The sequence below is a fragment of the Azolla caroliniana genome, unplaced genomic scaffold, assembly GCF_043228905.1.
Source record: "Azolla caroliniana isolate FFs.n. ecotype wild unplaced genomic scaffold, voAzoCaro1.0.p SCAF_16, whole genome shotgun sequence".
Lineage (NCBI taxonomy): Eukaryota > Viridiplantae > Streptophyta > Polypodiopsida > Salviniales > Salviniaceae > Azolla > Azolla caroliniana.
The window spans coordinates 6,963,772-7,035,860 of record NW_028230451.1 but is presented as its reverse complement, the minus strand read 5'-3'; the positions used below and the strand labels follow the sequence as shown (position 1 = coordinate 7,035,860).

The following is a 72,089-nucleotide window of genomic DNA, read 5'->3' as shown; positions in this document are numbered from 1 at the left end:
GCCCCATTCAATAAAACACCAAGTTGAAGTATTGAACGCGGTAATCAGAATAGTTGAAGCTTCTACTAAATTCATTTAAGCTTATAGTGGTAATGTTGCATCATTTCTCAATATTTTAGACATGAAATGAGACTCGATAGATTAAACAAGAAACACTTCCCAAACTTTGCTCCCAAACTTTGTGTACTATATCGTCCACCCTAAATCGTATTGATACGGATACATATGCATGTGTATTAATGAGCAAAACAACACGACTACATGCGAGTGCTTAACAAGGTAATTTTAGTATAATGTTACCCATCTCGTTTCTCGAGCTCTTATCGTGTACTCGTCACAACACTAGATATAATATTGTCTAATTTATAGCAAGGATTTGAGTTTGTACACGCCCTCGATACACTCGACTTACATATATGCATAGTGACTCACGGGCAAAAACAACCAGAGGTCTTGAGTGTGGGTGAGAGAGAGAGAAAAGCAAGAGTGGAGAGAGGAAGAAGAAGAAGCGAATTTGTTTTTATTGCTGCGCTCTCTACTGTCAACGGAATTGAGCATAAAGACAAGCGTTAGAAAGCCATCGATTAGAGCTTCGTAACGAGATATAACAAGTTAAATTTGATGGTCTGTACGAGAAGCACTGATAGAAATAAGGAATCTTGAGTTGTCGGCATCCACATACTCAACGCACATTGTGGGTCTTCTATTGTTTTCATCATCTTCGATCTCTTCAATCGGGTGAGTTCCGGTTGTCTCTCTTGTTCATGGAAACTTGTTTTTATCCCGGATCGATATCACATCAAGAATAATGGATATGAACATGAATTCCTCACAAATTGTTGGGATATCGATATGGAAACAATTGATAAAAAAAAGAGTAATGTGATGGTTGAATGTAATCTTGAAAGGGAAGACATTGGAAGCTCTAATAGGTTTAAGGGTATTGAGGAAAAAAATGAGAAAAAAATGACATATGCCGAAATAATACATGTAGATAAGGTTGACAAGGATCATTGTAATTGGGATAATTTATGGGGAATTGCCAATACCTTGTTGTCTGATATTGTGGAAGAAAATGAAAATGCAACGAAATAATGCATTAATGAGGATGTGCATGATGTGCAAGTTGATGCTAAGGCAATGTTGCAATCTTTTGATGTATTCTATGATCGTGCAACAATATTATTTTTTACAAGGAAACTCCAATACATTAATTGGATTAAAAAATTGTTGAACACAATCGTATCACCAAATTGTGTTGAAAAGATATATTTAGGACCACGAGGGTTTTATGATGTAGTATTTCGTTCACCGGAACATCAAAGTGCATCGTTGGCTAAAGTTCCTATGTAACGATTGGTGCATGTAATGCAATGGTTCCCTGTAGTGGACTATCATGCTTTGTTAAAACAAGAATGCCCTGTTTGGGTAATAGTGGATTGTAAGCATGCTTTTTTATGGCCACTTTTACCAGAGTTGATGAGTCAAATGGGTAAAGTGTTGGTATCTCCACATTCAAATGCTACAAATAAGTGTAGATTTTGTGTGTTATGGGATACAAGTCGTAAGACGCCAGGATGGGTGTGTATGAACACATATGGTATGAAAAGACTTTGTTTTCAATTGAAGTGCGAGACATTTGCAGGTAATTGTTTTGGATGTGGTGAATGGGATCACTTTATGGCAGAATGCCACCGTCATTGTCCTTCAATTATAGAGGTTCCTAATGAAGGGAATGGTAAGGAAGGAGTTGCGAGAGATGTTGGTGTGTCAGATACTATGGTTGTTATGGATGAAGGAACATCATCTAGAGTAGGTTATAAAGAGGTCTCACTTCAAGGTTTGGGCCCTAAGAATAAGGGAACTCAATCAATGGATATGGAAAAACAAAGATTAGTGGTTATAGATAAGGGGAAAAAACCGTTGGATAGAACTACTACTCATGTTGTTGTTGACAAAGATTGGCATCAGGTTAAGGGCAAGTCAAAGAGGAAATCAATAAATATGCAATGTAATACTTTGCCCAATAATTTGATTAATTGGGACGAGTTGTAAATTCATCGAATTCTCAAGGTTTCTGTCAAATAGGAGGACCGAAGCTAAAGATTTCGATAGACAACCTTAAGGATGTGGTGCATGAAAATCCATATGTAACATTGGAACATGCTTTGAATAGTTTCATGACATCAGTTGCTCTAAAGGACCAAGTGCACCCATAACATTGTTGATTGAATGAAAGTGGTAACATGGAATGTGAGAGTGACATGTTCTATATATTATAGGAAACTTTGTTAAGTCGAGAATGGGATATATTATCTGCAGTTGAGCACAAGTGTCATGAGTTATAAGGATCCACAGTTCATTTGCATGGATATTTTCATCATTTTATGCAGGATTTCTTAATAATCACTATTCTGGTGTGGTATTAATCGTGCGGGATAAATATTATCCTCAAGTGGTGCATAATGATCCTTATGGTCAGTTTTTTGTTCTTGAAATCACTTTTTTTGGCGAGGTTGTGTGGGTGGTTGGGATTTATGCCCCTAACCAAGCCACTCAATGTATTGCATTATGGGGTTCACTCCTTTAAACCCTGTGTGTGGGTCGTCCAGGATTACTTATGGGTGATTTTAACAGGTGTGTTGATGCATCTCAATCTACGTCTAAACATTCAATCATGGATGATCCTAAGCAACTTGCTTGGGATGTTTTGAAGTTCAATGTTTGGACATGGTTGCGTGGGAATGATCCAAGTTTTATCTTCCAATCTACTCAACGTAGACAAACATGGAGTCGGTTAGATAGAATGTATGCACGATGATTCTTTTTTACTGACATCACTTTGTTATGAGTGGCGGTGAAGTAGATGAGATTCTCGTGGTCGGTCAGCACTTGAATACGATGTTGGGCCCCAACCAGAATGGGTTGCCATTCGGCGAAGGCCGAGATGATAGTTGCAAGCTCCTTGTCGTAGACTGGATAATTGATTTCCGGGGCTATAAATTTCTGAGAGTAGAAGGCGACCGGATGTAGGGTGCCATCTTCGTTGGGTTGAGACAAGACCGCACCTATATAAAGTCGGAGGCGTCGGTTTCAACCTAAAAAGGGCGGGTGGGGTCGGGGTGGACTAACACGAGGGCAGAGAGAAAAGATGTTTTGAGGGCATTAAAAGCATTGTGTCCTACGGGGGTCCAAAGAAATGGAGTAACCTTCCGGGTAAGCTGGATGAGAGGTTGGACTAGGGAAGAGAACTCGTCTATAATCGTCTATAAAAATTTGCAAAACCAAGAAACGATTGTACCTCTTTCAGTCGAATCGAGAGAGGCCAATCAGTGATTGCCGCTACCTTGCGTTCATCCATTGTGATCCCGGAAGGTGAGATCAGGTAACCCAGGAATTCGACAGAGGTCCTATTGAATTCACATTTCTCACTTTTGGGGAAGAGCCCATATTCCCAGAGTATGGTGAGAACCAGCCGGACGTGTTGTGTGTGCTCCTCACAGTTGGAAGAAGAAACTAGGATGTCGTCAAGGTAGATGCCCACGAAATGATCGAGATAGTCTCCAAAAAGATCGTTCATCTTGTGTTGGAAGACAGCCGGAGCGTTGGTAAGGCCGAATGACATCACTTTGTACTTGAAATGTCCATAGCGTGTCCGAAAAGGCCGTTTTCCACTCGTCCCTAGGCTTGATGTGCACCAAATTGTAGGTGCCCTGAAGGTCGATTTTGGAGAAGATATGCTCAGTTTTGAGTTGATCGAGGAGCGTTGGAATGAAGGGTAGGGGGTAACGATTACGCATCGTAACTTTGTTGAGACCCCGATAATCGACACATAAGCGTAAGGAGCCGTCTTTCTTTTTGACAAATAAGATTGGTGCCCTAGCCGTTCATTTGGAGGGTTGAATGAAGCCCTTTGCGAGATTCTCAGCCAGATATGTGCGGAGACCTTCAAGTTCGGGTTCAAATAACCCATAGATAGGACCGAATGGGGGATGCTCGCCATCTTGGAGTTCGATTAGGTAATCGTAGGGGCGATGAGCCGGGAACTGATTGGCATTCCGCTTTTTGAAGATGTCAGAAAAATCGCTATATCAAACGAGTAAATTGTTGACAGGAATGGTGATGTCCCCCGACACAACGGCCAATCTAGAGACCAAACCGGACTCGACCGCAACGGAATCAAGAGAGTGTCGTGACCTAGTAGGAATTGGCCTTAATGGAAAAGTGATGGAGTGGTTACACCAATCCACCGTCGGATTGTGTATCTCCAACGAAGATAGCCCCAACACAATTGAATGTCGAGGGGTTGCGATGAGGTAGAACATGAGTTCCTCTTGATGCACCCCGACTTGAAATACCAATGGGAGAGTAGCTTTGATAACCGCCCCCGAAGAGAGATCCCGACCGCCGATTGCGTCAATGGATATGGGTTGTGATGTGCGGACGGTGTGGATATTATGTGCGTGGACAAACGATTTATCGATAAAGCAAGTTGATGCTCCAGAGTCGAGCAAGGCATGAGAATGTATTGAAGTCGAACCAAACAAAGATGTACTTGCAAAGAGAACCCTCCTAATGGCTGAATGGACTTGTAGGAGCATGGAGAAGGTGAGTAACGGAAGTGACCAGCAACATGGCTCCTACTGCAGTCGAACTTGGTCGTTTTCCTGTTGTTGACGAACTTCCACAAGACGTGCACGATGGAATTGGTGCCACAGATGACATAGCTGGGGTTGCCACAATAGAGACAGAGTCCATTGTCCAAACGATGTTGGCGTTGGGCTTCAGTTAGTAGTTGGAATTGAGTGTGGTCGATCTCCATCGGGGTATGGAAATCAACCTCTATCGTGGTATGGGTATCATTGGGTGATGGTAAGGTTTGCATGGGAGACAAGTAGGGCCTGGCGATTGATGCGTTTTCGGAAGAAGCCTGAGACCCATGAGTACCTCGTTCTTCTTGATGAAATTCGAAGAGACGATTGTCACACTGGACAACTTGGGAGATTACTTGAAACGATGATGTGGGTTCCGGGAAGTTTGAGCGAAGAGTCTTGACATCATTTTAGAGACCATGAAGGAAATGGGCGCATAGGGCTTGGTCATCCCAACTGACATTGCAAGCAATCTGACGGAACTCTGAGGCATAGACCGAGGCTGGACGTGAGCCTTATTGAAAAGAATAAAGCTTTGTGAGTGTTGTTCGTCGCCGGTCTGTCTCGCCAAATGTCGCTTCGACCTCCTCAATGAAAGCGATGAAGTTTTCTAAGAGAGGGATGAGGTCTCGATCAAGGGTGCAAACCACGCTTGCGCTGGCCTGGAGAGAACCATGCCAACAAGCCGAACCCGAAAAAAGTCTTTAGTATACTGTTAGGGCTGTAACCAGATGATAAGCCGAATTTGGTTGATGAAGCCGTGAAGATACACCCTCGTGTCATTGAATTTGTCTGGTAGGCTAATGGTTGGTTCAAGGACATATGGATGGGAAGAGGACGTGGTCATGCTAGGTGCCAATGGTGGTTGTGACTGGGCGGGTGGTGGTTTTCTTGAAGTGCCGCATTACAACTCTCGTAATGATTCCCGAAGGATTTCATTCTCTAGCTAAAGTTGTTGCAAGGCTGCCATGACTTGGTTTAGGTTGTTGACGGAGCCCGACATGGTAGCAAGAAGAGGGCATGGTGAACAAATTATCACGGACAAGTATAATAGAGCAGAGCGAAGACAAGACTAGAAAACAAAAGAGAGGAAAAGAACAAGAACTTAACTTATAGAATCTGTAACTGGTCTTGTTCACCTTGATTAGAATCAAGGTGCACCTGAGTATTTATACAAGAAGGTAGGGCTATGTAAGCCAACTAGAAATAGAGTATGCATGAGGATGCATGCAATAGAGAATGTAGGAGAATGTGTGCAAGCTAGTTCAATGAGGATGCATGCAAGCTAGGAACTTCCAATGTTCAATCTACACTACATGATGTTGGATTTGTACAAGAATGCATATGTAGCTCAATTGGAAGGGTTGCCTTATAGAGACCATGAGGTCTTGGGTTCAATCCCTATCTCCCTTTGTGGCATATGTCTATGATATTATCCCCCCTCTAAGGCCGCCTCTTAACACGCAAGGTGTGTAACTGGTTCCCATGTGGCGTCTGAAAGAGGGTAACCTTTCCATAAGACCAAGCATTGAAGTCTTCGGCGACGTAAACAGGAGTCGAGGATCCGGTCAATCTTGTACTCCTCACCTGTCAATAATTCCACGGGTGGCGGCGGTGGAGGTTGTCGCCCCGGAATGTGAGAAGGATGGTAGGGTTAGAGGAGAGAGACGTAGAAAACATTGTGAAGCCAAAATGTGGGGGGAAGTGCTAACCAGAAGGTGATTGGGTTAACGCGCTCGGGGATACAGAAGGGGCCTAGCTTTCTGTAGTCAAGCTTCGCGCAAGCATGGGTGGTTACTGTGGTGATTTAGCAGCCAAACCATGTCACCGACTGCAAAGGTCGACACGACCAAGTGATAACGGTCTACGTGAGCTTTATATTGTTTGTCAACGACATAGAGCTCGAGGGAGAGGTCATGATGGACATCTTGTAAGGTGTGGGCACGCCTCTCAGCCGACGGATTAACGGAAATCTCCGGAATGGAAATGCTGAAACAAGGGCGGAAACCATAGTTTGCAAAGAATGGGGAAACCTTAGTTGAAGCATGGACATTGGATACTATTATTGTAGGCAATTTTCGCCATGGCAAGGAAGTCCACCCAATCATCTTGTTGGTAACTGACTATACACCCGACGTATTGTTCGAGGATTTGGTTGACTCTTTCAGTTTGGCGTTCAGTTTGAGGGTGGTGCTCGGTTGACAAGTTCATAGAAGTTGGCGCCAACAAGGGGAGATAAATTGAGGACCTCGATCAGAAGTGACATCTTCAGGGAAGCCGTCAACCCTCCAAATCACCGGTCAGGGCACCAATCTTATTTGTCAAAAAGAAGGATGGCTCTTTACGCTTATGTGGTGATTATCGGGGTCTCAACAATGTTACAATGTGTAATCGTTATCCCTTGCCCTTAATTCCAACACTCCTCGATCGACTCCGAACTAGGCATATCTTCTCCAAAATCGTCCTTCGGGGCGCCTACAATTTGGTGCACATCAAGACTGGGGACGAGTGGAAAACGGGCTTTCGGACGCGTTATGGACATTTCGAGTACAAAGTGATGCCATTCGGCCTTACCAACACTTCGACCGTCTTCAACCACATGATGAGCGATATTTTTCGAGAGTATCTCAATCATTTCGTGTTCATCTACCTTGACGACATCCTAGTTATTTTTCCAACCATTGTTGTAAAATACTTAGCATAAAATACGCGTACAATGCATATTCTAAATATTCTACAAGTATTCTAACTTCTTTTTTTTAAATACTTAGAATATGTATTTTATAGATAAAGTGCGTTAAATACTTAGAGTACGTGTAGAATACGTTTAGAATACTTAGAGTACGTGTAGAATACTTAGAATACATGTAGAATACTTGTAAAATACCTTAAACACTTCTTAAAATTTAAAGATTTTTTTTTTCAAAAAAAAGAAAATATTTTTTGAAATGATAAATACTTGTTAAATACGTAGAATACGTCAAAATTTAAAGAACGGCAGTTCTGAAACGTAGAATACGTGTAGAATACTTCAGAGTATACTAAAACGTACTCTAAACGTAGAATACGTGTTTTTAACAACTATGCTTCAAACTGGGAGGAGTACACACACCATATCCGGCTAGTTCTCACCAAACTCTGGGATATATGGGCTCTTTGCCAAAAGTGAGAAATGCAAATTCGATAGGACCTCTGTCAAATTCTTGGGGTACATGATCTCACCTACCAAGATCACAATGGATGAACGCAATCGGCGGTCGGGATCTTTCTTTGGGGGCAGCTACTCTCCCATTGGTATTTCAAGTCGGGGTGCGTCAAGAGGAACTCACGTTCTACCTCATCGCAACCCCTCGACATTCAATTGTGTTGGGGCTATCTTTGTTGGAGATACACAATCCGACGGTGGATTGGTGTAACCACTCCATCACTTTTCCATTAAGGCCAATTCCTACTAGGTCACGACACTCTCTTGATTCCGTTACGGTCGAGTCCGGTTTGGTCTCTAGATTGGCCGTTGTGTCGGGGGACATCACCATTCCTGTCAGCAATTTACTCGTTTGATATAGCGATTTTTCTGAGATCTTCGAAAAGCGGAATGTCGATCGGTTCCCGGCTCATCGCCCCTACGATTACCTAATCGAACTCCAAGATGGCGCGCATCCCCCATTCAATCCTATATATGGGTTATTTGAACCCGAACTTGAAGGTCTCCGCACATATCTGGCTGAGAATCTCGCGAAGGGCTTTATTCAACCCTCCAAATGAACGGCTAGGGCACCAATCTTAATTGTCAAAAAGAAGGACGGCTCCTTACGCTTATGTGTCGATTATCGGGGTCTCAACAAAGTTACGATTCGTAATCGCCCTTAATTCCAACGCTCCTTGATTGACTCAAAACTGGGCACATCTTCTCCAAAATCGACCTTCAGGGCACCTACAATTTGGTGCACATCAAGCCTGGGGACGAGTGGAAAACTGCCTTTTTGGACACGCTATGGACATTTCGAGTACAAAGTGATGTCATTCGGCCTTACCAATGCTCCAGCTGTCTTCCAACACAAGATGAACGATCTTTTTGGAGACTATCTCGATCATTTCGTGGGCATCTACCTTGACGACATCCTAGTTTTTTCTACCAACTGGGAGGAGCACACACAACATGTCCGGCTGGTTCTCACCAAACTCTAGGAATATGGGCTCTTCCCCAAAAGTGAGAAATGCAAATTCGATAGAACCTCTGTCGAATTCTTGGGGTACATGATCTCACCTACCGGGATCACAATGGATGAAGGCAAGGTAGCGGCAATCATTGATTGGCCTCTCCCGACTTGGTTGAAAGAGGTACAATCGTTTCTTGGTCTTGCAAATTTTTACAGACGATTTATAGACGGGTTTTCATCCCTAGTCCAACATCTCATCCAACTTACCTAGAAAGATACTCCATTTCTTTGGACCCTCGCGACACTCAATGCTTTTAATGCCCTCAAAGCAGCTTTTCTCTCCGCCCCCGCCTGCCCTTTCTAGGTTGAAATTGACGCCTCCGACTTTGCCATAGGTGCAGTCTTGTCTCAGCCCGACGACGATGGCACCCTGCATTTGGTCGCCGTCTCCTCTCGGAAATTTATAAGCCCAGAAATCAAATATCCGGTCTATGACAAGGAGCTTGCAATTATCATCTCGGCCTTTGTCGAATGGTGAACCTATCTGACTGGGGCCCAACATCGTATTCAGGTGTTGACCGACCACAAGAATCTCATCTATTTCACCACCACTCGTATGTTGAATCGGAGGCAGACTCGCTAGTCATCTTTTCTCGCCGACTACGACTTCGAAATCTTGTTTTGACCCGATGTTTAACATGGGAAAGCAGATGCTCTCTCTCGGCAACTCGACTTTGCACTACGCCCAGGTGACAACGCATATTCTCAGCTATCACATTGTTTTTTGCGGCCCTATGAACTCCACATGTTCGCAACCTATATGGTGCATGATGATTCCTTTCTCAACAAGATCGCCCAATCAGCCACGTCAGACCCTTTCGCTACTGACATCATGGCGCACCTCAACAACCCATCCCAGGAAATGCAAAGCTCGGATCTTAGTCACTTTACAACTCAGGATGGGCTACTCTATCGTAATCAGTTCCTTTACGTACCAACTGACACACATCGCATCCGAGTAGTACAAACTTGCGATGATGATCCTCTTATCAGACACTTTGGGGTCACGAAAACGCTAACGTTACTGTCTCGGGGGTTTTGGCGTCCCCAATCTTGGAAATTGGTCAAAGAATTTATCAAAACTTGTGACGTTTGTGCTCGCTCCAAAGCGGCTCACCACTGTCCATACGGCCTTCTCCACCCACTTCCAATTCCCAGTCGACCTTGGGCATCTCTCTCCATGAACTTTTTCACCGACCTTCCTCGGGTCGGTTACCATGACACGGTGCTAGTGGTCGTCGATCAATTTTCGAAGATGTCTCACTTTGTCCCATGTTCGAAAACCATTTCGGGGGAGGAGACAACTGACCTTTTTCTGAAAAATGTCTTCTGATTACAGGGCTTCCCTGAGGATGTCACTTCTAATCAAGGTCGTCAATTTATCTCCCACTTCTGGCGCCGACTTCTATAGACATTCGGGACTTCCATGAACTTTTCTAATGCGCATCACCCTCAAACTGATGGCCAAACCGAAAGAGTCAACCAAATCCTTGAACAATATTTTCGGTGTACAGTCAGCTACCAACAAGATGATTGGGTGGACTTCCTTACCGTGGCGAAATTTGCCTACAATAATAGTATCCATGCCTCCACTAAGGTTTCCCCATTCTTTGCAAACTACGGTTTCCACCCTCGTTTCAGCATTTCCATTCCGGAGACTTCCGTCAATCCGTCGACCGAGAGGCATCCTCACACCTTACAAGATGTCCATCGTGACCTCTCCCTTGAGCTTCGTGCCGCCGGCAAACAATATAAAGCTCACGCTGACCGATATCGTTTGGTAGTGCCGACCTTCGCAGTTAGTGACATGGTTTGGTTGCTACGTCGCCACATCGCAACCACCCGTCCTTGCGCGAAGCTTGACTACAAAAAGCTAGGCCCCTTCCGTATCCTCGAGCGCGTTAACCCAGTTGCCTTTCGGTTAGCGCTTCCCCCCACATTTCGGCTTCACAATGTTTTCCACGTCTCTCTCCTTGAACCCTACCATCCTTCTCGCATGCCGGGACGACAACCTCCTCCATCGTCGCTCGTGGAATTATCGATAGGTGAGGAGTACGAGGTTTTCGGATCCTCGACTCATGCTTGCGTCGCCGAAGACTTCAATACTTGGTCTCATGGAAAGGTTACCCTCTTTCGGACACCACATGGGAACCAGTTACACATTTACAAAATGTGCTAGAGGCAATTCACGCTTTTCATCAACGATACCCTCATAACCCGTTCGGGTGTTAAGAGGCGGCCTTAGAAGGAGGATAATGTCATAGACATATGCCACAGAAGAAGGTAAGGATTGAACCCAAGACCTCATGGTCTCTATTGGGCAACCCTACCAATTGAGCTACATATACATCCTTATATAAGATCCAACTTCATGTAATGTAGATTGAACATTGGAAGTTTGCATCCTCATGCATACTCTATTTCTAGCTGGCTTACATAGCCCTACCTTCTTGTATAAATACTCAAGTGCACCTTGATTCTAATCAAGGTGAACAACAACAGTTACGGATTCCATAAGTTGAGTTTTTGCTCTTTTCCTCTCTCTTGCGTTCTAGTCTTGTCTTTGCTTTGCTTTATTATACTTGTTCGTGATAGAAAGTTTTACAAGATGTGGAACTGTACATCACTTTCCTATTTCTTTGGAGGTTTGTAATCATCCAATTGACATGTATAGATCCTTACTTGGAAAGCCTCCATTACCCTTTAACTCTTCTCTTTTGCTTCAACCTCACTTTGATTCTCTCATGGAGCAAAATTTGGGAATTTTTTCACAACAAGTGAATCTTAAAGGAGTTAAAGCATGGGATATCACATTACCAAACATTAAGATCATTCATCGTATGTATGGAGTAACGAATGCTCAACGAAGAAGAGGTATTCTTCAACAATTCGCACAAGTTCTCTCCAAGTGTAATGTATTATTGATACAAGCACTATTAGATGAGGAGTTTTTGGATATCTAGAGTCAATTGCAAGCTATTATTTCTCAGTTGCAATGTCAAAGTTATCGGTATGCTAAAATGCGACAACTTAGGGATGGGCTCATAGATAATCAATGTCAATATCATTTGTTTTTGCAAGCATTACATCCTACTTATGCTCGATCTAATGTGGTAAATATGAAACAAGGGGATGAATTGATCGTGGATCCTACTATAATAATTGACATATGCGTTCATTACTTTAAGGAGTTGATTGGCCCACAATTGTTAATGACAAATAAGATGAGTAGAGCACGTCATGAGCTATATGATGTGGTTGGATGTATTGTGCATGACCTCATTAGTCATGAATTGAATGCTGATTTCACAAATGAGGCGAGTAGAGCACATCATGAGTTTTATGATGTGGTTGGATGTATTGTGCATGACCTCATTAGCCATGAATTGGATGCAGATTTCATTAAGGATGAGGTGGACATGGTTTTAAGGCATCTTCTTAGTGGTGAGAGCCCTGGTTGGGATGGCTTAACAAATGAAGTTTTTAAGCGATATTCGAACATTTTTGAGGGGCCCTTAACTTTGATGTTCCAATATTCTTGGGATTCGGTTCATATGCCTCAAGCTTGGAAGGTTGGTCTAATTAAATTAGTTCCAAACGTGGCATCTCCTGAGTTATTTCATCAATGAAGACCTATTTCTTTGATAGGGGAGTTCTATAAGATATTTACAAAGGTCTTGGCAAATAGATTACAAAAGTTGATACATCCCAACCAATATGGTTTTGTCATGATGACAGTCACATCATGCCTCAAAAAAATTTGAACCCACGACCTTGTTGTACACATGTCAAATCCTTAACCATTGTATTAATATTCTTATATGTATAATTTTTAGAATATATAATCTAATATCATAGGAAAATTCTATATTACTCTACATTCTAGAATAACCTAGAATTTTCTAGAGTGTTCTATACACTAAAACCTTCTAGAATAAGTTCTAGAAACCTTTTAGATTACTCTACATTCTAGGATGACCTAGAATACTCTAGAGTGTTCTCTATTACTTATAAATAGGGATCTATCAATCATCCCAAACCTAAATTGGTTCAACGCCATTTTGTAGCACTATATTGCCTACTCCTTACAATCCATTTTACTCTACAATACAATGTTTCTCTTTCTCTCTCTCTCTCTTGACAGTTTGAACCTTTTTTTTTTCATTTCTTCCTCTTCTACAAACCCTAACAAGTTCTCTTCTTCCTTCTCCTCTCCCCTCATAAACTATGGAGTCTGTGAGCAAACAAGAGTATATGCGTGTTCTTTCTGAGCTCGACATGCTCACGAATAAATGTGTGGCATTAGAGAATGAAAATAAAAGGCTACTTGGAGACCTAAAACATATGAGCGCCGAAAAAGCTCAACAGTATGAAGAATTATCAAAAGGGTTCACCAACTCGAGGCAACTATATTATCATTATGAGAACAAGCGCCATGGGCTCAGAAATCCCCTAAAGAACCCAAGATTAGCCTCCCCCAAGTTTGATGGTACAAGGTCTTTATTTCGAGGCTTTTTGAATCAAGTTTGTCTGGTTATTCAGCTACATCCCAATCGATATCCAATTGACGCTACTCGTGTGGGATTAGTGGGAACTTTGCTATGCGGTATGACGTTAGCATGGTTCACACCACTTCTCGAGAAGAAATCGCCATTGTCAGAGGATTTCGAGGCATGTGTTAAGGAGTTTCAAGCTAGTTTCGGAAACACCGACAGCACTAGGACAACAATAAACAAGATCCGAAGGCTTTGACAAGGAGATCATCCCGCATCGGCTTACGCAGCTGATTTTCGTCTCTTGGCATGCGATATCCCTTGGGATGAGGCAGCCTTAATGGATCAATTCCGTCAAGGTTTGTGAAATGATGTCAAAGATCTTCTTCTTCCTTTCCTTGAAGATCCGAAGTCACTTACAGAGGCCATTAGTCGAGCTGTGCGATGTGATAATCGCCTATTTGAGCGTCGTTCTGAGCGCCAACAAATGTTACGCTTCCGTAGTCGCAACACCTCCACAAGTTTCCAGACCCATTACAAGGAATGGCCCAACTCTGATGGAAATAGAGTCAACACAACGTCGTGGGCCTTTATCAGATGCTGAGAAGCAACGTCGTCGAGCGCATTGCCTATGCATGTATTGTGGCGGTCTAGGACATATAGTTGTAAATTGTCCACATAAACCTAGATGTCAAGTATACCAAGTAAGTGCCCATGACAACCCTAATTCGAGTTCCATTGTTACTTCTAATAACATAAGTAAGCCTCATAGTCCATGCCATGAACATAGAATCGATGTCTTGAGCCAATTAGAGGATGTGTTAAACGAGTAAGTCCGGCCAAACTAGGAGCCATTTGGTTGGACCATCCCAGCTATGTAGAGTTAGTTCCTAGTCGTGGTTCCACTTCATCAAATGACGTGAGTCGAGTTTTTTCTGCACAAGTCGAGCTTACCACATTTACATGTCATCGAGTCCTAGCCTCTGCCCTCCTAGGTTCTGGAGCCAACTCTTGTTTCATGGATCGTGAATATGCCTTGTCACAAAACATCCTCTTGAATAAGCTCCCAAGCCTTGTAGCCGTAGGAGTCATTGATGGTTGTCCCATAGCATCAGGAGATATAGTCAAGGGGTCTGAGCCAATTCGGATAGTTCTTGGCAATTTGGCAAACATAATCTCTTTCAACATGATTATTCGCAGTCCGGAACACCCAATAGTATGTGGTCTCCATTGGTTTAAAATCCATAACCCGAAGATTGATTGGATGATTGAGGAGACCTAGGAAAAAAGCACAAACCTCGCATCCCTCTCTCCGACATGTGATACTAGATCCCTTGAGTTATTGACCATCTCTCTACGACAGTTATGTGAGGAAGGGGGGAACGAGGCCATGTTGGTCTTCGCAATAGTAGCAACTCCATCATCCACTTTACATGAAGCGGACATTAAACTACCATAGAAATACAAGGAATTCTCAGATGTCTTTGACAAGGTGAAGTCCAATACATTGCCGGAGCATCGGCCATACGACTGCCCTATTGACTTACAACCAGGGAAAGAACCTCCACATGGCCCAATTTATAATCTCTCTCACCTATAGAGCTAAAGACTTTGTGGGAATATATTGATGAGAATATGGCAAACCGATTCTTTTCAACAATGGCGACATTTTCTAGAAGGTTCTTCTCAACGGATCATTGTTTACAACGATCATAAGAACCTAGCATATTTTCAAATTGCTCGAGTCTTGAGTCGGCGACAAGCCCAGTGGGCGCAATTTTTTACTCACTTCGACTTTGTCATCATATATCGCCCTGGGATGCAACAAGGCAAAGCAGATGCTCTTTCCCGGTGCTCTTATATGGAACTTCGTCCCGAGGAAGCTGCATTCAAGCATAAAAAACAAATCCTTTTCCAAGGTCCTAATCACCTACGATTAATGGTAGTTAATGCCATACCAATGCTTGAAGATTCCACTCTTCTTGATTCCATTCGAGATCATAAGGCCACTGATGAATTCACCAAGGATGTTTTGGATCATATCGTCCCAGATCGTGCTTCTTGCTCACAGTCGAAAAACTCTCGTAATGACTATCATCAGTTCTATTGGCATGGTGGTTTTTTGTTTCGGCAAAACCTATTGTATGTTCCTGATGGTCCCCCACGACTACAAGTTTTACAACATTGCCATGACTCACCAATGGTTGGTCATTTTGGAGTTCGCAAAACTCTAGAATTAATTTCTCGACACTATTGATGGCCCCGCCTTCATCATTTTGTTGAGGAGTATGTTCGCAGCTGTGATATATGTTGTCGATCAAAGAATCCTCAACACCGATCCTATGGCTTACTACAACCACTTCCCATTCCGGAAAATCCTTGGAAGTCTATATCCTTGGATTTCATTACTGATCTCCCAGTTTCAAAAGGTTTTGATGCAATTCTCACCATTGTGGATCAACTTACCAAAATGGCACACTTCTTGCCATGTACGAAGTCTATTACTAGTCAAGAGGTGGTCGATCTCGTTAAGCAGGAGGTATTTAGGCATCATGGTCTGCCGGATGATATTATTAGTGATCATGGTCCACAATTCATCTCAAAGTTTTGGAAGCACATGCTCAAACTTCTCCACATTTAGGTTAAGCTTTCTTCGGGCTATCATCCCGAGACTAATGGCCAAACTAAGCGTACCAAACATACTTTGGAGCAATATCTTCATTGTTTCATTAAATATCAACAAGGTGATTGGGTTGATTGTTTGCACTTGGTTGAATTCTCTTACAACAGCTTAGCCCATTCTTCTACAAGATATTCCCCATTTTTCGCAAATACGGGTTGTCATCCTCAGTGGACGATGAATGTGCATCCACACGTTCCTACCAACCCTGTTGTTGAGGATTGTCTTAGTTGCCTCCAAGAAATTCATGCTACCATTCTCCACAATTTGCATGATGCTCAAGCTACACACAAGAGGCTTGCGGATCGTCATCGCCTAGACTCCTAAAAAAAGTTCTGCGTTGGGGATCGTGTATGGCTTCTCCAACACAACATCAAGACCACTCGGCCTTGTCATAAATTGGATTACCAACATTTTGGCCCTTACATGATCACTGGTAAGATAAGTGATGTTGCATTTCGTCTTGGCCTCCCTCTACACATGCGTCTTCATCCGGTGTTTCATGTATCCCTTTTGGAACCTTATACTGCAAGTTCAATTCCGGGTCGTCTTACGACACCCCCCCCATCAGTTGAGTTCTTGGATGGACCCAAATTTGAGGTCGCTGCCATTCTCAATTCTAAAATCGTGTGCAACAAGCTGTATTATTGGGTCGATTGGCTAGGCTATACCCCCAATGATCGAACATGGGAACCTGCCGCAAATCTTTCCAATGTTGTGGATATGGTCACTGCATTTCATCACCAATATTCTCATAAACCAGGTCCTAATACAAACCCTACAACCCGTGAGACGTGTCGTCGAAGAAGGGAGATAGTGTCATGATGACACTCACATCATGCCTTGAAAGGATTTGAACCTACGATCTTGTTGTATACATGTCAAATCCTTAACCATTGTATTAACATTCTTATATGTATAGTTTTTAGAATATATAATCTAATATCATAGGAATATTCTATATTACTCTACATTCTAGAATAACTTCGAATGTTCTAGAGTGTTCTATACACTAGAACCTTCTAAAATACTCTAGAAACCTTCTAGATTACTCTACATTCTAGGATGACCTAGAATATTCTAGAGTGTTGAATGGTCAAATGGTCATAATGTGTTGAATATTCAAATGGCATAATGTGTTGAATGTTCAAATGGCCATAGATTATGCTCGAAACACTCATCAAGAATTGATTATGGTGCAATTAGATTTGGAGGAAGCTTATGACCATGTTAATTGGTCCTTTGTTTCTGGATTAATGCATACAATGGGCTTTGGACCTCGTATGTCTCGCCTCATATTTTTATTAGGACAAGATGTGATGTCTCAAGTAATGCTTAATGGGGGAGTTACATCAGATATTTCCCTCACAAGATCCGTTTGTCAAGGATGTCCTCTTAGCCCATTGTTGATTGCTATTGTTACACATCCCTTGTTAGTGATGCTATCAAGGCTTGCAACAAATGGTGACATTGTGGGTCTACACCTTTCGTCTAGAGGGCAACTAGTAGCACAAGATTTGGTTGATTATTCTTTCATGTTTTGACAAGCATCATGAGATCATCTTGAGAAGGGGATGCTTGTATGGAACCAATTTGCATTGGCTTTCGGATTACATATTAATTGGAGGAAGTCTAATCTCATATCATGTACTGAAAGGGATTTGGAATGTTTAGGATGGTAAGGATCCATGGAGAAGAAAGGCTCTATTGCGACACTTGGGCTATCCATTAGGAATGAATGTTACAAATGGTCAATTGATTGAATGGATATCTAGTAAATTGAGGGATAAGTTCATGTATTGGAAGTCAGAATCTTGGTTGTTTCATGTACGCTTGAAGGTTGTACAATGTATTATGGAACCTGTGATATTATATTACTTGTCATTGTTGCCATGGACAAAGAAGGTTTTGCATTATGTTTTGCAACCTCTTCAATATTTGTTGTGGAAGAAGATGGATAAGATGGGAATCACTTGGGTTGCCTGGAATCATCTAGCAAGCCCTAAGCGCTTGGGGGGGAGCTAGAATATTGAACTTATTTATGCATATGATGGCTCGTAGATTTTCATTATTAGAAGACATGTTTTCAAATGCACAACCATGGATATCTATTGTTCAATATTTCATTGACAACAAGGGTTTAACACATGGGAGGTCAACGATAAAGGCTACATGGTGGCAATTACTGAATGGATGTATTTCACTTAGGATTCCGGGCTCTTCATGTGTTCAACACTTGGTTACCTCATGGCAAGAAGCACTCTTGTTATGTGTATGGAAACCATCATCTAGTAGAGAGCATTGTCTTCTCGGTTATTATGTTGGCCAAGAAAGGAGATATTGTGCTCTCAATGTAATCGTTTATTTCGTTTGGGGGTCAAAGAGGTGGGAGATATAGTTGAGGCTCCATCTCAAAGAATTTTGGAGTTTGTTGAAACGCGACAATTATTACGCATCTTGCCTAATTATGGATTTATTTGGCAACAACTACAAAATATTGCATTGATGCAAGGTCCCTTACCTCTACAAACAAGAGAACAATCGTGGATTGATTGGTGTTTACAGGGTCAAACGTCGTTGTGGCCGATCTTACATCATAGTTGGCATTCTAAATTATCACTTGTGTAGCAAAGGTCTTCATTTGGAGAGTTTTGATTGGAGAGTTGCCTTTGGGATTAGCTCTAAAGCGTTGTGGACTAGGAATGGGTAATTGCTTCTTTTGCGTTGTTCAAATGGAAGATAGTACTCATTGATTTATACAATGTCCAACTGCTTGTCAGATTTGGAGTTACATTTCTTTAATTTGGCAAGATTTATCACGATGTTATTTAACACCTAGACAGTGGGTGTTTACACAATTTACACAGGTTGGTCTAAAATCCGAGATGGAGATCGTTTTTCTATTTCTGAGATATTAGGGATTGCGTCATAATTGGAACATGCGCAACACTTTAGTATTTGATGGTAGACATGGAGTGAAAGCATATCTACGAAAGTTGAAGGGAGAACTAATGTGGCAATTTTCTTTATTGGAGCAAGTGGAAATTCTTTCCTCAGTGGAGTGTTCGTCTTGCCTATTGGCAATTCAACATGTTCCACTACCCCATGTGATGTAGTTATTGGGTAACCATACTCCATTGTCACACCCATTGTAAGTAGTGTTTTTTACACACATTCATTAATATATAATTGTGTGTTTTCACAAAAGAGATAGATAGATAGATAGATTATATTATCGTCTTCGGAGGTCAAATATGACCTATGAGACAAAAAATATTACATTTCATGTGATACGTGTGAAAGTGAGTAATGACTCTCGATGTTCAAGAACTTTACCAATGAATGTTGCAATCGAGAGTGCACATTGTGGTTGTGAGAGGAATTCATGCAAGGATTGGGCTCGGTCGAAGAGATGTGGAAAGCATGGTCGAATATGATCCAAGGCAGAGCATTGTATCAAAGTGTGATACTCATATTCGCGAACTTGTTTAGGGCAAAGTGTGCATAGCCGACCACTCTCATCACTTGTGCCCCAAGGCCATGTCTCACATCGCAATGCACGTGAGCTAAGTCGGATGGAAGCAATGGTTCGAATGGCACATAACGGTATGGGCTCTAACATGTATCGATGTGTACGGTTTCCCCGTTCCGCGAAGAATATGGTTTTGTAGTTAGGTGCAACATGTGTAGTATAATGTGTGAAGCGTGAGACTCCACATTTGTCCCATGTCATGATACATTGGCGTTGCAAAAAGGCCTCATTTACAAAGGAATCTAGTGATGCATCATGAAGCAAGTGTCTCGCATACCAGCTACCAAACCAGAGAGAGAGAGAGTGTGTGCATAGATGTATTTGGTATGATACAATAACCGATAGAGATACGATTATTGTCCATATACGGCTACGACTACAATAGCCAATACATATACTATAACCATCCAGACACGATCGGATAGGGATACTATGACCGTCCGAAAACGGATACGGATACGATGACCATCTGAATGCGTATACCGATACGATGACCGTCCAAATACGCATACAATTACAGACGGAGACCCGGCTCAGGCCAATGGCTAATGAGCTATGGAGGAGGAAGAGGGCCTCTCTAATAATACCTGCATAAAATATAACTAGTTTTTATTCTTTCTTCCTTTTTGCCAAAAGGCTCCATTTTCTGATGTTATTTCCTGATGCTCTAATGTAAAGAACATTCTTTCCTATTCGTCCAAAGGGGGATAGAGAAAGCAAAACAGATGTTTTTTCCATGACATGACAGATAAAATCATCGCAAGATAAGCGATAGAACAAAGGAGAGCACTTTTCTGAAGATGGGTCTTTTTTCTTCTTGTCCAATATGCATCTTGTGGTTTCATTTTCAAGGTTTCTGAGAAAATTCCATTGAAGAAATAAAAAAGAAAAAAGAAAAAGAATGAATGCTTGCAGGTATACAGACCTAACTGCCATTTTCCTTCTATTTTTTAATTGTTAATCGATTTCCTTTCCCTCGTTCTCATTGTTTTTCTGCCATTTTCTTCTATTCTTTTTATTTTTCGTCTTGTTTCTTTTTCCTTTTGAGAAATTTGAATTAGTTAGTAACGGTAACTGCTTTTAGGATTGATTCTTCGTGTGACAACATTCTCCTTTGCAGTAGTAAATAGCCATTTTTCTTGGTTTCTTTACTGTCTTTGTTTTGCTCTTTTGTTTTCAATGGTTATTTTGGTTGGGTTGATTAACTATATTCCTAACATGGATTAATGATCTCTAAGGTTGGATTCTATATGATAACAGTCTCTTTCATCCTCTAATGCTATCTACTCTGGTCTCAATGGCGAGAAAATGAAACTTTTACATTGATGCACCAGAATTTCGACCTATAGGAAGCAAATCCTAAAATGGCTACGATGACAGATTCCTATCTAGGAATTGGTTGAAAAACCTGTCTAACATCAATGCGCAAAATTATAATCTTTGCTCTACGAATAATGATAATATTCGACAATCAATATTATAATATGCTAGATGGCTTGGATCATGAAGTGATTCGGTGAATGATTCGTCGAGTGCAGGTTACTACAGTTGTCAACATCTCTGTTTGCTTTGTTGTCACTATCAGTGGGTGAGGCTATGGAACTAAAAGCTCGGAGCGCTAACCACAGTAGGTGCATGTTTGGGGATAGATTCTCTTGCAAGAGTGCTCATGGAAGTGATTGTGAGTGGTGTGAATTGCCTCAGGAATGTTATCACAAAGAGATGGTGGAAAAGTTAGGTGCCAATTGTAATGGGTCTCAGCAAAGGAAATTGAAAGAGGTACGAGATTGTGCTGATATAACCAATAGGGAGAAATGCTGTCCATTCGATCACTGTCGGTGGTGCATAAGTGATGTTTTGTATGATGGTTGTTTTAAGGCTTGGGAGGCGAGAAGACTGCCCTCTCAGGTGTTTGAATGTAGAGAACAAATTCAATGAGTAGGGGCCAAGCTTATGGCTGAGTATGCTGAATTTGTATGCTTATACATTAATGCTAGTTTCTTAGAATCTACTATAACAATTAGTCACTTTAGGTCTTATTAACACAGTATGATGTATTGTCCCTTGGTGATTGTGAACGTATGTCAAATTATGCTTTACAGCTAAAAACCAATGGATATTATTGAACAAATAGACAGGCTTTTTTGTGAAAAACTCGGTCACATTAATTAGACATGCTAGAAGCATGGAACAACTACACTGAATAACCAAATAATACGACTATAATTGGACGTAAATGATGTATTACCATGAGAAAGTTTTAAGGTTTGCATTATGCCATTATAACGATATCATGTTATGATAAACAGTTAGAAAATTGAAGCATTGCCTATTCTTTTCATGGTATTTGCTTGGGGGCACTCTTTGTTTTCCAATTTCCCAAGAAATGTGAGCAAGAATGAATTCGATAGAATGAAAAATCTTCGAAAACATCTCAACAAGAACTAAACCAAGCCTACTTGTTGGTTCATTGAAAATTTAAGCTTCAATGATTGTATCTCCATAGGAGCCAAACTAAGGAAAACTTTCTCATCAGCAAAACCTCCTCCTTGTTTCCTACTCACGATACTGTGTCTTGAATCTTTAGCATTATCATGTAGCAAGTTCAATGAAGACACTTTTGCCGAAGACACAGTCAGATGGTCAAAGATATCAAATGCACTGATATTTTCATCCGACATTCGGATGCATTGGGTCTGCCCTTTCCGGCAATACGAATTATCCCATCCTCGGCGATGCAAAGTCAGAGCATATTCAATCTTTTCAACACACCTCACTGCCTTGAAGCTTACTACATGCAAATCACACGGGAAGTTCACTGCCAATGGTGCAAACTTCTTCTGAAGAAGGGCTGTTTGAGCAGCTGATGTGCTCTCAATTCGGCTGAAAAAAGAATGCATAGGATAGTTCAGCTGAGCTGAGATTCTATGTGAAAGCAAAGAGGGCACACGCGGAGTTGATGCAACAATGTCTGGCACTGATGTTATATTTCTCTCTAGAAGAATATGAAAAGTAATGTCCATCGGATGATTATCAAGCACACCTTGGCCCATACCTCTGTCATCATCTCTTGTTAACCTCCTATCAAGCATTACCTCAAGAGTGCCACTTTTCAGGCTTGTTACGCCAAGTGCTTGACGAGTGTGCAGTGAAAATCTTTGCCCCTGTGATCCTTGCAAGAATGCAAGAGATGGCATCGGGTAGTAGTTTCCTTGGAGAGGGATCTTCTCTCGATTCTTTCTTGCTATGGTTTGGTACCCATTAAGGTCAGAAAAGAAGGTATTTTCAGTATCGAGATCTGTTTCGAATTTGACAATTAGCTCTTTGTCATTATAGTCATAACCAAGCAGCTCCACATGGTACTCTATTTCAGCCATGAAAGCTTGAACAGAATCAATTGCTGTGTAAAGCCGTGCTCTCCGATAAACTGGAGAAGGGTTCCATGAGGTTTTAGGATGTGTAAATACCTCTTGCATTAGATGCCCAAGAGTAACCACCATTGAACCACCTGGATTGACAATAGATTTAGCTTCTCCAACTGGTTTGAAGAGATAAGCTCCACTCCCAACACTAGAGTAGAACGCAATGTCTTCTTCCAATGAAATTCCATGACCATCCTTACGAATTTTCAAGCGTTTCAAGAGCCCATCTTGAACTGAGAAGGTCATTGCTTGATGTTGGTTACATATTTCAACTACATCTTCCTCTATTTGAATGCATTCATAGGGAGAAGGACACGAGAATATTGTACCAGGAGTGTTAGAAAACTTCACCTGTGCATGCTTTGCAGCATTGCATGACATTGAATCCTTTGAAACTGAAATGAAGAATGTTTGTATACCCATTGGTGGAACTCGTGCTAGCCAATGCAAACGGTGTTTGCCACTAGTCATGATTTTGCCACTCTTATCAATCATCCATTCAGGACTTAATTGACTTTCAATAGGTTCCCATTCAGCACTCATTACACATATATCTGCCCTCCCCACAAGGATCATAATGACCTGATTTACTGGCTCTTCAAGGGGATTGTAAACCACCACTCTCTGTACTTCATCATTTGTTAAATTGATGACCTTCTTAACTGGTGGCATATCATGTGAGTTGTGATCTTTCTCTGGGGTGAATACATCCAAATCCATATCGCTACACATGCCTTCCAAAGAGCCTTTACCAAGCATGATAGCCATAGCTTGTGCCATAAACCTTTGCAAATCCAGAAGTGCTGATTGCATCTTTCTTGCATAATCAATAACCACATGGTTTTTTGCAGTGCCAGTTATGCCATCATGATGTTGAAATAATGCAAGTGTCCGACGAGCGGTTACTAGCTTCTCACTTGATGGAAAAGGAAAACTACTTTGATTTGATGGTTGACAATAACCCAATGATAGAGAATATAAAATATCTGTTGCCCGTAAGGTTTCTTCCAAAACACGATCTATTGACTTATAGAATGGGCGTGAGACATAATACCCACTCCAATAATCATGTTGTCGATCAGCATATGTGAAAAAATCGCCGGAAAGAGAAGGAAATTTCACCTTCCCTCTCTGGGCTGCCATCTCTACCTTAGCTGCCATGAAGTAATCTTCAAGAGTCCCAAAGGACAATTCGGCCTTGAACTTTGAATGTGTATTAATATAATCAAAGATCTTCTGATAATTCTCAAACTGAATATCTGCTTCTGCAATTGTAATATACCGAAAATCATCTCCAAGCGGTACAAGAAGCGTATTTGTCTTGTATAGGGTAGATTTCTTTCTATATTGATCCAATAATTTTTCAGCTCTCTCTTTGATATTATCCAAAGTTATCCTTTGGGGGTCCTGGCCCCATGGACAATGTGCTGCCAAGCCAAACCCAGGAAGACGCCAATAATCAAACTGACAACATATAGCTGGCTCTGGACCACAAGTATGTGGTATATCATAAGAGTAGAATGGCATCATATGGCAGAATATGTCAGTTTTATTGTATTTATCCCAGCTTTGTCTCCAGAAGAATTCCAGATTTGTTTCTTGTGCAAGAACCTTTTTCACTTCATAATGTGTCCTTTGAATGAGCATATTTTCGAAGCCCATTTTTTTTAAAAGGTATGCCATAGTTGGAGAGTGCCCAAAGGGATCTATAGCCCAAGAGTTTTTTGGAACAGCACCAACTGTTTCATGAAGCCAACGGTTTCCCTCAGTGATCTGCAGAATAAAACAAATCATTAAATTACTCTATTAGGGAAAGAATCATAATCATTACAAGTTCAATAAAATGAGCTAATGAAAACAACATACTTGTTCAATGATGGCATAATAATGAGAATTAGCCTGTCACATCCATGAATACATGTTAGTTAAATCTCTTCCAGCAATTGGATTTTGAACAACAACTTTACTTTATCAAACCCTTAATTAACACAAATGAATGCCATTTATAAGCAAAAGTCTTCCAGAAAAGATACTGTACATCAATAGACTTCCATATCCATTTAAAGATAGATAAAGATGTTTTGGTTGTATGCCAGCTAGAAGAAAAATGTCGCATAAGCCCGTTGTTGAAACATGATCCAATTTATCATTTTTTTCAGTTTCAATCAGAAAAAAATCTTGCATCTCCTTTGATATATTTCATATAAATGGCTCCCATGATTTCCATTGGAACATCTAATCAAAAACTTATGCGTCCAAAGACAAATTCAGATTCAATTGAATGAGAAACAACATACAACAAACCATTCCATAAGCATGCTAAGAATAATGATAAACTAGAGGAAATATGGTACAACAAACACAGGATACGAATCAGATCAATAGAAATAAAATGATTGTCTATCCTCAAGTCTGTGTGCGTGCAGTTCGCGTATGTTAACACTTTTGACCTAAAATAGATATACTGCTAGCTTTGAATAGTATGCTTACAATTAAAATGATATAAACGACATACTTATTTGCATAAAATACCTCATCATTCATGACCCAGCCACCTCCAACAATTTCAAGCTGACCATTTTCAACTAGTCCGATAAAATCCCTCTTCTCAGCATCAGTTGCATCTCTCCACCACCGCTCCAGGTAAGACATTTCTTCCCATATAAATTTGCGTCGCTTGTCCTATATTAACAATGGATTATGGGTCTAAATAGTTCCAAGAGAACTTGATTGATCACAACAGGAACATTATGTATATATATATATATATATATATACACACACACGCTCTCTCTCACTCACTCACTCACTCAAAAAAAGCATAAAAACTACATCTAGACTAGATATAGCAGAAATTATTTGGTTTGATAACCAAACACAGTGAGATAGAAATGAATCAATATCGCTAAGTCACTTGGAATGTAGATGCAATTCGCTTCCCACCCATTGCCTTTTATGTAATGCCCAATGCCAACTTTAGAGTAGCTCTTGATTTTCTAGGGTGGTGTTCAGACCACAAAGATCACCCATGACCCATAGGCCAGAAAACCCATCTTAGCAATCTACAGTATATACCACTAAAAATATGACACGATAAGCATTTTGACAAAATCCAAATGGACACAATGTTGAATATTTGATAGATCATTGGAGAAGTAGATGAGATTCACATTCCCACCATTTATTTTATAGCATGCCATTGCTTGGTCTCATAATTAATTATGATTTCTTTCTTGGGCTATGAAGTGTAATAGTATTTTAAGACACAGAGATCAGCCCTGAAACCCTGGGGAGGTAAACCCATCGTATTCATCGATCGTAAATATCAAACAATGAGCATGGACACAAAATGTAAATGAAAAACTGTAAATTTCAAACAACCGAATAGTGTATTTTATATGGAGAGGAAATCTATTTAGTATTGACATGGAAATCAGACGAGATGAGACAGATATCATGGAGACAATGCAGAATGAAAAATGGTTTACCTTTCGAAGTGCCTGAACAATAGTCGATAGAATCTTGCGAGATCTCTCTTGGTAATACTCTTCAAAGGTCTGAAGCCAACCAGGGTCGTTGTGAGAGTGTGGGACGACAAAAACACGAAGCTTCTTCTTGTTCCATTCATTTCCTACATACTTAACATCCCACCCTTGTTTCCAAGCACCCCCATCAACATCATCAAATTCAATTGAATCATAAAGATCACTCATCTTTATGTCTGCTAGAGCTTCGGACAAATTGAACCCGATCGATGGTGTGATCACCTCGAGGGGGTCAATCGGTGTGAACACATGGAAAACCCACATGAGGATGAGAAGAGCACATGCAAAGATGAGCATCAAAGCCCTGCTTTGCTTGACTGAGATCTCCTGTAAGACTCTTCCTCGCCGCCGATTCTTATGTTTGGTGTCATAGCTTGATGCGGGCGATGGAAGCTTCGAAGAATTGCGCCTAGAGGAAGCTGCCATGGCCACCCAAAAGTGAATTGTTTAAAGATTATCTCTGATGCCAGCAGTTTGAGAAGAATCCATGGAAGAAATTGAGCAGAGAGCGTCTGGGTAAAACAGAGTAGCCCGAGGAGTGTAGATCTCGAGACGATTTTTTTCTTTAAAATTTTTTGTTTCCATGAATTTACTAAAAACTAAAACTAAAACTAAACTAAGTAGTAGTAGTAGTAGTAGTAGTAGTAGTAGGGAGTAGAGTAGAAGAGTAGATGTATATGGCGGTTTTGAGGTCATGGGAAAGGCGGGTTATTTTTTTGACCGAAAAACAAAAACCACCTGTCAAAGCGGGCGGTCCGAAAACCGCTGGTTTTGCTGCATATCGATCGCGGAACACTCGTGTTTTCCCAGTTGCTGGACTCTATTTACTTAACTTTTCTTCTTCCCAGAGCTTCTTTCCCAGTTGCCGGACTCTGTTTACTTAACTTTTGTTCTTCCCAGAGCTTCTTTCGATCACGTGACAATTCCTTCACGTCTAGCTATTGGGGGGGGGGGCATTATAATGAAGTGGCCTGGGGTTTTCAGGGGGCCAATATATGGCCCATAGTATGAACCATACGTGCATTCGCATTCACGAATGATTGAACCATTCGCGCGAGAAAAACACCCTCAAAGAATGATAAATACCATACTTTTGGATTATCTATTTATTATGAGGTAAATTAGCCTAAAAAATGAAAAAAAAACATTAAAAAAATGGGAAAAAACACAAGAATGTTTGAATAACATTCGCATTCGTTTTTTAACATAGGAAAACGAATGTTATGCTAGACGAACACGAATTTTACGTACTATGATATGGCCCCCTGAAAACCCCAGGCCACTTCATTATAATGCCCCCCCGGCTTGATCCATCCCTAAGGGGATGTAAAAGGAATGATCTGATCTGGCAGCTCGATGATTGCTTAATATATCTGTATTTGCTCCTCGCAACTTCCTGATCCGGGTGTGCGAGAAAAAAAAAAAAAAACTTTGGCATTGGTCTCTCTATCGTCGGTTGGGTGCACACCGTAGTTCTAGGGCCGAAGAACCAATGAACATTGTATTTTTGTTCCCCTTGAACATCAAAGTAGATTGTCGGATAAAGTTCTTTGATAAAGTTCCCGTATGTTCTTTGATAAACGAGTAGTGCACATGTAATGCGAATGGTCCCCCTTTGTAGTGGGTAGGGTTCTTCGGCTTCATAGTGACTCCATGCCGCTTTAACACAAATGGAATTCGATGCGGTTATATAGGGCAATAAAGTAAAGGAGACGCCTACCCACATTGAGGAAGTTACGAGGAACCATGCACCCCTATATTACCACAACATTGCTCGGCTTTCTTCCAAAGTACTAGGGCCTAGGACATGCTCCACTTCATTCTTATGCAAAGTACCCCAAATGCCCAACATTTTAGATACATCATCGGTAAGCAATTAATCGGGATTTCTGCACTCATGTAAGTGACTCTTAGAAATTAGATGGATGTGCGAATGAATCAATGTGGATGGGAGATTAGAGAGGTTAATCACATAATTAATGGGGGGAAAGGGTTAAGGAGGTTGCTTGCTTAATCAAGTGGAGGCTAACCACCTAATTAATTTAACTAGATATGAGGAGGCTAATCACCAATTCTCTTAACTAGATAGTAAGCACATCAATCAACAAATTAATTTAACTACAAATTAAGTAGACTAATCACCCACGTAATATGGGAGATTAAAGAAGCTAGTCACTTACTCGATTGGGGGGGGGGGGGGATTAAGGAGGTTTAATCACATAGTTATTGGGAGATTAAAGAGTCTGATCACACAATAATCAGGATATTAACAAGATTAATGACTCGGCTAATGGGAGATTAAGTAGGTTAATTACGCAGTTAAAACTGGAGTGGAGACAAAGGAGGCTTAATCACACATGGGCGATAGTAAAAATGGGAAGGGGACATATTTGCAAATAATGGAAACAAGAAGATCAGAAAGAGAAGAAGAAGGAAGAAGGAAGAAGAGGAAGGAAGAAGAAGAAGAAGAAGAAGAAGAAGCCATGGTGTTGCTCCAGCTTTCAGCAGCACCATCTCTCTTCAGAAGAGGGAGAAGAAAGACCCATTTCTTCCTCCTCTGTCCTTCTCCTTCTCCTCCTCCTTCTTCCTCAATTGTTGCAAAACATCTCCAATACAGATCAAATCAAGCTTTCCATGGCTCCTCTGCACCCTCACCCCCCTGCTTCTTCTCTGCAAAAACGCTAATTCGCGCAAGGAAATCCCTAATACCTGCAGAAAAGAACATCGTTCACAAGAATAAAACCCTTACACCTATCCAAGCATTAGAAGGGGAAAGAGCTCCGTCATTCACAGAAGAAATCATGCTTCTGAATGGTGAGCTTATTGTTAACGAGGATGATGGTGGTGATGGCAGTGGCTATGGAGAAATGCATAATAAGCCAGAAGAAAAACATCCGCTAAACCCTAATGCTAATAAGATTCTTACCCTTCCAACTCTTCTTACACTTGCTCGGGTCGCTTCTATACCGGTTTTGCTCTGTGGTAAAATTCTTTTATCACTAGTCGTCTACTATATAATGTATTTGTTTTCTACTTCTCTTAATTTTCTGTTTTCTTCTTTGTTTTGTTTTAGCTATTTATGTTACAAAGCGGTTCTACTCTCTATAATGCAATTATCTTAAATTGTCTTTCTTCTTCTTGTTTAGCTCTATATGTTAAGTTAGATCATGTGATCTGATCTACCAATCCCACTGTAGCTTGTTTTTTCGTGATATATGTCTCCTTTCTTTGTTTAGTGCCCTGGATTTTAAGCTCATATAATATGGCCATGCTGCTTGAGATTTTGATGTAATTTAAATGAGGACTGTTGTCTTCCAGAAATGACTAAATGCGCTCCTATTCTATGCCTTTGCACTTGACAGTGCAAAAGATTACTTAGATTGAGTGGGCATTATTATCATTTTTAGATATGGCTACTATGTTCTCACATGGCCACATAGATTCAGTGAGCCTTTACCATCGACAATGTGGACTTCAAAGAGTTCCACTAGAACTAGTAGTTGAAGCAAGGATTGTAATGACAATACTTATCTACTATGCTATGCCTGTCATTGATGGTGTGAACAATAGCCATTAGTGTAAATGACATTTTTAGAGGGGATTACAATGCTCTCAAGTGCCTCAAATTGATGATGTGAACAATAAACTGGTAGTTTGAGTAGAGGATTGCTATTGTTTTACATATGAATACGACAGTCTTGTACGCTATACATTCTGAATGTTATTAGTAATAGTAGGAGTAGTAGGAGTATTATTTTCCAGGAAAATATCCACCCTGAAATGCTATGCCTACCATTCCTGGTGTGAAGAATAGTTGGTTCTTTCAGTGTGGGTTGTTCAATTTTAACAGAATGACTAGACATTTTAGAGGATGCTTTTGACAGTGTGAAGAAAATCTAGTTGATAAAGTGAGAAATAACTACAATGTGCTCCTATGCCTGCAGTTGATAGTGTGAAGAAAAGCTAGTGATTAAGTGAGGACTATTTTCCTTGTAGAAATTACTGCAATATGTTCTTTTATCATTGAAATTATTTTCCTTATAGAGGAGCTAGTAATTTTCACAAAGGGTTATTACATAGAATCTTTAGAGGACACATTCAAGTTGATGGAAAGAGCTTGAAAACATGCAAACTGATTTACACTGGCCTGAACCACTGAGCTACCATCTCATTTACCAAGAATATCTCATACAGGTGGGGAATCTCAAGGAGCTTTGACTGATTTTCACACATGTTCCATATGGGATACAGTATACCTCCCATTGATCTACCAAAACGTAATTAGGCTATTCATAAATCACAGCTTTACCAATATCTCAATTGAGATTGGCACACTTTATCCAAGGATCTTTTCTGTATCAGTATTCTCTAATAGTACAGGATTATTTCATTAAGGAAGTGAATACTGAAAACCTTTAATATTTTCACAATGGTTAATTCTGAATTACTCAGTTCCTGTACCATGTGGTATGAATAACAAAATGTTCTTTTAGTATTGTACTCAAAGTGTACAATACATAAAGGATGGGCTAAATATTTGTTATTCTTTGTGGAATCTTGTTTGTTCTTTATGGTTAATGCTTATATTTTATTTTCAGTGTTCTACTCAACTGAATGGTGGGCGACAACCACTGTAACTTGTATATTTGTGCTCGCCGCTGCCACAGATTGGCTAGATGGGTTTCTGGCGCGAAAGGTTTTGCAACAAATTTTGTTCATTTGAAGATATTTGTTGACAGATGCATATTATGCATGCACCAAGAAGTAATCATTTCAATGTGGGATGCAGATGGGTTCTAACTCTGCGTTCGGAGCATTTTTGGACCCAGTTGCAGACAAGGTAAGAAAACATGTTATGTAGCTGAAGTATGTAATGTATGCATAGATATTATTTTTGAAGTCTTGAGATGATTAAGCTGTGGCAGGTGTTCTTGCATATAATATCAGAAAATAAACTATTTGTATGTATGATGTTATGGACATCTTTAGTACTCAAATAAGGATCTTATGCATGAATCAGGACGCAAGTTGATCATCCAGTTCTTGAGCTGGGTTTCTTTTCATTTGTTTGTTTCTTTGCTAATTTGGAATTTCAAACTCTGAGATCGCTGTAGAAGCAAAAACTAATGAGATGTAAATTGAGATATCCACCATCAAAACTGATTCAACATTAAATTAAAACTCCTAACTCTTTGCAGTTAATGGTTGCAACTACATTGGTTCTCTTATGTACGAAGCCAATCCATGTATCATGGGCAGCAGGACTTCCATGGTTGATTCCAGTGCCATCGACAGCAATTATTGGGCGAGAGGTAGGGAAGGATATTCCTAGGGACAAAACACCACAATTCACCTAATTGTTGGATATTTACTGGAATATCCCTAATCAATTTTCAAAACTTGCCAGCTTACCCCTATGGTATTTTCACCTTTAATCTACAGAGGGGTTCTTGGTGTGCCTAGGCAAGAGTAGGTTAGTTAAAGTTAGGAATTTAGTGTCTTGTCCCTGTATTTGGCCATTTGCAATCTTGTATATTGATTGATTGCTCGATTGTCTGAGCCTGTATTGGATTGGCCAATTGCTCTTTCAGATAACAATGTCAGCGGTTCGTGAATGGGCTGCTAGCCAAGGCGAGGACTTGCAAGCTGTAAGCTGATTCCTGATTTCTAATCTCCTTGTGATTTGTTTTCAAAGGGGGAAAACTCTGAAATACCTTGAAATGTCCTTAGTCATTGTCTCCATAGGTAATATCTGAGCTTTGAGGATGATAATAAAATCTATCTCTCTGTATCACTCCCCATTTCTCTCTCTCTCTCTACACACACACACACACATAAACATGGGAAATAAAAGATTTGTGAACCTAGGGGCATTTCAGGACATAATGATAAATTTAGAGGTGTTTTGGAGTTGTTCCCTATTTTCAAAAACAATAGATCTTTGGCAGGGAAGGTGGTTGGCCTACTTAGTGTTTTGGGCCCTTCCCCTATGATAACAATAGATCAAGAGTTATTCCCACCATTGTTTCTCATTGAATGGAAATTTGAAGCCCACACGTACGAATGCGCATTTGACACTCTTATCTTAACTGCTGGTATTGATGCAGGCCGTTGCAGTGAATAATCTTGGTAAATGGAAAACAGCATCTCAATTGATCGCCATTACAACTCTTCTAACAACTAGGAGTTTCACCAGGTACTATATATACATATATATAGTGTATAAATGAGGTTCTGGAATTCCATGCCATTTATAACTGCTTAATTCATCTCCATTCATTTTTCTTCTGTTTCGCAGTGAGGCTGGAATTGCTTATTTACTTGTCGGGGTCGGAGTTACGTTGCTTTACATTTCAGCTGGATTGGCACTCTGGTCTTTGGTCGTGTATATGAAAAGCATTTGGGAAACCTTGATTAAGTGAAAAGCTTCATTGAGGGGTTTTTTTTAAAATCGATTTTTGCTCTCTTGCTGCTGCTATTTGTGTTCAACAAACTACCAACCCATGATACCCTCATTCATATGGTAGAGGTAGAACCTGCTGTACAAGAAGGCATTCAGAGAATATTCTTTCGAAAATTGTAAAATAGTATGTGGTAGAATCATAATGGCAGTGCGATGTTGAAGACTGATTTCAACTTCAATGAATATGTTCTATGCTTTTGACTCCTTGTAGAAGTGAACTAAGAGTCTTATTTCCTTGATTCAGTGATGGAAGTCCCAACGACAAACTCATTGTTCTCTTCATCAATAGCTTATATTCGGCGTCTTGGTGGTTTTCGGGATACATTATATCAAGTTTTGTAATGGAAATTTTGTCGACCCATGAAAACACTTTGAGCGTTGTCTTTCATAATCTCAACCCATGCTATAATGCTCATATTTTGCTCATTTCTTGTCTGCTTTGATCTTTTCAACATGTTGCATGCGTTCACACAAGGCTTTCTTGGTTTTTCTCTAATTGATGACGGTATTTCTCATGAATGCATTGTTCTCCCCTCGAGAATGGACAAAGCTCATATGTTTGTAAGCCATTTTTTTGTTGTATCTTTATTTCTTTTTTGGGTAAAAATAATGATTCATTTGTTAGGTGTGATGCCAATTAAAAGAAAAAATGTAGTGGGGTGGTGTTCTCTTTCTTTATGTTATCATCAAGTGCACATCAAGAAGTTTTCTACTATCCTAAGATCAGCCTCTAGATAAGTTACATAGTTGAATGCATCTTTGTAGCTTTTTGTAATACACAATTGCAGATATTTTTGCATTTCACACTGTTAGTGATCCCTTTGAATTAGTCAGCCATCTTGGCAATAATTTTGTTGTCCCTTTGGGCAACTTCTTTTTTGCTGTTTTGTGAAACAATAGTAAACTACTTTTTAATTCTATTCTCTTTGTGTCGTCATCAACACATTGGGTCTTCATAAAGTTCATATCTTAACCGCATTCTAGACAAATTGTACAACCACTTGATTTGATCTAGGTCAAGTTGTGATAACAATCCCATTGAAATAACATCCAAAACAAGGATGAGGACATGAGATCCATTGTGAACATAGGGTATTCGTGCTGAGCATTCTAATTCTACAGGAGTGCTTTGTGTAATTGTAGTATCATGAAAAGAACTTGATTCTAAATGGGAAATGTCTGACACAATGGTAAGAGCTACAAAGAAACTTCTCACATAATCTACACAATCTTTTAGGATTTCTTGTTTTTCCTTCACAATAAAAAAAAGGAGAGAACGTAACAAATGAGATGGTCAATTAAACAACAAATGTTTCATTATTTTGTAATTATAGGTAATGTTATGATGTCATTATGTTGTGTTATAATGTTATGAGTCATGATTATTATAGCTAATATTGAAACTAATTGAGCATAAAATCGTACTAAATATTTAAAAGTTACAAGTATGCAAAGTTACGCAAGATAAAGAACAATAAAATGTATTCATTCAAACAAATTTGTCTTCCCATTTTGTGGAAATGACCAACTTATTGTCTTCTATTTTGTTATCGAGAACTGGCTACCACTCTCCACCAATTTATTTTTTTCCAAAAAATATTATTCTTCATTAGTAGAACTTCTGCATACATGTCGAATGTTTAGGTGGAAAACATTACAATGGCTCTAGCCATGATAACCTATAACAAACCACAAAGAAGCAGTATCGGCCGAACAAAAGCCCAAGAGCTCCACCGAAGCAGCTCGTAACCCATGATGGGTGGAAGTAGTCGACCTTCACCCACACACTAAAAGCCTTCGTCACCGGCTTGAGGGAGAGGAACCGAGATTGCCACGACGAAGAAAGCCGAAGGCCGTACGGAAGCACACGAAGCCGACGAAAGCTAAAGCGGATGTCGGATGCCTCACACTTGAGCTTGAGGGGGCGTGTTAAGAGATCAAGCTCAACTTAGTTTAGTTATTTAGTCAACCATGTAACTTCGTAGTTACCTAGATAGAATCTAGTTAGAAGTGTTGACTATAACGCCTTAAATAGGACCTTGTGCTTAAGTGGGATATTCTAGATCCTCCACTCCTAAGTACATTTAATAGAGGACTTATAAATTGGTACCTATATTCTACTCACACATGTGCACCTTTGCACATGAGATGTATATATACCTCATTGTGGGTATTTTTGTTTTTGATGATGATGATAATGCTAATTTAATATAGAGTTAATCATCCCCCATCTTGTGTTGTTCATAAGTGTTAACTTCTTCTCTCTCTCTCTCTCTCTCTCTCTCTCTCACACACACACACACATATCACTTAATCTTCTGCTTATCAACTAATTAACCTGTAATTAATCATCTAATTCTTAACCATAGGCATTTGGGAGTTTGTGTTAGTCGCACGTATGAGCATTGAAGTACATGTCACTACTTCTATCCGTCCTTTTAAGGACTTGTATAAAAAGTATTATGTAGGACATTGTATGTACATAGTGTTATTATTTTGAATTGAGTTTACTATTCTGCTCTCTCTGTCTCTCCCACGTACTCTCTCTCTGTGATTAAGCTTTCCATTAAACCTGTGTGTATTCTCTGTTGCTCTATGGTTAAGTCACTTTCGTCTGCAAGCTTCCACACACTACTTTTTACAGCAAGTAATGCTTTAATTTGCATAAAGGGATCAATCAAACTTAAATCTCCTTTCTATTTAGGCTGTATAAGAACCGACTAAGCTACCTTTGTTATAATATTGTCTACAATAGCATTCCCCCAAGTAAAATTCCGCACTAGCAATTGAACTTTAAGCATTACTGACCTAGAAAACAACCATGTAGACGCTATATACCAAATGGAGGACAAAAGCACATAATTAGCAACAACTACACGTCCTACTAGGGATAACTTTTCCCTATTCCAATATATTAGCTTATTCCTTAATCTTAACAACAAGGGCGCAATCATATCTTGTACACTTAATCCTAACCCCACTCTACATCCTAAATACCTAATGGAGTGCCCTTTAGGGATCCATGTGAATCCTACGCTAGGTACATTAAATGGCGGATCTCCCGAAGCCACCCAAAAACCTCATGATTTATCCTAATTAATTAGTGCACCCGATGCATCTGAGAAGTCATCCTCATCTTTTTGAACCTGCAACAAGTTAAATTGTGAGGCGTGAACGTAAAGAGTTGTATCATTGGCAAACTCATAGACTACAGTCAACATCAACATCTGCAAATGGTAATGCTAAACCTTTGATATTAACATATTGAGAATTTAAATGTACAACAAACGCTTCAGATACTTAAAAATAGAAAAGGAGCAAGTGGACATCCTTGTCTTACTTATCTTGAAATAGAGAATCACCTCACTCTCCACCAATTTTGGGACAAAACTTGTGCAATTCATGGAAAGATGTCTCTCTTCATTTAATTAAGATATCTCCAAAAACAAAAGCTGAATTTTGAACACAACGCTTGATTTGGATCCGATTTTCACCAACCATACAGGACATGTTGGGAAGGCGTTGTCGTGTTGTAGATACTTGTGCTCAACAAAGGGGTTAAAAGATAGTAAAATATGGATACAAGCTGGTTATGACACTTTAAGCATGATGATGGATGCTTTCGTCGAAGGTAGATTTGAAGAATCAAGGTGAATTGGTGTGACATAGTCAAAGAGTGCCTTTACAATAGGCAGTTAATGTTTTGGTCATAATATTTCAAGAGTATATTGGATTTTAATAAATAAACGTTCTTTGGAAAGCTTGTTCGGCGTGCTACAAATGTTTAGAAGGGGTCGTGAATAGAATCAACCGTCTTCATACCCAAAATAGAAGGTCTATTGGTTGCAATCAAAGGAAAGTGGATGAAGTGTTACATGTGCGACACATGGCAAGATACATGCAAGCACTAAACAATGAAGCCCCTATTGTATATAAGTATAAGTGTGGGAGGTTTGAGGATAGCCTTAGAATATCTCTCTTGATGTAGTGTGAGTTTTTTATCTCCACCTTGTTAATCTACTCTATGTTCATTCTCCTTTCCTCTCTCATAGATTATACTACTGTATATCTTTGTCACTTACAATCCCTTATTTGCTATACTTGGATGATTATCATTGTTACCCATAAAATATTATGAACCCTCTTTCATGGAGTGAGTTTATATGTACATAATATTATCAGCTCTTGATTTAGATCTTCCCCTCTCATGTTTCTTCATTGATTTTCTTTGTCATACCCATTCATCTCCTTTTGTGTTTATGGTCTTTCTTAAACTCATAGATGTTGTTATAGTGCCCTATGATGATGTGCTTTGTGTGTTTCTAGACGCATTGTGCTAGGTTTTTGAGAGACAAACTCTTGCGCAACAGCATACTCATGCACACAGGTAGAATTAGATTGGGGGCCAACATAGACTATAGGTTCTTGGACAACATTTCTGTCTACATCTATAGACCAAAGAATGTTAATGCTTAATAATATAAGGAGCGGAAAGACAATGCATTATGCAATACAAGCCATTCTTTCCAATATTCAAATGCAATTTGGGCCTTCTACACATAAGTGGATAGGTTTATTTAGTCCATTAGATGTTTTGATTGGAGTAAAAGCCTACATTGGGAAAGACACTTTTATGACTTTTGATGTACAAGATGATTAAAAACCGTGTATTCTACGTTTTGATGTATGTTTGGGAAAGACATCTTGTACAAGACTTTTGATGTACAAGACATATAAGGTTAACTTTCACACATATGAAAAGTTGGAAACAAATTTGTTTGGTTTTTATTTGCATAAAGAAGTGAGGGCGGTCGCAAATGATGGATCAAATTGGATCTTAGATCCATATCCACTAAAAGGTGATTCTTTTTTGGAAGTTTTGGATTTTGGAAAAGAGACAAGTATCTTGATTAACTTGGGATTCTGGAGAACTATATTGGAAAGTGTCGGTTCAAACTCAAATAAAACATGTGCCTTTTTTCAATATTCTATGAATATTGGTAGGAAAATATTCGGTGCTAGATCGTGGAAGGAACTGACTGCAAATGTGTTTTGGAGAGAAATGGACTTTCCTCACAACATCTCAATCAAATTTGGAAATAGTTGTGGGGCATAAAAATGAGTCAAAAAATTAGTTGTTCTTGATAGTTGTTGGTTCACAAAGCTATACCAGATAATGGTTGATGAAAAGGGATGAATGCAAACAATATGTGCCATTTTTGTACAAATCTAGTGGAGACTACTAAGCATTGTTAGTGGAATTGTGAATTTGTGATGGAAATGTGGAAAAGGATAATAACATAATTTATACCAGTCTATCCTCAAACAGTGTATACATGGGGGGCAATATCATGGACAACGGTACATGATAAACCAATGGTATATGAATAAGAGAATGTGGCAAATCCTCTTGTTATGAGACATGGTATGAAGCAAAAATCAATTATACATTTGAATCCTCATATAGAGATTGATAAACATGAAATAGTATCACAATTTGGAATATTTGGAAGGCTAAATGTTTGAAGGTATTGCAAAATGTGACCAAAAGACCTGCCCAAATAAAATTTGGGGTTTAGATAGAGATTGTGCATAATCTTAAAGGTCCATTGGATAATATAAAAGCTAATATGCAATGGGCGGAGTTACAACGATTGGAGTTTCATGCCATATGGGAAAAAGGAATATTTTATAAGCAGACTTCTGATAAGGTGGAGTGGTTCCACTCTACGCCGAATAATTTATTTACATTGACAATTAGAACTTAGCATGGGGGTCATAACCTAAATGTCCATATTTCATGTATAACCATAGGGTGTTTTTCTTAATACTAATGTGGTATCCTGAAAAAATAAAATGCATTCATACGTATTACATACATATACATATGTTCTTGTCTAAAAGGAGTGAGTGAAAACAAGAAGGTTATGCCATATGGTGTTAGGGAATAGATGCACAAAATTTCATGAGACAATAGCATAATGCTCTTTTGAAATCAAGAAGATAAATTGTTTAATGTAACCGATTTTCTTACTTTTTGAGACACGTTGTGTCCCCACCAAAACCTTTGACAATTTTGTTAAAATATATATATTCAAATTCCAAGACGTTACGTGTGCACTATAAAAAGATGTTCAAAGTCATAATTCATGTACAAATATCTAGGTGTGAAACAATTGAGAACGTGAGACATCGTCGTCAAGAAATGTCCATAAAAAAGAAGAGCAAATGGTGATTAAAAATGTGTATTGCCCTCACTCCACCTTGCTCTTTGATGCCTCTATGCTTGTGGTTTAGGTGGTTTATCGCAAATATGAGTAAATATATGTTTCCCATTACCTAGGTCATGGAAGTAATTGTATTAGGAATAAGCTCTTAGTGTGAATGATCTTGAACAAAAACGAAGAATATTTCTTTCTAGTTAAACATAACATCAAATCCATTGCTCAAGACCTAAGACAAACAATGTTTATGACAACATTTTCATAATTATATGCTTAAACTTAACAATTGTAAGCAAGCAAAGTCGGTACAAAATGGTTGGAAAGTGAATGAATGAGGTCATGTTTTGAGGAGCAAACAACTAGTGTACATGATCTCAAACTAAGGAATTTTGCAGTGAATGTGACATTAAACCCATGGCCATAGATTGATCCATGCGTGATATTCTTGAGATTCGACATCCGTAATATTTGTGGTATTCGAGAATAGAAAATGGCCCTAAGAATATTATAAAACCATTCATTTACATATACATATACATATACACACATACATACATACACATACATATATACACACATACACAAACATATATATACATATACACACACATACATAGATACATATACACACACATACATAGATACATATATACACACATACATAGATACATATACACACACATACATAGATACATATACACACACATACATATATGTGTACACATACATACATCAATAATTAATTAACTCATTAATATAATAATTAATTTACTATTAACTAATTAATTCACTTAAACATTAATTGATTCACTAATACATTAATTAATTTACAAATACGTATCTTAATTCATTAACACATTAATTAATTCATTGGAAAATATTAGTTAATTAATGCATTAATAATTAATTAATTAGGGCTTTGGCAAAACTTAGGGTTTTAGTGAAACTCTAAATTTGCAGCGGACAACAAGATGTAGGATTAGGTAGAGCATGAGAGGGAGTCGATGACGCAGGCCGAAAAGAAGAAATTTTGTTGAAATTAGGATTATGACAGAAATTAGGGTTTTTTGTCGAAACCCTAATTTCTGGCCGAGAACAGGATATAGAGGGAAGCGAGGGTGTAAGTAGCACGTAGAGGGAGTAGGGTGAGGCGTCTTCGCTTCCTGTTGGCCACTGTTCACTCGCTCGTAAATAAAACACAATTTTTTATTTTTATTTTTTTTTAATTTCAAAAAAAAGAAGAAAACAAATATATTTACATGTATTCGTATTCCTATTCGTATGGATTCGTGGGGCAGGCCCCACGAATGAGAATATTTCAATCTATGCCCATGGCCATACTATCCTTTGTTCACTGTGTAGGAGTTGGCAAATGGCTCAGCTCAAGCATGAACCAAGTCGTCAAACCATTTGAAATGGTTCGCTAATTTGGTTTGGGTCAGTTCATGCTTGAGCTTCCTTAATTGGTTTGAGCTTGGTTTGGGATGGTTCGAACCGAGCCGAACCGTATTGGTTAAACCAGTTACCAAACCGATAAAGGCTTAATCAGCTCGACTAAACTGGTTCCTAATTGGGTAAGGCTTAATTGTTTTGGCTTAAAGAAGGCCAAATAAGTTAAGTCGAAACCAAACCATTGCCAATTCATATTGCTTGGGATTGAACAAATTTTTAGAAAAGTGTATCCATCAATTGTAATGCAAGCAAAAATCTATTACAACCAATTTGATGTGGTCTAGGGATGTCTTAAGAGTCTCTTCATATGATGATATAATATATGTTTTACATTGTACTTTTTGCCCTTATGTAAACATCTTGTTTTTCTTCCCTTCTACTCTCTTAATTTCAATCACGTGCATTTCTTCATGTGATGTTATATCACTATTGATTGGAAAATCAAATCCTCATCTTTCTAAACATAATAAAAAACATGACTTTGTCCAAAGGTTGATAAAGACACAGAATGTATCAAAGGCATAAATGCCTCTCGCGTAGTTTGAAATAAAAAGGCAAATGTGTAATACTTTTAGATAGCACATACATTATTGATGGTTGAGAAAACCTATATCCTTCTTAATTAGGAGGTCCCTCGGAAGATAGTGTGTTTGAAAGGTGGCCATGTAGGATTCAAACTCATGCTAACCAATATCCCACTTAACTTTGTCAAAACGGCCTCATAGAACTTGTTACATTGATTTCCAAAAAATGTCAAGATTTAGAATAAAATCAAATTTCATGTGTGGATTGAGACAATGAATTCTAGAGCAAAACGGATATTCCATGAATCATGAAGGGTATTTTGGGGGAATTTTGGAATGATGGGATTGTGGGAAAAGGGGAATCTAGAGTATTTTGGTGAAACCTCTCCAAAATATTTTTCTTTGGGAATGAGCACAATGTGATGCAACCAACGATGTCCTATTTGTAGATTCACTCAAATATGAAGTAACCTCTAAGATCCTATATGACATAGAAGAATTGCAAATATATTTTAGAAAACTAGATATCCATGTGTGTGTGTGTGTGTATGCATATTAGAAACCTCAAAGTAACGTGAAAACCCACAAAATAACGAAGAGAAACATACAAGGTGTCAAGTAAACATTCAAGTGCTTGGAAGCACTCAAAAGAAGTGAATGTAGGTTTGAAGTGGTCTCTCAATAATAGACAATTAACCAAGGATTGCTTGGAGAAACTCACTTCCCATAGCTACTTTTTGACAAAAGACTTTACCATTCAGAGCCATGCAGATAATCCAAAGTGCCCAAAACCTTCTCTATTGGATGGAATAAGTATCCCTTCATTGGCTAATGAAACCCATCAAAACAACCAAAAGTTTTTCCCAAACCTTTGCCCAAGAATACAGGTAAATGTTATATGATGTACTTTTTTTGCAAGCAAATGCTTTAGCGAACGAGGATGTCCTTTAATAACAGTGAGATTGTTTCTTATTCTCCATCACATCATGCACAATGCAAAAAAAGCTAATCTTTCTCTTTTGGAGATTCAACCCAATGCAAAGCACACCCATTATGCATCTCGATCGGAATACCCTTTACTTAGCGGAAGAACAAACCTACATGTACTAATAAGATTGTATTTCTCAAAGAGACAATGGTTTGTGTGAGTGCCACAAAACATTTGCATGTACTTGAAACCATAGGAGTTTTGTATCAACCTGTACAATAGTGTGTTGTTAAACTTATTTCATTGGGATAACATATATTGTCTTCTTTCAACACCCAATCATGAATCTCGTGATCTCTATGTAGAGGAAGCCTAGGTATTGTCATGGGGGTACACACCGAATATTTCACATTTGATTCCATGCAATTTGATGATGTTCGCTTGATATTATAATTGTAAAGAATCGAGTGTGATTATGTGCAATGGAAGTGTGTGTGTATGAGAGAGACACACACACACAGATATACAGAAAACTAGAAAACTATATTAACAATAATGAACAACCAACAATTACAAAGAAGAGGAGAAGGTGCTTATGCAATCACCTTCTCTTTATACTCTCTCACTACAACTACCTCTTGAGAAAGAGGTAGAGACCTAACTATCTACTAGCTATGTGTCATAGGACTAACTTCTATGACACATTAGTTATGATACAAAGTAGTGGGTGTTCACACACTTGGCTATCCCTAAGGTGTGTTCCCACACTAGGGAAGTTGAGTAACAATCGGCAACGGTTCGGTTTGAACCGAATTGAACTGAAAAACCGCGACTTAATGGTTTACACGGTTCGGTTTGGTTTCAACAGTAAAAAACCGTGGTTTAAACAGTTTAACGTTTTTTTTTAAAATTTTATTTATTAAAAATTTGGTAATATGCACCAAGTGGAGCTTAAACATTTAGAGTTTTATGCCATTTGGGAAATAGGTATAATTTATAGACGGCTTTTTGATAAGGTAGAGTGGTTTTACTCAACACCAAAGTACATATTTATTTAAGCCGATGGTTAGAATTTAGAAAAATATAGGGGATATGTGGATATCTTGTATGTTTGTCCTTATGGCGTTTTCTAATACTAATGTAATATCTTTTTTTGGGGAAAAAAATTTGTAAAAAATTTAAAATTGTTTTAAGCAATATTTTCATTTTCAGACCTTATTCTCACATTTTAGGAACATTTTTAAAATTTTAACAATTTAAAATAATGAAATATTTTAAAATTTGACCTAAGTTAAAAACCGAAACCGAACCATGAAACCGCGATTTTAACGGTTTCGTAGTTTGGTTCGGTTTGGTTTGATGACCCTATCAAACCAAACCAAACCAAACCATTGTCGATTGTTAAAGTTGAGTTTGATTCTCAACAATAATGACATGCCATGTTATCAAACAACTAACGGAGTGGAAATGTAGTACCACCATAATGTAAGCTTATTCAATTGTGATAGTCCCTCGATTTCGAGTTCCGTTCTCTCCATTTTACATATATTGCAATATTTCCTTCCAACTCTTCAAGAAGTTTTGAACCAAATGAACACCCTTTTTTATTGTAGATATCCATTCGTTAGTATAAACAAACATACATAGATACCATACTATGGATTTTACACTACATCTAGAAGTGTTCGCGCATTGCCATTACTGTTCCAGGGATAAGGAAGGAAATCCAGCCAGCATGGGAGATGTTGAGTAGTACAATTGCATATAACATCTGGAAGGCTCGGTGCTCTCTCGTTTTCCATAAAGTTAAAGCATCACCAACTAAATTGGTTACAAATATTTGGATGGACACAGTTCATACTTTGAAGGGTTAATGCAATGGTATAGTTGGAGATTCTGATGCTAAAACAACTCAACTTCGTGAGTTTCTTAGCGTGTGGACAACCACTCCATTCATGACCTCCAAGAATGGCACTCCTTTTTGGCACTTCCAACCTCCAAAATGGTTGTTACCTCTATTGATCACATAGAGTTCGAAATCTTGTAAATTGTTTATACTAATGAAAGGATATTTTTTCTTGAAAAAGGAAAAGAAAAACATACATAGATATGTGATTCTCAAAGGGACCAACAGAGGAAACAACCATCTTTGAAGGACAAAACTAGAGCATCTTTCTAGACAGGGAGATGTTGAGCAAATTTATCATATGAATCCCCAATAAAACCATCCCACTATCCTTAAAAAGTACATAGCACGTCCATCCAAAATGTTATGCACCACTTCAAGTGGTAGTGAGACCCTAACTTGATGAAAAATGGATTGGAGGAGAATGGAGGTTCTGAATGGAGCATACAATGGTACTACTCAGTAATTCCACGATGGCATAGATACATACATAGACGCATAGACACATACATAGATACATACATCACATAGATAGATAGATACATACATCACATAGATAGATACATACATACTGTACATACATCACATAGATAGATAGATAGATACATACATACATCACATAGATAGATACATACATACATCACATGGATAGATAGATACATAGATACATACAAAATACATATTTAGATACATACAAAGATACATATTTAGATACATACATACATAGACACATAGATACATACATTACACACATAACATACACACACACATACATACATACACACACACATACATCACATAGATAGATACATATTTAGATACATACATACATAGACACATAGATACATACATTACACACATAACATACACACACACATACATACATACACACACATACATCACATAGATAGATAAATAGATACATACATACATCACATAGATAGATAAATAGATACATACATACATACATCACATAGATAGATAGATAGATAGATAGATACATACATACATAGACACATATGTAGATACATACATTACACACATAACATAAACACATACATACATAACACACATACATAGCATACATACATACATATGCTTGAATTCATACATGCAAGCAATACTCGAAAAGAAAGAAGCTCTAACCCTAACCCTAACCCTAACCCTAACCACGTTAACTTCTGTGTCAACGTCTCACCGGCTTCCTCCGCCACCTCTGCTTCAAGACATGGTATGTACATCAGCGTCTCTCTCTGATTAATTCTGGCCTTCTCTACAGATCCCTTCACATTTCTCATGCTTGATTGTGTTGGTTGTGACAAAATGTAGGCTTGCTCGGCTTTCTATGATAATAGAGGTTTTCTGCAATATTTTTGAGCTTTTGGAAACGTCACGTATCATAGTGCTCTTCTCCAATCAATCTAGGTTTTTGCATTTGAACTATACATCTGATTCAGCTGATTTCCTTAAGTTTTTGGATGGTTGACAGTGGAAAAAATTCTGTTTTTGCTAGGTTTTCTGTGAGCCAGAGGATTTCTGCATTATGATATCTTCACGTTAGATTAGGTTTAGACAAATTGGACCTGCTTATAACTATGGTAAGTATAGTGATTCTCTCTTGCTAGTTAGGGTGCTGCAACTGAACTCTACATACATCTTTGATCTTCGATTCTTTCGCTCTTAGAAATGGCATTGATGATGTAAAAGAATCTGCTCTGGCTAGGTTTTCTGTGTGTAAGAGAGAGGATTGCTGCCTCCTGATGTCTTCAGATTAAATTTAAGCCTCAGAGATACATCAGATAGCTACGTGCTAATGGTAAGTATCATCGGTTGCACCGAACATTCCATGGATTCCCTGATTCCTTTACATTTTTCAACTCTTATAGATGGAATTGACGATTGAAAGGAATCTGTTCTTGCTAGGTTTTCTTCAAGTGCCCTCGTGATATATTTCACAATTAGGCTGAGATTGATATGCAGAAATAGGCGAGTGATTTGCCATGGCAGGTGAAGAAGATGTCAGCAATGCTTGGCCAAAGTTCTCTACCTTTAGATCATCACCTTCGCGAGCTGTGGATGAGAGTAGAATGGGAATGGGAGATCTGAAGATTTCACAAGGGGAGTTGTCGGCCCATCCTCCCTCTTATGGTCTTGAAGAGAGCGTTGTTGCATCAAGCATTACCCAACAGAAGGTTGCAGCTGCGAAACAGTACATAGAGAATCATTACAGGATACAAATGAAGAGCCTTCAAGAGCGTAAAGAGAGGTTAGATTGATCTTCTCTTGCATCATGGTTTGAACACATTTTCTGTGGCCTCTACGTTTGTTATTAACGATTTAATTGTTTTGCAAGAAATTTTGATATATATTCTTAATGCATCCTTTTATTCCTTTGAGTAATCTCTGTTATCTGAGTTTTCATTTGATGCATGATGTAATAGGGGACTATGAAAATACCCCAAATTTATAAGAATTTAATATAACGATTTGCTGTAGTATACATACCAGTAACATGTATCGACCTAGAACACTTATTTATATTGTGGATGTTTTATTTCTGCGATGCTTCAGGATTCTGTGCTTTCATTCTGAACATTTTAAATCCATGGGTATCATGCAGTCTCTGTTTTTTCTGAAACGTTGTGCAGACATCGAGGCGTTGAACATGAGGTGTAGTAATGCTCATAACATGTTATTATTCATTGAGGATCTTGGAGTTGAATGCTATGTATGACTTTTGACCACATTTATACGTTTCTCAAGGTTAAAGCATCTTGACTTTGTCCATACACTGATTGTTTCTTTTCATGCATATGTTTATGTCTCTCGGAATATTGTTTCGTTAATTGTTCCCAGTGTACATGTACTGTCCGCAAATGCTAACTTGATGTATTCAAGGAAGTTATCATTTTTCAAAGGTGGAAATCATTCTGGAATGTTAATCTATTGATTCCAACATTACTAACTGGAAACAAGACTACAGCATTGGTGTGAGATCTCAGCTTTGTCTTATTTGGAAGCAAAGTAATGCCATACTATGCCATGTGTCTTTCTGCATAACTTTATACATTCATCAGGGGTAGCCTTGAATTTTAACTATCTGATTGCCATAGATTAAGCGCTATTGAGAGGATACAAACAAGTACATGTTTTTTGATAATTTAATTGGCTAGATAACCTAGTCAAGTCTTTTTGATGTATATTAGAGATCAATAATTATTGTTGGAACAAATGTTTCTTTAACCAACTCTTCTTGCATGCAATCATTCTCCCTCTCCCTCTCTGTGCCGTCAAATAGTGCTTACCCTATAGCTGGTCCTTTGTCATCAGGAGGTGGCTGTTGGAGAAAAAGCTAGATAAAAAATTAAAAGATTCAGAGCTATCTGAAGAGGAGCACCAAAATCGAATAAAGGATCTTGAGAGAAAGGAGACAGAAAATATGCGTTTGCAGAGGCAAAGGTTGGGAATGGATGATTTTGAACCTCTGACTATCATTGGTCGGGGAGCCTTTGGTGAGGTAATGTAAATGAACTTATGCATATGTCTCTGTGTTCTATTTTTAAAAAAACCACTGATGAATGAGAGATACAGCTATTCTGGGAGATCTGACTTCTTCACATGTTTAAACCTTATGAACATTACCAAAGTTTGTAATCACCAATTTTTTATGGTTGTATTTTGATTTCCCATGTCACAGGTGAGACTTTGTAGAATGAAAACGACTGGAGAGATCTATGCCATGAAAAAGCTGAAGAAATCTGAAATGCTCAACCGTGGTCAGGTTTGGTGCTCGAAAACACTTCATTGCACCATTATGCAATAACAATTGCTTGGTAAAATGCACGTGCTTGCAAAGGTCTATGTTCGTGAGTTCCTATCAGTCAAAATTTCAAGTTTTTAATATTTTGCAGGTGGAACATGTGAGAGCGGAACGGAATCTACTAGCTGAAGTTGACAGTAAATGTATTGTCAAGTTACACTTCTCTTTCCAGGATTCTGAGTATTTGTACCTCATTATGGAATACCTTCCTGGTGGAGATATGATGACTCTACTTATGCGTAAAGAAACATTGTCTGAAGAGGTTACACGGTTTTACATTGCAGAGACTGTTTTGGCAATTGAATCTATACATAACCATAACTACATTCACAGGCACAGCATTTCTGAGAATAATTAGTTGGCCATGTAATTGTGTTGACAATTGTTTATGATCTAAACATTTAGTGGCTCTGATGCAGGGATATAAAGCCAGATAACCTTTTGCTTGATAAAGATGGCCACATGAAATTGTCAGATTTTGGTCTATGCAAGCCGTTAGACTGCAGTGCACTATCAACAGTGCCTGAAGAAGAATCATCTGAAGGCAATCCACGCAGACATAGTGATATTGATGGAACTTCACAGTTTTCAAGACCACATTGGACTCAGCAAGAGCAATTACAACATTGGAAACAAAATAGAAGAACTCTTGTATGTGTCTTTCTTGTGTTCTATCGACAGGATGCTGTTGAGATTGATAAATTTTCACATGCTATTGATATTAAGATTGTGTTACACTACTGCTTGCCATATTTTAGATTTGTCTAACTCTGTACCAGTTTTGATTAGGAAAATGTCTTTGCAGGCTTTCTCAACTGTTGGAACATCCGATTATATTGCTCCTGAAGTGCTCCTGAGGAAGGGTTATGGATTGGAGTGTGATTGGTAAGAACATTTCTTATGCTGGTTGACTTGTTTTACCTAATTATGATTCCTACAAGGAGTATAGGGCTAACAAAATTAAACGAAGCATATGATTTCATATGGTCCTAGCATATTGTTGTGATGTAGCATGTTTTGGTTTGTTTTATCAATTTCTGCAAAGCAATATGGGATACGAACATCAATCAAAAGTATGTGATTGCTTATGGTCCAAACTATTGTTCATGATTTAGATAAAGATGTGTAAACTTATTCTTATGAAAATAGTGTTTCATCCTCCTTGGTTTGTCTGATTTGATCCTTTCCAGCAGTATAACGTGTAACAAAATTAGTTGATGTGTGCGATTGCCTATGGTTCAAATATATCGTTCTTGATGTAGATAAACATCCCTAATCCCATCATTCTAAACGTTTCAACTGCAGTCTCATATGGTTTGCCGATGTCACATTTATGCATCATTAACATAAAACTACCTTTAATGCACTTACCATCTCAAGGGCTACTGCATGCATGCCTCTGTTACCTTCCTCAGTTGAGGAAGGTAATGAGTAGAGTGTGATGTATGTCAAATTGCTTCTTCCATCACCTTCTGCTTTCCTCTCTTTGTAATCAGCCTTGCTGATTCTATGCTTCTATGCTGCTGCAGTAGAAATTGATAGAAATTTAAGACGGGGTGATTGTATTTTGAATGTCTTGATATGGATGTGTGGCTAACCTTTAGTTGTTCGTGCCAGTGTATGTAGTCTGAATTTTAGCTATTATGGTTTTTTAAAAATGAAATTATTTGTCATTCTTTTGTTTTCTCTGTAATTTTCTCTCACTCTCACATGCTTTCTCAACGCAAATATACCTATACCGAAGTATTAAATATCGTATCACTCTAAAATCAATATGTTTTATGGCATTTACCCCTATGAGCAGGTTATTATAGATAACAAAGCTTGGCAGACTATTTCCCTTCCGGGCACTTTTGGAGTGAAGCAAGGAAGTCTGCTCTATGCAATGCTATCTGGACTCTGTTAATTGTTGACATCATTTAAGGTAGCAGTGATGGGGTTGAGCTTGCAGGAATGACTGTTCACATAAAACTCTATGTGGATGACATTTTCCTAGTGTTCGCAACAAAGCTAGGCCTTCATCTACATTTAGAGGCATTGGATGACTTGTGAACCCTGAGGATTGTTAATGAACATTGGGAAGACCAAGGTTCTAAATTTCCATACATCTAGGCACATTGACACAACACCTTCATCCTGGCTGGGGATATGTGGAGGTTGTAAGCTGGGGATATGTTTACTTGGGGATTTTCTATAGCCATAGTAGGATGCTGGTATATGGTACAGGCTGCACAAGACAGAATCACTATGGGCTATGCAGCATTGGTATTGTTAGAGAGGCATTGCCACCTGGCACATTTTCAGGAGCCCTGGACCAATGGGTGGGTTTCGATACATCGGTCACTCTGGCATTGGGGTATGCATCAACAGTATGGGCACCAGGACTGACATGACCCGTCCTCATAATTCTTTTCTTTTCCTAAAGGTGCCAAGTGGACATAAATAGCTGCTTGTAAAAATGTAATTCCACTGTTTGTCAATCGTAAGGCCCCTGCATATGGTCTTCCAGCCATCTTAGATCTAAGCCTTCCTTTTGGGTGAAGAAACCTAACTATTCCAAAACATCCTACAGGAGTGTGAAATGTTTTTGAAATACCCTTGAAAGCCCAGTTGCATGCCAATATTTTAGTATATAGTGTTGGTTATGCCAGTTTGCATTGATCCAAATACATTCTCTGACATGTTGGATTGAAAACATGTATGAAGAGCACTTGGGTACCACACCATCATGTCTACGTCTAAGATCTTCATATGCTAGGCATTGACAAACATAGTGCTCCTTACCCTCCACCTCTATATGGTAGAGTATCCATATGAACTCTTCTCTAGATACTGTGGTACCATGACAATTCTCAATGTAGCTGATATGAATAAACTCTCGACCTAAAAATTGCTTTTGTAATGTGGCACACATAAGTCCATTTAGAGATGTCAATCATCATTCTTTCTCTTTCTCTTTCTGTCTCTTTGTTTCTCCTTTTCAACTATTTGAAGGTTAGTGCAAGTTGGTAATAGTTGATACTATGGATCTTTATAGGTGGTCACTTGGAGCTATCATGTTCGAGATGCTCGTTGGTTATCCACCTTTTTGTTCTGATGATCACATGACAACTTGTAGAAAGGTAACTTCAGATTGTAAAAATCATTTAATTTGGCTATCATTGAAAATATATTATGCTACTATATAATTTGTACCCTTCTTTTCATGTTTTATTGCTTGTTGGAGTCCGTATTCATTGTGATTGAGAGATATATATTGTAGATATTATTATCATCTGCTGATAGCAAGTATGGCGTACTGTACTAAAGGGAAGTAGTTATGGAGCTGGTAACTGATGCTTGATGCTAAATAATTTTACCATTAACGTTGGCAACTGAGAGTCCACCTTTAGCTGTGAGATCATAGATGAGGGCTTGAAATTTGAGAAAAGAAGTTTTGATGTGATCAAAGCCTGACACTTAATTAGAGTGTGAGTCTGCAACATACTTAAAGATGAAACACACATATTCAGTGAGATTATTTGCTGGTGTTCCAATGCCCTGTCTCTTGCATTAAAGCTAAGGCTAATAGTAAGTGATGATGGATTGAAGGGAAGGGGATGGGTTCAACCATTTATGGGTTGCTCTAAGTTGTGTTTGAAGAAGAGGATGGTTTCTCAGTTGTGTCATGTATAACTGTCAGCCTCTGTAGCCGTGTTACACTGCTGTAATGTAAAAGAAATTGCAAGAAAACGTTCTTAGGATGGTGGGAAGAGAGTTTTCTCTAAAAACGGAAATGAGGAAATATGGGATCAAAACTGGTGAGATATATTTTGTGAATTCAAACTAACGTATGTGTATTGGAACCATAACTACAACATAGATAACAGTGAAGTCTTTCAAAAAATTGAACTTTGTTGCTTATGGTCTATAGACATCTTTGGTCATGAAAAAAGATTGAGGAAAATTAAATTTCAGAGTTAGGTAATAGCAGCAGGAAAATTCAGACCAAATAGACAAAAGCTCGAGGAAAAAAAGGCATGAGTGAAGGGAAGGGAGGTTAGATATGTTGGACAAATGGAGAAACTGATGTAAAAACAGTGAGAAAAAGCTTCATCAAACTAGCAGGGAAAGATAAACTTGCTATGAGATAGAGGAGAGAACAAAGATAAGGTGGGGCTACCCTTTGAAGGTGGGAAAACTATGGAAAAAATTCCATATTTACTTAACATTTTGATGAATTATGGCACTGTGAATGAATTTGTTGAGGTTTTTTATGCTTTGTGAGCTTGCAAAGGTTCTCAAATGCATGGAATTCTCACACTGGGGATTGCAGTGCATAGTATAGTCATCCATCTATGATTGATATATCATCTGTGGGACTCCAACTGAATCATCGTTTTATGCACAATGCATGGTTTTTCTCTGCGAAGGTTTTTGGAGTTACTGGCAATCATTCTACTATTAAGCTATTCCTATATGGAAATCTCTTCAATGCCTTATTTTGTTGGTGAATTTTATATTCTAGTCATGAACCTTATGCTCAATTCATGATTGCATAACTTGAAGAGAGTTCGCAAAAATGGGCACACTAGGTTGAAATCAACGTGTATTCAATACGCAACTTGTTTTGCCTTATAGCTTCAATGATTTGCATGGGGGATCCATATCAAAATCCTTTGTTGAAGTTTATACAAGAATACAATCATTTGTCATGAACCATTATACTAGGACAACCGTGCCTCTTTATGGGCCAAGCACCACTTAGCTATGAAGGATTTCATATCACTCCATCTCTCATGTAGAATGTTCTGTACTCAACTCATACTTCATGTATGCAGCAGCTGTTTAATGCAACTAGAATTCCATCTTACAACAATCTTTGAAGTTATTCTATGTTTTAATAATATGGGCATGAGTCATGGCATGCTTCCTAATTTGAGTGCAAATTGAAACAAATTGTTTAGAAAAAGAGGAAGATAATTAATAGCAAATATACTACAATGTTCAGTTATTTTATAGCAAATTTGTTTGGAAGTGTAATATTTTTTGAAAGAAGGTTAAGTGGCGGAGGGCATAGTTGAAAATTAGGTTTTCAGAAATGTTATACCAGCATTGACCACTTAATCACTGTTTTGGTGGATTGGGGATAGACAATGACCTAGAGGAATTCTTCTTTGAAGCCTCTACAAGTCAGTATATACTAGTTATTGAAAAGCGCACCTTTTGTTGGTGATGCTCCTAAATTGTCCATGAGGCCGCAAGTTGGCTGCACGATATATTTGTTTGTATAACTCCAAAAACCAGTCACAGATTAAGTGCATATGTATATTTTGTTTGAGGGTATAATGCTTCATACATATTTTTTTATGCCACTGATGTATACATACATCGTTTTGTGCTAATATTTGAACAGATAATCTATTGGAGGAAATACTTAAAATTTCCTGAAGATTCTCGACTATCGCCAGAGGCAAGAGACCTTATGTGTCGGCTTCTTTGTGATGCTGACCATAGATTAGGTGCCAGAGGAGCCGATGAAGTGAAGGTAAATGTTTGCACACTGGAAAAATAGAACTTCCTCTGCTAGGCACAACGACATTGTAAATCTTAGATTTAAAATTTCTACAGGCTCATCCATGGTTCAGAGGGGTACAATGGGACAAGCTGTATGAAACAGAAGCTGCTTACATTCCAGAAGTAAAAGATGAATTAGACACTCAAAACTTTGAGAAGTTTGAGGAAGTAAGTATAAATGGTTACCAATGCTTCAATGACTTTTCCATTATGAGATGATTGAGTTATATCCAAGTTTGCTAGAGGATGAATTATGAGACTCTCTTTCCGTAGGTGGAGCCGCCTATTGATCGTCCAGTTAAGTTGGGGCCATGGAGGAAGGTATGATTTTGGCTGTCATTCCAGGTGCTGGCAAACATGATTTATGTATGTTCTCATTTGATGCTTTTATAATGGCAGATGTTATCCTCCAAAGACATTAATTTTGTCGGTTATACATACAAAAATGTTGATGTGTTCAAGGCATTACAAGGTGGGTTTGTTTCTCCTATACCCTTTTAAAGTTAATGTTTGAATTTTATTCTCAGCCTTGGTCTTGTTTTTAATTTGGGAACTTTATTCTTCAGAAGAACTTGCTGACAATGATAGAGATATGAATGTGGTGCATCGTGGTGATACAGATATTTCAGAGGATCTTTCTGTCTGACTAAGCCAGTTTGTGCCACCTGATTTTTAGTAGTGTTGATTCAAGATGGTATTGTCAAGTCGAGCTCATTAGGAGCACATTAAGCTGTGCTGCATTGCAAGAACTTGCATGCACAATATGAGAATCACATTCATATACTGAAGCTAGTATTTTTGGTTGATATTTACTAAAGAAACATACAAGATTAGAAGACCATATAAAGTGCATTAATAACAGAGTCTTTACATAAAGGAGATATTTGAGTGAGGACTCTGATTAGAAGGTATCATTTCTTTATATCCCTTACCAAATTTGATGATGAAGGTTCTGTACTTAAATTTTGATGAATTTATTTGTATGTCAAATATTGACCTGACCCATGGGTGATATATGATAGTGTTGGCTGTGAAGTTATTGTTTGAGAAGTTAAACCGCCCCAAGAGCTGAGTCAAGCTTGTTTTCCAAAACCTCGAATGACCTTTTTTTAATATTGAATGTGGATTTTGTTTATGGTTCAGGCTTGTCTCTACCATTTCAATAAAATTGTGTTTAGAATATTATTACAAATATTCACCTGGCCTTTTAGGCTTGAAGCTAATATGTTGGATCATTCAAGACGTGTAGATAAATTGAAGGACAAGCATGAAATGCATAATTGCTATGGGTGGAGATGACTGCTGGTGTTTGATGAATTCACTAATTGTATATGGGTGTTCTAGGGTTGTTCAAACACAATGGGAAATGATGAACATGTGCTTCTGATGTCATCCACAATTCTATGCTCATCAATGGTGCCTACTTGGCACCTTGTGTGTGGGCACGTCACCCTATGACAAAAAATGTGGATACGTTGTTGTACCATGGGCTAGTAAATATATTCTTGTGTGCTTTGAAGCTTGAGAATGCCTTGAGCAAAGTTATTTTGGCTAGTGTCCTCACTCTCTTACATGAGTGGTCTATGTTGTAAGAATGCCCTTATATTTCATGTATGCTTGACAATGTATTATGAACCCATGATATTATATTACTTGCCATTGTTGTCATGGACAAAGAAGGCATTGCATTGTATTTTCCAACCTCTTTGATATTTGTTGTGGAGGAAGAGGGATAAGATGGGAATCACCTAGGTTGTGTGGAATCATCTAGCAACCCCTAAGTGCTTGGGGGGAGCTAGAATGTTGGACTCATCTATTCATATGATACTTTGTAAAATTTCATTATTATAAGACATGTGCTTTTTTTGCATCCCCTTCTTGTTTGTTAGACACAACAATGGATGTCTATTGTTCAATATTTCATTGAGAACACATGGGAGAACAACGATTAAGTCTTCATGGTGGTAATTACTGAACAAATGTATTTCACATAAGATGCCTAGCTCTTCATGTGCTCAACACTTGGTTATCTCATGGCAAGAAGCACTCTTGTTATGTGTATGGAAACCATCATCTAGTAGAGAGCATTGTAATTCTTTGCAAAACGAGTTACTTGTATTTTCTTGGTTACTATGTTGGCCCGAAAAGGAGAGATTGCATTATCAATTTAATCGTTTGTTTCGTTTGGGGGTCAAAGAGGTGGGAGCTATGGTTGAGGCTCCATCTCAAAGAATTTTGGAGTTTGTTGAAGCGTAACAATTATTACACATCCTACCTAATTATGAGTTTATCTAGCAAAAAATACACACTAAACTCTAGCTATGTATTGCCTAGTTATGAGAAAAATCGTGGATTGATAAGTGTTTATGGGGTTAAACGTCGTTTTTACAAGTGACTACTAATCTTTTGTATCATTGCTCGGTTGAGTCACTTGGATGACTATTATCTAAGGTTGAAGAAGAATAGAAAATATACAAATCTATTATGGGTGGAGGTAGATCTTAAAACATAGTTGGCATTCTAAATTGCCATTTGTAACAAAGGTCTTCATCTAGAGAGTTTTGATTGGGGGCCTGCTTTTGGAATTAGCTCTAAAGTGCCATGGACTAGCGATAAACAATTGCTTCTTTTGCACTGTTCAAATAGAAGATAATACTCATGGTTTTATACAATGTTCGATTGCTTCTCAGATTTGGAGTTACATTTCTCAAAATTGGCAACTTTTATCACTATGTTATTTGATGCCTAGACAGTGGGTGTTTGCACAATTTAAATAGATTAACTCACGTTAGAAATGGAGATTGTTTTCCTATTTTTGAGGTACTGGGAATTGCGTCATAATTGGGATCTGCATGGAGTGAAAGCATGAGCACGAAAGTTGAAGGGAGCACTAATGTGACAATTCTCTTTATTGGACCAAGTGAAAATTCTTTCCTCAGTGGAGTGTTTGTCTTGCCTATTGGCAATTCACTACCCATGTAGTTATTGGGTGACCATAGTCTGTTGTGACACCCATTGTAAGTACTGTTTTCCACACACATTTATTATTATAATTATGTGTTTTCACCAAAAAAAGAGAGACCTAGATGGTAAGGTTGCCCAATGAAGACTAGAAGGTCATGGGTTCAACCTTGACATTCCACAATGGCATCTACGAAATTATGAGAATATGTATAAAGTAATAGAAGTGGGAATATTGGGTTTCAAACTCAAGACAAAGAGACTGAGAGAGATTATTAACTTCGGAGGTTAAAGATGACCTATGAAACCAAACATACAAGGTTTTCATGACATCATGTGAAATGGAGTAGTGACTCTTGATGTTCAAGAACTTTCCTAATTTATAGAGCATGTGAAAGGATTGGGTTTGGTTGAAGATGTATGAAAGCATCGTCAAATGTGATCAAAGGCAAAAAATTGTATCAAAATGTGATACTTAGAATCCCAAACGTATTTAGATAAAAATGTGCATAGTCTAGTCTCAACCCCAACATCTTATATCACATTGGATTCTAACTTAGCTTAACTTGTAGGGATGTAATGGTTTGTATGATAGACAACAAGATAGATTCTAACACGTATTAATATGTGTGCAGTTACCTGTTTGGAGAAGAATATGATTTTCTAGTTAAATGCAACATATAGTATAATGTGTGAAGTATGGGCCTCCACATTTTCCTCAAAACTTGATACATTGGCATTTTACAAAAAGGTCTCATTTGTAGAAGATTCTATCGATGCATCATAAAGCAAACAATCCATTTTCCTATATATTGCATCCTACTAAAACACAAAATTTTGCTTTTATGTATTTTTTGAATCTTATTTTTTGGGAAAGAAGGTTGTAGCAATGCCCTTAAAAACTAGAGCATAGATAACTTCCGAAGTTGACTTCAAATGTCTTACACAAGTTGCAACAAAAACTTAATTATGCAGGTGGGTGTTGATAATATTCTCATAAGGTGGATGTTGTGCCGATCATCCAAAAAATTCAAGGGGCCAAGGGAGGTCAACATTGGGGAGTGGGTGAGAAGATTTGATACAATTTGTGAGAGGTGGGGGGATGACTGAAGAGTTGACAAGTGACACGAAAGGAAGGAGTAGTATGTTGGTGAAGGACGGATACAAGATGTGGGTGGATGGGTATGGATGGTGGATAGACGATAATGATGGTGAGAGACTTCATGACAGGCTGGCGGGTATAGGTGAAGGTTATGGGTGAGGGGTACAAGGGGGAGGCATGAGTGGTGGTTATTGTTGGTGATGATGAAGGCAATGGTGAGGGGCTGTTTTTTTAAAATTGATTGATTGATTATTAATTTTTTTAATTGTTAATTTATATTTAATATTATTTTTAAAGTAGTCAATTAATTAGTTTATGCATGTATTTATTTATTTATGCATTTAGGGCATTGGTATTATTATTACTTTTTTTGTTCAATTAGTTGTTAGTGGAAGTGTTATGTTGTTGGTGACAAGGAGGATGGGGAGGGTGATGATGTGTCGCTTTGTTCCATCGATTCGCAAGCTCTCGTCAGGTATTGCCTTTCTTGGGTTGTTTGCTTCTAATGATCATGTTGTGTGCACTTTTCAAGGGTGCTTCTTTGCTAGCTTGTCTCGTGTCTTCTATTTGTGAGGAAAAACAACAAAAAACAACGAACCAAGATTTGTCTTTTAAGTGATTATGCATAAAGGGGGAGTTATAGAGTTTGAGGTAGAATATGTAACTTATATACAACTTATACTATGCAACAAAAATTGTATACGTACACAACCTATACATTGTACATCCATGAGCTGAAGTAACATGAATACTACATAGATGGAAACCTTTGTGAGGGGGATTTTAGGGGGGCTAAACTCAAGAGCCATTAAGTCATTAACGCGAAAGTAGTGGGGGGTTAAATTGTTGAGGTTGTTTGGCCTAGGTGACTCCATGGGGACATTTTACTATACAAGGATGCGACATTCATTTTAATCTAGGCGTTCCTTGGCCATTGTGTGGTTTCTGTGTGCATCACTATAACATGTCAATGAATTGATGAAGTTATACTTTCCGTCGATGGCGTTGGCCTAGGATTTAGACCAGTGTATACCCTTTTGGTGGCAAACCGGACCGGCATGGTTGTCGAGCACCTTGGAGCTACTAGTTTACTTAACTTTGGGTTATTAACTTTAGTACTTATGCTATGTCTCACACACACACACACACACACACACACACACACACACACACACACACATTCTCTCACATTCTCTCTCTCTCTCTCTCTCTTTTGGGTTATTAGTACTTGTGCTATGTCACACACACACACACACACACACACACACACACACACACACACACACACACACACACACACACACACACACACACACACTTGATGCGAATGCAAAGACAAAGAAGATATACGAATAATGCACCACTTTCTTATTACAAAAGTTTAGCACCATAGAAGAGGAGGAGAGGGCTTTGGCTTACTTAGCTCTTAACCATAATCTCTCTTAACTCTAATGGGAGATTAAGGGGATAGAGCAAGAGCTCTAATGCACTAATAAGAATGAGAAAACCTAAGATTGGAGAAGAGCTACAAAAGTCACTTTTATAGTTTTTTACAAGGTAAGTGAGTTCCTCTCACATTAGACCATTGCCCATTGGCTTAGATTGCTTCCTAATTGGTTTGTTCTATCTCCCTTTTCCTATAGTTAGTTAAGCTTGGTGTCCCTTGTTGGTGCCACAATCTCTACAACCAGTGTCTTCGGTGTCAAATACTTAACAACCATCCATCAATGGCCTCATTTTCAAAAGGGGAAAAATACATGTTTTGGAACCCATTTTTCAATGAAATGTTGAGGTTTTTGAAACCATAGATGTAGACTTGTATGAGATGTGTGTTTTTGCTACGTAGTCTGTGTTGGTTTAGTTAGCCTATGTACTCAACTATGCTTACAAAACCAAAACTATATGGTCCCCTTGTCCCACCCTTGAGTTTTTGTCGGTTGTTTCTTGACTAGCCACACGATCTCAATGCCCTTATCCTTTCCTTTAGCTATGTCTTTGTGCACCGTTAACCCATTCCGTAGTTTTACCTTCGTGAGTGGCTTACTCTGGAGGTGTGGGTGTGATGTTTGTTGATGGTTGAGCACGATAGTATGTTTTTAGGACCCATTCTAGTTTCAGTGCTTTCTTTAGACCGTGATGTTTTGAGATTAAATGTGGTGTAGAGGTTGGCAAAGTCTAGGGCCATGTGCATGATAATCCATGTACTAACTTCTGGAAATCATTGTGATAATCTTTGCATGTTTGTTATATTTCTATTGATATACCAAATAATGTCTATGCCCATTTGTCTTACTTTATTGAATTACGAGAACTCCTCATCCCTGCTTCCCACTTGTAATATAATGTTGCGTGTTTAAAATGTGAATTATAAAGGTGTTTAAGTTTGATCGATTGAACAATGTGTCAATGATCCCCCTAATTGTATGAAATCTTGAATGAGGGGGAAAAACATATTCTTACATAAGCTCATTGACACAATCTTTTTTTCTTGTATTACGAATCTAGTTTGCTACATAACATTAATGCCAAATTTTGTAGACTTGACTATTTTGTGGACCAACCTAACGTACCACCATAATTGATTGGTAGGCCGATTTTTACAGTTCCTTTCACTTTCGCCACTCAATCACAAACATTCAATATGCAACAATCAACAAACCTCTACTATAGAGAATTGAATCAAACAAAAAATGAAAGAATGTACACTTGAAATCAATAAATTAGTCTTTTGCATGCCCATATTGACCTAGAAGAAAAAAACAATCAAATCAATGTCATAAATGGTGTTTCACCAAAAACCAATCTTGCATAATAAATTGATTCATTGAGCTCTATTTACATACTATCAATTGTACATGCAAGGTAATGTGTTATTCCATAACTTAATGAACTTTTTGATGACCGATTTAATTATCCACATGGAGAAAATGTTTTGTTCCATGACTTGATTGGTATGAATAACACCATAACCCCTAACTTTCCAATAAAATATGTGCATTATCTTATGAATGACACAATGTCGATCTTGAAACAAATATGCTCTTAGATAAAAACTTGAAATCAATGTCGTGATATACTTTCTAATAAAATAATCAAGTCCATGGCAAGCATTGAGAAGATGATCTTAAATCTATGTTTGGAACTTAATCTGAAGCTCATTGGAGGTTCCTCTCTTCTAGTTCTCTCCTCATTTAGTATTTGGATTAAGACTTGAAATGCTAAACATGGTATTGCTTTAGAAATAATAACTTATTTGATTTCCCCTTTATTGAAGTTAACATGAGGTCAACATGAATAGTTGTCTAAATGTAAACCTTATCATTAAAATATTATTATGTTACAAGAGTCATTGAATAAAAACAATTACACATGACCTAATTTTTGTATTTAGTTCTTTGTATTAGTGAATGGAATTGGAAGTTCTCATTTCAATTTCTTACATATATTTATGGTGTAACTTGTAAGCATATCTGTTTGGTTTCACTCCTTTGTGCTAGGGAAAAGAATGTCTATGTCAATATTGTAAAGCCAATTTTCTAGGAGTAAATTGTTGTCGTGATCTTTAACTAATGTAATAGAAACTTCTCCATGTATCTTTTAATGACAAATTCATTTACATTGTGAAATTTGTTAGTATTCATTTGCATTTAGAAGGGGAATGCTATCTTTTTCACTCATTGTGTTGTGGAAAAGAACATCAATGTCAATGTTGGAAAGTCACTTTCAAGGAGCAAAGTGTTATTGCCACGATCCTTGTGTCGTAGAAAAGAAAGTCTATGTCAGACTTCAGTGTTGTAAAGCCATTTTTATCAAAGAAAATGCAACATTAAACCCCTCGTTGTAGACTTCAAACTACAACCACAATGTTGCAAAGCATAAGCTTTATTACTTGTTCGAATTTTAGAATATGAATAAGTTGGCTGAGGAATCATTTGAAGAAACATTGCAAGTCTCCTATATGATGTATATAAATGCATTGTTGTGCTTTTGCAAGCAATCTTTCTATTCTAGTTGCAATGGTGGGATAAAGGGATATATTTTTCACTCTCGTGTGTTTTTTACAGGTGAAGTGGTGTGTTCCCTTCTGGTATAAAGTTGCCTTGCAGTCAATTGGCAAAGTAGTTAATACATCATGACTTCAACTTGAAGCTATTAGATGTACATTCTCAAGGTAGATAATTTAAAACCTTTATCTCCTTGCGTGACTTTGATGTTTTTTCTATAGAATTCAAGTCTTTGTTTTAGGATACAAAAGAAGATCAAAATACTAGGGGACATTTACTTCTTGCATAAAATATAATTTGCAAGTAAATGAGTTCCAATGAAGACCACATGGGTGGTGGGAGACATGCTCCACAAATGCACCATCACCAGACAAGAAACAAACATGTGTTTCCTTATTTATATTGCACGACATTATGTTTTGAGAACCTTTAAATAGCCTCTCTTTCCCAGGTACATATTAATAACCAAAACACCACTACATGTTTAACCGAATTCTTATAAACCCTCGAAAAAAAACTATTACCTATTACTGACATATCCGTATCTATCCGTCCCATTTTCCACTCACTCTTTTCATTTGTCAAAGTCCCAAAATACTCAAAAGTATTTCTTCCATTCTCTGTCTATATGTAAATTACCTCCCATTCGGCATTAATTGGAAAATTGTAGAGAAAGGAGATACATGATGTGGCATGTAGAGTAGGAGAAGTGAAATATGGTGTACAAAGATGGATGAAATTAGGGCTTTGAATTCACTACCTTGTGTCCTTTAAAAAAAGAGCATTTTCATAACCTCCCATTTGTTCATAACATATATGCTAAGAAATATTCTAATAAAAATTTTCAACCATGTTTTTGAATATCATGATTGATAATGTGATACAAACTTTTAGCCCTGATACTAAATTTGAAAGGATAAACTATAATAAAAAAACATGATGAGAATTAAAGTCAAATTACTACTTTATTTTCATGAAATAAGAGCTCAAATACTCTGTCACACACATTCTAGTTAAAGTCACATTTTTGTTTAGGAGGGTTCATTTTGCATTTCTAGTAGCTAGTTAGTAGTAACCTATGCTTGTATTAACAAATGAATGTGGTTCAAGTCTTCCTAAATGCACTAATTTATTGAATGACATAATTGGCAATGTAGGAATTGAATGCATTAAACTTTGCTGTGCTTTCTATTGGATGAACCTACCAAGATTTATCTCCTTATCACAGTGTGCATTATCAACTAGAAAAGTCATTGGTAAGTACTTGAACATTGAGAGTCATTTACAGATGTCACACATACCACATGCTAATTCTTCATTTTATTTCCATCATATAAATTTAAATTTAACCTCAATGTCAAATTCTCTCTCTCTCTCTCTCTCTCTCTGAACTTAGTTCACACTCACTTCGACGAGATGGGCCATTGGGGCACAGACGATGAGAGTAGTCAATTATGGACATTTTGCATTAAACAAGTTATGGAGCTTGAGTATCACACATTGATACAATACTTTGCCTTTGATCACATTTGACTATGCTTTCCACAAATTTTCGACCAAGCCCAATCCTTGCACAACTTTCTCCCAATGTGCACTTTCAGTTGTGACATTCATTAGAAAGTTCTTGAACATTAAGAGTCGCTACTCACTTCCACATGCATGACGTGAAAATGTTATATCTTTGTCCCATAGGTCAAACATGAATTTCCGAAGACGATAATAAAATCTATCCATCTCATGGAGCTTTTTACCTTTAGAAGGAGTCAACATAGAGCTGGCAAAGGAATGCCATCAAGAATGGAGACCACAAATACCACAATATAAGGTACATGGACATATCCTCACCAAATTATGGAAATAATTGGTCACCATGTCCAACCCATAAGCCAAATGTATTTGTTAAGGTAATGATTAGGGAACTTTAGGATACTCACCTCTATCTTTATTGCTTTTTTAAGAAGTACCATATCCTAGTGGTAAATTGTTATACACTAAGTCCTTGGGTTCAAGGCAAAACTAGCACACCTCTTTTACCCACTTAATTTACTAGGTACTATTGTGGAATGTGGGGTTTGAATGCATAACCTTACCAATTGGGCTACAAACATATTGAGTTGCTTACCCAATATGAGCAACAACTATTGGAAAAGGAGCATTCAGGATGCCATGCATTGTGGAGAGATGTCAAGGAGGAGGAGCTGTTAAGGATGTATCGGTTATTTTGTAAAATAACGAAAGGTCTCTAATCCCATTGCAAACATTTTCAAGAAGCATATCACCGATGAAGGAATGAAATTGGTAAAGCAAGCAGAAGATACAACAAGCAATAAAAAGGCTGAGAAGAAGGATGTTGTAACTGGATCAGACCAGACATTTGTATGGAATGTGTTTGAATTGCATGATAAATATCTGCAATATGTGAGTAATGCTTTGTACATCATTCCCTCTTTCACAAGGCTCTAAAGGAAGCTTTTGAAGTCTTTTGTAACAAAGGTGTTGTTGGAAGCAGCATCGTTGAGCTATTGGTTGTATTTTGTAGCAGATATGCTTTTTAAAACTAATGGAAGGATATCTTGTTTAGGAAAATAAAAAACATGTACTCTAAGTAGTTAAGAAATCAAAATAACAAGAAAATACTATCCCTTTCCTACTCTCAAAGTGTTGCAAGGTAGATGAACATAAACAAAACTTGATTTTATAGCCAAGGTACTCATAGAGGTTTGTGGAGAGAACTACCAAACGAAAATCTCCTTTCACCCTATGTATGAATTGTGGAATTCCATGGAGACCATTGAAAAAAAGCATCCTTAAACTCAACATCTATGTCTTTGTTTTGGAATTAATGAATGTCATGTTAAGACTAATTTTCAGGCCAACTCAATAATCTTCATAGACTCAGGTCAGGCACTTTAGTGCATAAGAAACCTTGATACTTATATAGTGCATGGAGTTTTTATAGAGGAAGTATACACATTCTTTGGATAGAATGACATTTAATAGGTACACATATTGATCTTACTATGTCACCTTGGGATCAAGAAAATCATTCCATGCTTAGTGATATTTGATGAGACGCATTGAACTAGAGGATTTTATGAGCCACGATCCACTAAAGGATATGGTTGTTAGCAATACAACACACAAGATAAACAAAGGCAACAATAACTTCTTCATGGTGTCACAATACACATAAATTGTTTAAGAGATGGAATATAGACACACTACTTGAGTTAACTTGCTCAAGACAGACATGGAATCATGCCTTTTAGATGCAACCACAATCAAAACCGACAAGGATGCCAAGAATAGAAAATTGCAATCATATTGCATTCAGACATTCAGAAGACATGAAAGTTCCTGTTGAGAATCAAGCTCAACCTAATCTAGTGTGTGAACACACCCTTTGAGAACCTATGAGCACTCAAAGGTCAAAGGTCACCACTACTCTCTACACATTAACTATGTGTCATAGAATCATATTCTATGACACATAACTAATGAGTTCCATATTCCACATAACTAATGAGTTTCTACATTCCCCATGACCTATGAGCTTTTATAGCTCTAGAGAGAGTGTGGGTGTTTAATGAAGACAGAGGGTGACCTTATATAAAGCACCCTCCTCCTACTTCATATAGTGTCGGTTGTTGCTCCTTGTAATGCTACATTTTTGTACTACATATTCTCCTTGTTAATATACACCTTCTTCTTGAGTACTTCATTTTCTCTTTTGTCTATCTTGTGTTTGTTGAGGACGTAGCCGTCTAAGTGCGGAACAAACTCAACACTCTTCCATGAGGAGATCGTTAACAGAAGTAATGAAGAATATTGATGGCAACTAGAGACCGAACCAATCAACAAGATCAATCAATAACGCAAGAGAGAGAAACGATTGGGCACAAGGCAAATTATATTTCACCCACTTTTAACCAACCTTAAACTAGGTTACAAGGTCAGTTTATATACTGACTAACTTAGGACAACTGCCCTTCTCACTATTTACATAAATAGCCTAAACTTACTGTGTACAAAGGGAGACAGTGTGAATACGTCCATTAGAGACCCTCATTCAACACTCCCCTGTAATGGCGCATATACATTGAAAATTTGTAAATCAAAATGAATGTACAATACAGAATGATACAAGGTTTTTGAGCAAATCGAAATTTCGTTCAAGTTGGTGAACTTCGAAAAAACTAAAGGCCAAACTATCCGAGATTGGGGAAGTTAAAGGCGAACTTCGAACTGTCGAAGTCGATTGTTTGAAAAACATCCTAAGTGTCCGACTTAATTGAATTGATTCTTCATTACGCCCATCTAGTGCTGAAGGGATCAGAATCGATCCGCCGAAAGACACTTGGTCATTCCATCTGCGACATTATCGGTTGTAGATATCTTCTCGAGGCCAATTTCCTTGAAATGACGTAGTCCCGAACAATGTGATATCGAACGTCGATGTATCTAAAAGAATACGTGTGCGGAAGCGTATGCGAAGGACATAGAGTACACGGTTCGGAAGTATGACAGTTCGGTAAAACACAATAATCACAGAGAAAGAGAGGGAGAGAGAGAGAGCAGAATTCATAACTATATTAAAAAATACTTCTCTGTATATTCTCTCTGTGTACATGCTTGGTGCTCAATGAGCACCTTTTATACAAGCTCCGACTATCGGGCTGACACAAGTATTTACAATACCTTACTGCTCATAAACGAGCATCCTACACTTACCCCTAAATTTATTCCTGACAAGGAATAACATTCTAACGGCCTCTTGGTTTACATACTGCTATGCACGGTTTTACGCACCTAGTCTACGCATTGGGTTACGCACCCGTTTACGCTCCCAATGTTGAGCTTGTCTCTCAACACTCCCCCTCAAGCTCAATTTGAGGTTCCATATGCTTCTCCGGATCTTCGCTCCAGCCTCTCCTGGCTTCACGCCTCGCTTGCGCTCCTCAACCCTTTCGATTCCGCGAGCTTCGACCCTTCCGGTCAGCTTGTCTGCTCATGCGGCCTTTCTCAGCTCCCCTTCTGTCGTGGTGTTGGCGCCTCTTTCGTTGCCCTTTTCCCCACTTGGCCCTCAATTGATTCAGCCTTTCCGAATCGATCATTAAGATCGAATCGAACATTTCCGATTCATTCTCGCTTTCACCCGAATTGGCTGTCTCCAATTCATCTTCTGTCTTTAGGCCCTTAACTACGTCTGACCATGTCTTAGTGTTGGCCTTTACGCCTTTCTTGGCTTTGTTTCCCCTTTGTTCGGCTGTCTTAGGCTCTTCCTTGTGATTACGACCCCTGTTTTCTTCTTCGGCTTCTTCAACCGGCCCAAAATCGAATTCTTCATCTGATTCGGCATCGTGGTTACTACTACTCCTTTCATGCTCCTATTCCTGTTCCTGTCTCCCCTTCAAGTTTGGCATGTCGAGGTGCCACAAACCTAGCCCAACCGAGAAATGTCGTAACTTGTCAAGACCAAGGGGCTTGGTGAAGATGTCGGCAAGCTACCGACATGTCAGAACATATGCCAGTTCGACTTCACCAGAAAGGACACGCTCGCAAACAAAATGGTAGTGCACCTCAATGTGCTTGGTCCGAGCATGGTATACAGGGTTTTTCGAAAGGTGGATGCTGCTGAGGTTGTCGTAGTAGATTGTCGTTGGATCGGACACTTCTACTTGTAGATCCTGTAATAGCCGTTTTAGCCAAATGACTTCGCACGTAGTGACAGTCGCCCCTCGATATTCGGCTTCCGTGCTCGACAACACTATTGTCAGCTGCTTCTTACTGGTTCACGCAATCGCCACACTTCCCAATGAGAATGCGTATCCGGATGTGGACCTATGATCGTGGGCATTTCCGGCCCAATCGACATCCATGTAGCTGACCGACTGCTCAGCTACGTTTGCACGATACAACAACGCCATGTCTTTTGTGCCGCTGACATATTGTAATATCCTTTGCGTGCACTGAAGGTGTTTAGTCATGGGTTGTGAAATAAATTGACTGACCATTCCGACCAGATAGCTCAAGTCTGGCCGAGTGATCGTCAAGTAGATGAGGCTTCCAACAATCAGTCGAAACCGTGTCGGGTCGCACGCCTTTCCCGAATCTCGGCAAAGCTTTACATTTCTATCCAAAGGGGTCGAGATGGGCTTACAATCTGCCATCCCGAATTTGAAGAACATATTTAGCCCGTAATGACGCTAACTGATGAATATGCGTTTGGGGGAATGGATCACTTCAATCCCGAGGAAGTAATGAAGGTCTCCAAGATCCTTCATTTCGAAAGACGCCGCGAGCTGAGACTTGACATGGCAGATTTATTCCAGGTCGGCACCAACGATGACTAAATCATCAACATAAAGTAAAAGACAAACCGGTCCATGTCGACCTTGCCGAACGAACAACAAAGAGTCAAATTTGGACGTCGTAAACCGCATTCTACACAACCATTGGGTAATCTTCATGTTCCAAGCTCGTGGGGCTTGCTTAAGTCTATATAATGCCTTCTTCAATCGGCAGACTGCCGAAGTGTTCTGTTCGGATAAAAATCAGGGGGGTTGTACCATGTACACCTGTTCCTCAAGATCACCTTGCAGGAAGCATTCTTTACATCCATCAGATGTAGATTCCACCCCTTCGCCGTAGCTGTCATGATATGGCAAGACTCGAACCCATGACCTTAGGTTATATGGGTCGAGCTCTTGACCATTAGACCATCTATTGTAATACGTAGAATATTATTTTCATTTACATTTTATTATAGGAAATTAGTGTATAATCTAGATTTCTTTGGAACATTCTAGAAGCTTCAGGATTACTCCTGAAAACACTATAAAAGAGGGCACTAGGCATTATGTTGAACCAAATTGGTTCAATGCCAGTCTTAAGCCTTTTAGCCACCGTTGTATATTCTCTTCATATAATAAATATCTTTCTTATCATCACACACACACACACACACACTCTCTCTCTCTCTCTTTCTCTCTGTCTCGCTCACTTCTTCCTTCTCTCGAAGAAGTTCCACACCTCTCATAGTACTAATCCTTCGTTTAGTACTAATTCCTTCTCTGTCTCAGTACTGTTCATGACAGTTTGAACCAATTTGCCTACCTTCTGTCTCTCTCATTTCCTACTAATCTTTTATTCCTCTTTTCTTTCATCCCATGGCCACTGTTAGCGCTGAAGAATATCAATCTGTTTTCTCGGAATTCCAATGCTTGAAGGAGAAGTTCCATGCTTTGGAACAAGAAAACCAACGGTTGCTGGGGGATCTTCAACAAATCTCCTTAGAAAAGCAGCAAACGCAACAACAACATGGGGAACTTGCGTTACGCGTTGTCGTGAAGTACGAAAGCTTCACATTAAAAGTCTACAATAAGATAAATACGTAACTAAAATAACATTTGATAATGTTTTATATAATGTTAACAACACATATGATAATATTATATATATGTAAAGAAAAATAATATATATATATAGATAAATATATTATATTACACGAACAAGAGAGGACTTGAACCAATAACCCCACCCTATGACTCTCAAATCTTACCATTTACTCTATACTAGTAATATACATAAAATAAAGCATACTTTATATATACTTTATATTACATAAAGGATTTGCTTCATGATATAAAAATAAAGTTGTATGTTGTATTCAATAGCATTTTGAGACTCAAACCCACAACCTCATACACCAAAGTTGACACACCTACCATTAGGATAGGCCCTTTCTCTTTAAGATTATGTTTTCATGTTTATTGTTATTGCATATATTGTTTCATACATAAAAGCTCAAATGAGCGAGATGTTTATCATGCATCACATGTAATACATGAACGCCAAATGGCGATCATGCATCACATGCATTTCATGCACTACATGCATGATTTGTACCCTCCAATGCATCATATGCATGGGGGCACCTATTTAAATGGTGAAAGAGAAGATCAAAGGGAGATAGGTATGAGATATCAATCAAATATATATTACATAAGAGATACCATAAAATAGAGAAAGAAAGGAAGAAGTTCAAGATAAAGGTGGAGCTCTAGCTTGGCGGTCGTGGTGGTCAACTCTCAACAAGAGGGAGGCAGTTCGAGCCTTATCTTCATCAAAATATTGAAGTGAAGATTGTAGTGGTCTACGATCAAGAAAGAGAAGAGCGATTACCTTGCAAGACAAAGTTCGGAGGTTCAACGACGTGCACAATCATTTTGTAACTCTTTCATGAAAATGATTACAAATTTCATACACTTTCTCATATATTATTTTATATCTTATCTTGTCTTATCTTATATTCCTTAAAAATCCTATTTTGTCATATCTTATTGATCTCTATTCACTCTATCTCTACTCTTTCGTCTCTTCCGTCCATAATCCCTGTGATTCCTTCCTCACTTTCACGTTATCCTTTGTGTGCGCAACGCTACGCTTCTAGGCGAGCCACGTCACGACACAATTTGGTGAACCCGACGTGAAACGGGGAAGTAGAAGAGACATCTAAAGTGAAGATCAACATCAACATGGCAAGTACGAGTACAATGGATCCGGTAATGTTGTTTATTGAAAAGTTGAATCAAGATCGATTATTTCATGCCTTACGAGAAGTCCGAGAGAAGATTGGTATGTTTGATGGCACAAATATTTCGAAGTATGTGAATATATATTATGATGAAATGGAAATGTTTGGTATAAATGATGTCAATATGATAGCAAACTTTTATAAATTAGTGGACATGGAATTAAGAGATAGAATTCATGAAATACAAGCATTGCATAGTTTGGATTGGAATGCATTCAAAGAAGCACTTGTGTCTGAATATGCTCGTGAGGATTTCTCTCGAGTTACTATGCGTTCATTTCATGAATGGATCTTAAAAGAAGATAAAGGGTTATCTGTGTCTGACACAAAAAAAGAGTTTGATAGGATGTATGGACACCTAAAGCCAGAAGAAAGAAATTCTTTGTCTTGGCAAAAGGTTGCTTTATTTTTGCAGGCAGTTGACAAGAGATATAGAAAAGAATTGGAATTCATGCTTGAAGTACCAAATACTGAGGATGGTATAACTGCAGATTGGAATGAGGTAACAAATGCTTGTAATAAATTTATGAAAAGAATGCAAAGGAATGGTGCAATGCTACAAATACCACATGTGGGAATCACAAATCGGCTTGAGCAAAACATCGAAGTTCAAAGACTTGGTCAAGAACCATCACACGAAATGGTCCATCAACCACGAGAAATGATCGAAACTAAGAGTGAGTCTTTGCTTGATGATTTAGTTCAAAGTATGAAAGATCTAACAATTAAAGTGGCAAAGCTTGAGAATGGTCAGACTTCGAGGTCAAGGGAACCATTTCGACCTCGATGCATGTGGTGTGATAGCCTCGAACATCGATTACGTGATTGTGCGGAATATAAAGACATGGAAAATCGAGACTTGGTGTATTGGAAAAATGGTAACATTTATTTAACTGAAACTAGAAGTCCACTTACAAAGAACTTTGGTGATGGTGGTGTTAAGGTTAAATTTGAAGAAGCTGAAGCAAAGAAGGCTTCCGCAATGTACTACTCGGCAACGGCAGGGGTGCGCCTCGATGACATGCCATCCCGATCACCATTCTGGGAGAAGGTTGTAAGTACCGCACAAAAGCAAAAGATGAAGATGGAAGACCTTCGTGTTGCCGGAGATTCTGTAAGGAAAAACACTGGATGGGATGTTCCAGTAGATGCTATGACGGTCTATGCTCAGATGGCAGAACACCAAGAGCATGAGGTGATAGTGGAAGAAAAAAGGAAAAGATCGGATGATGAGATTGGCTCAACCAAAAAGCATGAAACAAGAGAAAGCAAAAGAAAAGAGATGGACGCAAAAGTTGAAAAAGGTAAATCTGGTCCTTCATTCAAATTAATGTCTGATATTGAAAAGGATACAGATTTAAAGAAAGTTTTAGAAACAAGAATACTAGACAGTCGAGTAGAATTTACACTAAGAGAAGTGTTAGGTATTGCAAAAAAGGAATTTCATGATGAAATAATTGATATTGTGCGAAGAAAGAAGCAAGTAAATGAGCAGGTTAAAGAGACAAATCCGAAGGTGGCATATGAAGTGGTGAGCAACGAGTCAAACAATATCGTTGTTGACTCTCAACATGCATCAACCTCAATGATAAATTCAACAGATGTAAGAAGCCATTACTCTCGCAAATGTTGGGCAAGAGCCACTACTGAGCATCATGTGAAGATTGGAAATGTTCCAGACCCCGTGATGGCACTTATTGATCATGGTTCTGAAATAAATATAATGAGTGCTGATTTTTACAGGAAAGGTAGATGGCCAATTGATACTCAACATGGTTGGCGAGTAAAAGCTGCCACATCAGTCACAGAAGATTTATTTGGTGCATGCCCAAATGTAAAGGTTACTATTGGTGATATAGAGGTAGATCAACATTTCTTTGTGCAGGAAGGATCTACCTATCCAATAATCCTAGGGCAACCATACATTACAGCGGTACGAATGGAGACCAAAGTCCTCGACAATGGTTCTGCCTATGCGAAAATCCGTAGCCAAGATGGACGACGAACTG

At 38.5% G+C, this 72,089-nt stretch overlaps 4 protein-coding genes across 5 annotated transcripts; 3 read left to right on the top strand and 1 right to left on the bottom strand.

The window, feature by feature from the left end:
• Nucleotides 1-20,367: 20,367 nt before the first annotated feature.
• Nucleotides 20,368-21,584, top strand: LOC147853870 (uncharacterized). The gene is made up of 2 exons (XM_087332054.1): nucleotides 20,368-20,492; nucleotides 21,116-21,584. The coding sequence occupies exons 1-2, from the start codon at nucleotides 20,479-20,481 to the stop codon at nucleotides 21,513-21,515; spliced, it is 414 nt and encodes a 137-aa protein (XP_087188180.1). The 5' UTR covers nucleotides 20,368-20,478; the 3' UTR covers nucleotides 21,516-21,584.
• A 210-nt stretch (nucleotides 21,585-21,794) lies between these two features.
• LOC147853869 (alpha-mannosidase 2-like) lies at nucleotides 21,795-26,991 on the bottom strand. The gene is made up of 4 exons (XM_087332053.1): nucleotides 26,488-26,991; nucleotides 25,532-25,681; nucleotides 24,866-24,898; nucleotides 21,795-24,772 (listed from the first exon to the last, which is right to left on the bottom strand). Exons 1-4 carry the CDS (start codon nucleotides 26,968-26,970, stop codon nucleotides 22,022-22,024), a joined length of 3,417 nt encoding a protein of 1,138 aa, XP_087188179.1. The 5' UTR covers nucleotides 26,971-26,991; the 3' UTR covers nucleotides 21,795-22,021.
• A 2,007-nt stretch (nucleotides 26,992-28,998) lies between these two features.
• Nucleotides 28,999-33,206, top strand: LOC147853868 (CDP-diacylglycerol--glycerol-3-phosphate 3-phosphatidyltransferase 2-like). Its single transcript, XM_087332552.1, has 7 exons — nucleotides 28,999-29,526; nucleotides 31,143-31,240; nucleotides 31,334-31,384; nucleotides 31,743-31,856; nucleotides 32,136-32,192; nucleotides 32,652-32,740; nucleotides 32,843-33,206. The coding sequence occupies exons 1-7, from the start codon at nucleotides 29,028-29,030 to the stop codon at nucleotides 32,964-32,966; spliced, it is 1,032 nt and encodes a 343-aa protein (XP_087188678.1). The 5' UTR covers nucleotides 28,999-29,027; the 3' UTR covers nucleotides 32,967-33,206.
• A 12,342-nt stretch (nucleotides 33,207-45,548) lies between these two features.
• Nucleotides 45,549-54,386, top strand: LOC147853867 (uncharacterized). Of its 2 annotated transcripts, none has more exons than XM_087331938.1 (14): nucleotides 45,549-45,639; nucleotides 45,765-45,857; nucleotides 45,965-46,307; nucleotides 47,372-47,558; nucleotides 47,739-47,822; nucleotides 47,953-48,194; nucleotides 48,281-48,512; nucleotides 48,667-48,746; nucleotides 50,899-50,983; nucleotides 53,257-53,388; nucleotides 53,472-53,585; nucleotides 53,691-53,738; nucleotides 53,817-53,889; nucleotides 53,984-54,386. In XM_087331938.1, the coding sequence occupies exons 3-14, from the start codon at nucleotides 46,042-46,044 to the stop codon at nucleotides 54,061-54,063; spliced, it is 1,623 nt and encodes a 540-aa protein (XP_087188064.1). In that variant the 5' UTR covers nucleotides 45,549-45,639; nucleotides 45,765-45,857; nucleotides 45,965-46,041; the 3' UTR covers nucleotides 54,064-54,386. The 2 variants fall into 2 exon arrangements, with proteins under 2 accessions (XP_087188064.1, XP_087188065.1); XM_087331939.1 differs by having other exon boundaries at nucleotides 45,765-45,870; nucleotides 45,977-46,307.
• The last annotated feature ends 17,703 nt before the right edge of the window (nucleotides 54,387-72,089 follow it).

Coding starts and splice junctions, on each gene's coding strand:
- LOC147853869 (XM_087332053.1), bottom strand. CDS start 26,970: ATGGCAGCTTCCTCTAGGCGCAATTCTTCGAAGCTTCCATCGCCCGCA. Junction 25,682..26,487: donor TTGTTCAGGCACTTCGAAAG/GTAAACCATTTT, acceptor TTGTTAATATAG/GACAAGCGACGCAAATTTAT. Junction 24,899..25,531: donor GCTGGGTCATGAATGATGAG/GTATTTTATGCA, acceptor TGGATGTGACAG/GCTAATTCTCATTATTATGC.
- LOC147853868 (XM_087332552.1), top strand. CDS start 29,028: ATGGTGTTGCTCCAGCTTTCAGCAGCACCATCTCTCTTCAGAAGAGGG. Junction 31,241..31,333: donor ATGGGTTTCTGGCGCGAAAG/GTTTTGCAACAA, acceptor TGTGGGATGCAG/ATGGGTTCTAACTCTGCGTT. Junction 32,741..32,842: donor ACAACTAGGAGTTTCACCAG/GTACTATATATA, acceptor TCTGTTTCGCAG/TGAGGCTGGAATTGCTTATT.
- LOC147853867 (XM_087331938.1), top strand. CDS start 46,042: ATGGCAGGTGAAGAAGATGTCAGCAATGCTTGGCCAAAGTTCTCTACC. Junction 47,559..47,738: donor GTCGGGGAGCCTTTGGTGAG/GTAATGTAAATG, acceptor CCCATGTCACAG/GTGAGACTTTGTAGAATGAA. Junction 53,586..53,690: donor ACTTTGAGAAGTTTGAGGAA/GTAAGTATAAAT, acceptor CTCTTTCCGTAG/GTGGAGCCGCCTATTGATCG.